This window comes from Phyllobates terribilis, unplaced genomic scaffold, assembly GCF_046119375.1.
Source record: "Phyllobates terribilis strain yellow unplaced genomic scaffold, ASM4611937v1 Scaffold_29__1_contigs__length_15306474, whole genome shotgun sequence".
Taxonomy (NCBI): Eukaryota; Metazoa; Chordata; class Amphibia; order Anura; family Dendrobatidae; genus Phyllobates; species Phyllobates terribilis.
Genome location: NW_027362789.1, coordinates 6,786,376 through 6,847,323, shown reverse-complemented (window position 1 = coordinate 6,847,323; position 60,948 = coordinate 6,786,376). Strand labels below are relative to the sequence as shown.

The window sequence follows — 60,948 nt, the reverse complement described above, 5'->3', positions numbered from 1 at the left end:
CCCTGGCCACAAGCACTTGTCCACGTGTCCGTTGTCAGGTGGACTCTCCCAGTAACTGCGTTGTTGAGGGCACGGCAGATGTTTTGGGACACGTGCTTGTGTAGTGTGGGGATGGCACACAGGGCCAAATAGTGTTGGCTGGGGACTGAGTACCGAGGGACGGCCACCGCCATAAGGTTGCGGAAGGATTCCATCTCCACCAGCCTAAAAGGCAGCATTTCCAACGCAAGCAGTCTTGAAATGAGTGAATTTAGGACTGTGGCCTGTGGGGCGTTGGCTGCGAATTTGCACTTTCGTTCAAAGGTCTGGGATATGGACAACTGAACGCTGAGGTGGGACGTGGACGTGGATGCTGTTTCTTGAGAAACTGCCATAACAAGTGAAGACTGAGAGGAGGGGGCATCTTTGCATGCAGTATGGACAGGGGATTGCCTTGCACGCACAACAGGGGGTTCTCTTACACGCACAACAGCGGAAGAAGCAGTGGTGACACCCGCTGACACTGGTCGTGGACCCTGGGGTTCGCCCCACAAAGTCGCGTGCTTTGCTGACATGTGCCTGATCATGCTGGTGGTGGTCAGGCTGGTAGTTTTGTCACCCCTGCTGATGCTGGCATGGCAGGTGGTACAAATGGCCTTTTTGGGGTTATCAGCAGAGTCTTTAAAAAAACTTCCAGACTCAGGAAGACCTACCGGTTGTACTGGCAACATCCCTCGTTTTGGTATTACGGGGAACGATTGCCCGCCTTCTGTCTGCAGCCACCACACTGCTTCTTCCCTCCTGTTAGGGTACTCTGCCTCCCTCCCCCTGTGTGCTGCTGGCCTCGCTCTGTGTGTCCTCCTGCCACGTTGGGTCAGTTACTAGATCATCCACCACCTCCTCCTATTCCGCACCACGATCCTCCTCTTCACTTTGTGGCAATTGTGTCTCGTCATCGTCCACCTCTTGTCACAAATTGCCAGCGTTGCCTTCCTGTGGCCGTGGCTGTTCAAATATTTGGGCATCGCTACATGGGATCTCCTCTTCCACCACTTCAAGCGGAGCAGGCGAGGGGCACAAATATGGAAATGGACCAGTGAACAGCTCTTCAGAGTATCCAACTGTGGGATCAGTTGCTGTCTGACGACACTCGGCATGGTGGGAGGAAGGAGCATCAGGGTGAGAAGGAGTATGCGGTCGAGACTCACGGCTACTAAAACTTGACCATGTGGAAGACAGACCGGAGGTGGTTCGCAATACTGGTGTCGTTGTGTGCTTCCCTAGTGTTGTGTGTTGTTGTGTGCTTCCCTAGTAATTTGGTCAAAAACTGGGAGCGAGAAGATGTGGCTGTTGGTTGTGGCACATTTTCACCTTGGCCACGGTCCCTTCCTCTGCACGCACCATTACCAGAACGTCCAGTTCCATGTCCCTTGCCACACGCCTTGCCTATTATAAATGAAGTAAAATAGCTTACACTTGCACTATCAATGGAAAAAGGGTAATAAAAAGGAGATTAGAACCATGGAAGAGGAAAACCACAGCTCTATTTCTCTGGCCTACACTAGAATCTTTTAAACAGATATATTTGTGTCTGAACAGTCAGCAAGACACCGTTTTTTTATGTAAAAAAGGCAAAAAGGTGGATAATACCCCTAGTAGAAGCATAGGCCTGAGGCAGAATGAACCTTTCAGCTCAGACAAAGGGCAGCCACACCCTTATATGCACTAAAGCACACTAAACTACAAAGAAAAAACCTGGGAGTCTGAACTGAAACGTAAATTGATGTGCATGCAAAATGTAAATGCATGTTCACATAAAGCCACTAGACAAAGAAAAACCAAAGACAAGCAAAATACCTACATAGCTGGAAGTAAATGGATAAATCTTCTGCAACGGTGTAGAGTTGTATTCGTCCAGTATATAGAATTGTTGGGATGGATTGGATGTAGTTGTAGCTGGAGATATTGTATTGGGTGAAAGGTTGTTGTGTGAATTATTCTAATAAATGATGTTGACCCTCTTAAATTTATTGATTTTTTTATGATTTCTTTGTCTTTCAATCTGCAGTTGTTTGACAGAGCTTTAATTTTTTAAATATGGTTGAAAGCTTTGAGTTGGTCAAACAGAGGAAAATGTTTAATAAAAATGAACCTAATTTAAAAAAAAAAGACCCCTAGGGATGCTACCTACCTGCTGGTATCTCTCCAATGATATCACCTCCTAGAGGTCCCTCATTTCAACCAGAAGTAATTTCTCCAGGAATTTGAGAAGATCGGCTCACCGAAGTGGACCTGAATTCAAAAAACATCACAGAAAAGAAACCAGCCTTACCAACACCAGGTTTGTGGTGTTTGATTTGAGAAGATCCCTGGCCATGTTAATTACACAAATAGATGAATTAGTCCAGTCTGGTTGTTTGAAAAATTGGTGGACAAAACTTATGTGATTATCCCTGTCTTACCAGAGATTGTTGGTGGCTTTAGGGGAGCTGCAGACAGTGTAACACACGCTAAAAGCCGAAATAATAAATGCAAATAAACACTGATGATCTTCCCGAAAATTGAAAGGTAATATCCGCTGGTAGAAAGCAAGCTGTGTGCGAATGCCTGCCAGAAATGAAACAGCTAATTGTATAAAGGAAAATTCAATATAACCAATTAGCCCTGGAGGTAGAGGGCACATAAGGGTTACAGAAAGCAGATGTGCGGTATATTTCTGTGCCGCTTTTTATCTTAGCTATCAGCATTTTTTATTTAAATGAACCAGCAGATATCACAAAGTGTGTTCCCATACACATTTATATTTGTCTGCATCAATCAGCTATCTGAATGTTTAGGTATCAGACGTACATGTCAGATGCGCTAATGACGCACCCCCTGGGCCATATTCTTTAGGGGGAATACCCGGAGCCGGATCAGATGGGAGTTGTAGTCTTCCGAGTGGCTGTGACCCGGTCCGTGCCCAGGGTGTCAAACTCAGTTGTATGTGGCAGTCCTACAGATGTTATTAAGTTCTTAATGTCGACTACGCCACCCGTTGTATTGCGGTCACTATGGCCGCCGCTGCAGCAGGGTCCGCTGAGGCTGATGGTGTTGGTGCAGCTTTTGATGGTATAACCCCCAACGGGTGGGGTATAGCCTCAGGGGGTCAGGTGCAGAGGATGGGGGTTGTGGTGGTGCAGCATAGATGGTAATGAAGACAGAGTCGGGTTGTGCAGTTTAGGGTATTTACTCACTGCTGATGTTCCGGTCACTCCAGCTTCAAGTGACCTCCCGAGCCGTGCTGCATCCACCAGGTCCTGGATCCAGCCAACCCCCAAGCGAGTCCGGAGCGTGACCCTGAGCTCTCCTTCTGTCCTTTCACTGGCCGTCCCCACTATTGATCCACCCAGGTCCAGCTCCCTCGGGCCTTCTGTTGGGAGACCCTTGGCCTTGGGTTCCCTGACCCTCCACGTGGTATGCCTTCGTGGTGGATGTGGTGGGTGGCCGTGGCAGACGCTGCCCACGGCCTCCGGTCTCTGGCTGGGGTGTGTTTTTGCCCCCACCAGCTTGGGTTCCGGTACCCTGATGCCGACTCTTCACCCGTGGATTGGATTTGGGGTCTCAGAGTCCTCTCTTCTGCTTCCCCCTCTGGGTCTCTCTTTCTTTCTCCTCTCTCTCTCTCTGGGGCTTCTCTGCTCCTCTTACTTCTCTCTGCAAAGACTCACAGCCTGACTGACTGTGGCTGACTGACCCTGTTCTTTGATGGTGCCCACCTTATATACACCCTCTATGTGTGAGCTCAGGTGACCAGCACCCAATGAGCTCCTATCTTTACCCAGGCTGCTCCCCCTATCTGCCCCTACACTACTTGGGATGTACCACCCCCCTCCCACTCCAGCCAGGAACAGACTCGGTCGTACCTGCACATTTCTAAGTGGGAGTACCGTCGGCCTGCTCCTCGGAAATGGGATGTATGTAGTGCATGCAGCCTACCGAGCTCAGTTCCACACTCCATCCTTACCCGGGAGTGGAATATCACACCTCTGGGTTGAGGTGCAATACCCCTGTAGCAGCCGAATCCTCAGGGTGCTACATTCCCCCCTGGTAAATCACAGCACGTCCTCGGGCTGTAAGACATAAACACCAAAAACATACAAATTTTTGCATAAACATATAAAACATATAAAACATTATATATATATAAAACTTTTCAGATAAAACATTCTCGTCGCCTCTGGCTCCTCCTCCGGTCACTGTGCAACGTGTGACCGGGTAAAGTGCGACAGTCTCTCTGGAAAACTGGTTTTCCTGTAAAACCGGTAGGGGGCGCTTTAGGACGCGCAACTATATACAGGGATATGGCCGCTCTCAGTCCTCGGCCAGGTATTGGGGAGGAATGACCGCTCTCAGTCCTCGGTCAGTGGGATTATGGGAAAAACGGGTAAACAGTTCACACATGCTGGTCCCAACGGGGACTATATTAGCAACAACAGTTTCAGTTTCAGTTTACTGTGCCCCGACGGGCAACTATATACAGCTTCTGCTTCGCTGTCCTTAGCGACGGCGTCCTCCTGCTCTTGCTTTTTGGTTACCTTTGGCTCTAGTTTCAGACCCGTCCGGGTCCTTTTGTTCTTCCTCCTCACACCGCAGCTCTTCCTCCGTCAGGCGATGCACATGGAGGGCGTAAGGACCTTTGGCACACTTGTGCCGGGTGAAGGTGACCTCGTCCCCGATGTAAAGGTCACGACCTCTGTGTCCCTCCGGTAGGTGGGACTCAACGTCTCTCCTGGTTACGAAGACGTCGCCTAGGGTGTGGTGGTCTCGGATGAAGCCCCACCCATGCTGCAGGTTAAACTTTATCACAGTCCCGGTGGTGCGGGGACTATGCGCTGCACGGGGGTCTCTCCTGGCCCGGCTCTTCTGCTCCGCGCTCTTTACTTGAGCTAGCTGTTCCCGGACCCGCCTCTCTCTCCGCTCCCTCTCGAAGTCCTCGAGCTGTTGGCGGCAGCACTCAGCACGCTCCGCTGCAGCTGCCCGAGTCTCTTGAGTGAATCCCATAAGATCTTCTCCGGTGGGGTCCCACTCAAACTGTGCTTCCGCTAGCGGGGGCGAGATCCTCTTTACGGGCTTTGGAGCCGGGATCAGAGGTTCATCCAGGGGTCTCTCTCTCCGGAGTCAGGGATGGTGGAACTCCGGTGGCCATATAAATGGCTGCCCATCCGGGCACGTATGCTGGGCGTACAGGTCCTCTCCCAGATGCGGCACTCTTGGTCTTATGGGCGCGGTGGTGGTGGCGCCCGGGTTGCCCGGGCCTTGTGGCCAGGCCTGGGGTATCTGGAAGGTGAAGGGCACCGTAAGGACGGCGGCGCCCTGGGCTACTTGGCCCTGCGACCAGGCCGGGGGCTCCGCGGAGGTAGGGGGCGCTGTTGGTATTGCGGCGCCCGGGGGTACTAGGCCTTGCGACCAGGCTGGTGGTACTTCCTGCTTGGTCACGCTCGGGGTCGAGGCGTGTGACGTCACAGGGGTCGCGGCTCCCGTTTGAGGCCTAGTCTGCGGCGGTGACGTTGCAGCGACGGGCACGGCAGGATAGACTTCGGGCTCTGCGACGGGGAGCTGGGGCAGGTACGCGGTTTCCCGGTGTGGGGTATAGACGTCCCCTTTACCTGCCTCCACTCGTTCGGCTCCCTTCTCGGCGCCGTCTCCGGCCTTCAATCCTCCCGCGCCATCCTCAGAGGCTGTCTGTCTCCTCGTCTCGGGTGGCGTGCTCCGCTGACAGGTCTCGGTCTGCTGGGCCATCTCACGGCTCCACTCCGCCAACGTCTCTCGCTGCACCCGGGCCATCCTCCTTGCGAGGCCCTCCAGAGCGGTCTGTGCACACTCCCGGTTTCGGGGGAGCTGTGCTAGGACCTCCACTAGTCCTAGTGGGGTCGTTGTTTCCAGCAGGCTCCTGACCAACGGGTCGGTGCTGCTCTGCTCTCCTACAGTCGTCTCCAGCAGGCTCCTGGCCAGCGGGCCGGTGCTGCTCTGCTCTCCCTCCTCTGTTTCTAGCAGGCTCCTGGCCAACGGGCCGGTGCTGCTCTGCTTTCTCGCCATCTCCGGGTAAGCTCCTCCGATACTCTTCTCCAGGCTTCTTGCCTCCGGGTGCGCTCGCTCTAGACTGCTCCAGGCGGCACCCATCTTTGTTCTCTCCTTTCGTCTCCTCCCCCCTCGAGGGCGGTCCCGGGGCCACTTGGTGACTGTCAGCTCCAGGGGCAGTTCTTTCACGCTGACAGACACCTCTAGCATCACAGTCTCTGTTGGTGGGGGCGGTTTCCACTTTTGGCGCCATTTTCGGTCCTGGCCCACGATGGGAGGTGGCCTCTTGCCACCCTCTGGCACGCCCATAATGGCGTCCGCTCTGACAAGGCAGGAAACCTTTGGAAATGGCGGGAACCGCTTCCCAGTGGCGGGAAACTCTGCAGATGGCGGGAAAACGCTGTTAATGGCGGACAACCGGCTGGAATCGACTGGTGATGGGGTCCGATGGCGGGGACCCTCCGGAACCGGCAGGAGACTTCTTTTTGAGGTAAACTTGTTCTTTTCTTCAGGCACGCACTACCCGGGTGTTGCGGGCACGTAATCCTGCCGACTACGCCAAAGTTGACGCACCCCCTGGGCCATATTCTTTAGGGGGAATACCCGGAGCCGGATCAGATGGGAGTTGTAGTCTTCCGAGTGGCTGTGACCCGGTCCGTGCCCAGGGTGTCAAACTCAGTTGTATGTGGCAGTCCTACAGATGTTATTAAGTTCTTAATGTCGACTACGCCACCCGTTGTATTGCGGTCACTATGGTCGCCGCTGCAGCAGGGTCCGCTGAGGCTGATGGTGTTGGTGCAGCTTTTGATGGTATAACCCCCAACGGGTGGGGTATAGCCTCAGGGGGTCAGGTGCAGAGGATGGGGGTTGTGGTGGTGCAGCATAGATGGTAATGAAGACAGAGTCGGGTTGTGCAGTTTAGGGTATTTACTCACTGCTGATGTTCCGGTCACTCCAGCTTCAAGTGACCTCCCGAGCCGTGCTGCATCCACCAGGTCCTGGATCCAGCCAACCCCCAAGCGAGTCCGGAGCATGACCCTGAGCTCTCCTTCTGTCCTTTCACTGGCCGTCCCCACTATTGATCCACCCAGGTCCAGCTCCCTCGGGCCTTCTGTTGGGAGACCCTTGGCCTTGGGTTCCCTGACCCTCCACGTGGTATGCCTTCGTGGTGGATGTGGTGGGTGGCCGTGGCAGACGCTGCCCACGGCCTCCGGTCTCTGGCTGGGGTGTGTTTTTGCCCCCACCAGCTTGGGTTCCGGTACCCTGATGCCGACTCTTCACCCGTGGATTGGATTTGGGGTCTCAGAGTCCTCTCTTCTGCTTCCCCCTCTGGGTCTCTCTTTCTTTCTCCTCTCTCTCTCTCTGGGGCTTCTCTGCTCCTCTTACTTCTCTCTGCAAAGACTCACAGCCTGACTGACTGTGGCTGACTGACCCTGTTCTTTGATGGTGCCCACCTTATATACACCCTCTATGTGTGAGCTCAGGTGACCAGCACCCAATGAGCTCCTATCTTTACCCAGGCTGCTCCCCCTATCTGCCCCTACACTACTTGGGATGTACCACCCCCCTCCCACTCCAGCCAGGAACAGACTCGGTCGTACCTGCACATTTCTAAGTGGGAGTACCGTCGGCCTGCTCCTCGGAAATGGGATGTATGTAGTGCATGCAGCCTACCGAGCTCAGTTCCACACTCCATCCTTACCCGGGAGTGGAATATCACACCTCTGGGTTGAGGTGCAATACCCCTGTAGCAGCCGAATCCTCAGGGTGCTACACTAAGAGGAGTTGAAGTTCCTTCACCCTCTTTCTGGCTTTCGTATGGTATAGATACAGCAATCACTCCAGTCAAAGTACCCCAAGAGTCAATGTCAGTATGCCCTGGTGCGGATTGTATCTGTCTGCACACACTGTCTGGCGTAATGCATAGGCTTTACACCCGTCAATGCGCTGAGAGGACTAGTAGTGGTTTCTTCTCCCTCTCCTTTGCTTGCATGTGCTGTAGGTTTGGCAGTAAAGCCTTCCTTAGTAAAGGTCTCAAATTTGCACCAACAGCTAAGTTTAATCGATTTCAAGCCTTTGTCGGCATCAAACAGGTCATGCACAAACTATCTATTAAAAAACACTTTGTGAAAAATCCAATAGCACAAAGCACAGTGAATCATTCAGAAAACATCTACATTTACACTAATCTAAAGAAGAAATCCAATTTTCATCCCCTACACGAGTACTCAGACTCCATGGAGAAATTTCATTAATGACATACGCCGCCTAAATAACAATAAATTTAACTCACATATGCGCTTCAACTTATCCTTAAAGGAAAGAAACGCTATAAAAAATCTACAAGACAATAATAACATAATTATCCGCCCAGCGTACAAAGGTGGAGGAATTGTTATTATGGACTATGAACAATATAATAATTAATCTAATACGCTACTTAATGATACAAAAACTTACAAACTGGTAGAAAAGGACCCTACTATAGCATTCAAAAAGGAACTTGGTGAATTGATAAAGAAGGGACTCAATAAAGAATTTCTAACAAAAAATGAGGCACAATACATAAACACACAGCACCCCCGCCTTGCAATGTTCTACCACATCCCAAAAATCCATAAATCTCTAGAAAATCCACCAGGATGACCCATAGTGTCTGGGATAGGCTGCTTAACTGCGAACTTGCGGACATATGTGGACCATCAGCTACAAACATGTGTTCCCTCTCTACCTGCGTACCTGAAGGTCACAAAACACATTTTACAAATACTACTAAATTTTCAATGGCAAGACCAATTTATAATGGGCACTCTGGATGTAACGTCTCTATACGAAAACATAGAACACAAAAAGGGATGTGAAGCCTCTAAATATTTTTTGAGTATTAACAACACATCCTATGGACCAAACTATTTAATAGGGGAGTGTATGGATTTAATTTTAACTCACAACTATATTAAACACCAGACAAACTACTAATGTCCAACACGATGTGGACCAGGTTCGCACCCAGTTATGCTAATCTATATGTTGTTGGGTGGAAAGATATAACTATATTCCCCAATGGCGTGTGTGACGATACAGCTTAAAATCTTAATAAGCCAGACGATTAGATAAGTTAAGCCAAGAGAAATACACTATTGTGTTCATGTTGACTTATAATTGTATGTGTATTTCTGTGTTTGGTCAATAAGAACAGACCAATATTTGTATAATCCTGTTTGTTGTCTCATCTTTGGAAACAATGATGTTTACAATGCTAATGACATATTGTACTAAAATTCAGCTAGATCTCTATTTACAAGAGCCCCCTGTGATACCAGCTATGTTAATTGATTAGCTCAAACAATGAGACATGAGGCTGCCTTTTCCCCCTTGACATGTGGATGTGTACTTACAAAGGAGATATGCTTCTGTAGGATAGAGACTTGTGACAGAGATCAAAGAGAAGCAAGAGGACACACAGACTCTGAGACCATCAGCTTGGAAGCATGGATTTTACCTAAAGATACACAGATTTGGATTCTACATGATTCCGGCCTAAGAGTATCGGCCTTGACTGGAAAGATTTGGATCTGCTCCATTAACCATCAGGGAGACCATGGATACATTTTGGGGAGAACAGATTGGGATGAAGAAGTCACCTGGCCCCATGGATATACTGTTTGGGGTTGCCAGGAGTGACCCACTGGCTGCCTGGAACCCATGGAGACATTCGGAGAAACCAGATTGCGACCCACCGGTCATCTGGCCGCATTGAAACTCTCGGAGGCCAGGGTGGGACCCTCGGGTCTCCTGGTCTTGTACCTCAATGGACCGTTAGCTTCCTAAGCTTGCCACTACCTTCTCTCTGTGGGGGCCCGCCATAAGCGGGGGACCACTGGTTGAGGTAGTCGGCCCTGGAAGTCTCCAAAGTCTCAGCTGTTCTATCCCAGGCGAGCAGAGAAGGAAGGGTGAGACTGTGCAATGTTGTACCATCTTGGGTATTTGCTAGGACTGTTCTATGTATTTTGTTGTCCGCTTTGTGGTTCAATAAAGTACTGCCACACTGTTTTACCCTCTCCCTATGTTGTCTGAGTAGTTACGCACACGGAAGACCCTGGGTCTTCACATTTTGGTGGCAACAGTGGGACACTATTCAGCCCAGCAGAGCTGGGGGAGCTGCAGGGGACTGGTGTTAGCACACACCGTTCAAAGGGCTCCACAATCAGGGAGGCATATAGACAGACCCAGCTGACCATAGGTGAGGCATACACAGCGGGTTTCAGATTATACCATGTCTAACCCCACCAGCCCAGCCATAGGAGGAGGAGCAGAGAGAATATACAGCAGCAACAAGAAACTGCAACTACAGTAGCTGAGCCAGCTTCAACGGATTGAATACCAGGCCACCGACACTCAACGGAGTTAATTCAGGAACCACAGGATGCAGAGGATGGCATGTTTGGACGCAATGGTTACCAGTCTGTTTTCTTCAATTACATGTGGAGTTTATTCGCAAGGAAGCCGTGGAATATGCTCTGAGGAAACTGGATAATGCAAAGTTTCGTTCTCATGAAGGTGAGAGCTCTTACATTCATGTCTGTGCTTAAAGACATGCTGATGTACTGTCTCCAATAAATGGAGAAGGATGATTAAGATTCTATCATATCTGGCTAATTAAGATTGGGGGAGCAATGTGATGATACAGCTTAAAATCTTAATAAGCCAGACGATTAGATTAGTTACGCCAAGAGAAATACACTATTGTGTTCATGTTGACTTATAATTGAATATGTATTTCTGTGCCTGGTCAATAAGAACATACCAATCTATAATATAACGGTAGATGCGTCTCTCTGTCCGAAGCCTCTGTAGACTGCACAAGCGCGACGCACCTGCGCAGTCTGGCTCCAGACAGAAGAACACATCCAGCCCTTACAGGTAAGAGAAGTATATGGCGCCTGAGATCGCGGTATGCGCAGACACTGAATGCATACCACGAGCTCCGGCGCCATAACTACATACCTTACGTAAATGAATGATGCCGCGGCATCTGTTTTGGCTGGATTCCAGAGGAGGAGTGCAGTGTTGGAATCAGCGCATGCGCATAGCGCACAACTCGGCGCCATTTTAGTGAAGACACATTGGCGCCGGACAGCGTGGTATGGGCACACACGTACTCCGGCGCCACTCCTCCCCCGGCGTCCGGATGGGGGCAGCACATAACAGGATGGGGCTGCACATGACAGGATGAGGGCAGCACATAACAGGATGGGGCCACAGGATGGGGGCTGCATATAGCAGGATGAGGGCTGCACATAACAGGATGGGGGCTGCACGTAACAGGATGGGGGATGCACATAACAGGATGGGGGCGGCACGTAACAGGATGGGGCTGCACATAGGTTGGGGGCTGCACGTAACAGGATAACAGGATGGGGGCTGCAATGTAACAAGATTGGGGCGGCACGTAACAGGATGGGGGAGCATATACCAATAAAAATGCTCACCACCCGGACATAGAACGGGTTCAATAGCTAGTATTTGTATAAGTCTATTTGTTGTCTCCTCTTTGGAAACAATGATGTTTACAATGCTAATGACATATTGTACTAAAAGTCAGCTAGATGTGTATTTACAAGTGTTCCTTGTGATACCAGCTATGTAAATTGATAAGCTCAAACATTTAGACATGAGGCTGCCTTTTCCCCCTTGACCTGTGGATGTGTACTTAAAAAGGAGATATGCTTCTGTAGGACAAAGACTTGGGACAGAGAATCAAGGATAAGCAAGAGAACACACAGACTCTGAGACCATCAGTTTGGAAGCATGGAATTTACCTAAAGATACACAGATTTGGATTTTACATGATTCCAGCCTAAGGGTATCGGCTTTGCCTGGAAAGATATGGATCTGCTCCATTAACCATCAGGGAGACCATGGATACATTTTGGGAAGACCAGGTTGGAATGAATAAGTCACCTGGCTCCATGGATATGTTGTTTGGGGTTGCCAGGAGGGACCCACCGGTTGCCTGGAACCCATGGAGACATTCGGAGAAGCCAGATTGGGACCCACCGGCCATCTGGCCCAATGGAAACTCTTGGAGAAGCCAGGGTGGCACTCTTGGGTCTCCTGGCCTTGTACCTCGATGGACTGTTAGCTTCCTAAGCTTGCCGCAGCCCTGGCTTCCTGTTGATGTTCAATACAGTGAAGAACAAAAGTATAACAATGTTTTGAACTTTTAGCTTTCATGCTCCATATCTCACCATCCACTACTGCTTCAAATGTGAGACTACCATAATTCTATAGATAATCATCTTGGCTAGATCATATATAAATTTTACTTTCAGCTATTAAACATATGATTAGTTATGCAGATTCTTGTCTTGTCTCTGCATTATTAATGGTTTGCTTCTAAAAATCTATATTTTAATTTTTATTAATTTGTTAGTATTTTGTAAATCCACCTTTGGTTTACAACAATGCCTGAATCCTTCTGGGCATGCTCTAAATCAGATTCAAACATGTCTCAACTGAAATCTAACACCAGGTCTCTTCTACACATTCTTAAAGTTGGCGCATATTGGTTGACTCACTTGGTATGTATACAGTTTTTTCTTCAACCCTACCCACAAGTGTTGGATTGGGTTGAGGTCTAGGGACTGTAGGGGCCAATCATTCACATCTACTTCATTGTGATTGAACAATTTCTTCGCCAATCTTGACTTATGCTTCAGGTCATTGTCCTTTTGGAACACGGTCTTCCTTTTTACACCCATAGTACTAGAGTGTACAAAGTAATTGGTCTTGTATGATACTCACATATAGCTCCAGCCTTGAGACCACCATCGATTCTGTTCAAGTATCCAATGCCTTTGGTTGTGAAAAAAACTCATATCATCAGGTATCTTCCACCAAACTTCACAGTTCCTTCAATTTCTTGCACCCATCAGAGTTTAGTCTACTGCCTTTTGTCTCATCGCTCCAAATGGCCCGTTTTCAATCTTCAATTGTACACTTTCAATGCTTTTTTGAAAACTCTAGCCGACGCTTCTTAATATTAATATTCAAATTGAGGCCTCTTCACCTTTTTTGAGCAACCATTCCAGACTTGTGTAATGTGCGTCGCATGGTGCTTGCATGGATGTCTGTGATCTCAGTATTACGAAGCATACAAACTACCTCCACTGCCGTATTTGTCGCGCGAAAACTGATAGACTTTGTCACGAGCCGACTGGTTGATTCCGATATTTTGCCTGGACGTTCACGTCTTGGCTTTTGAATGGATTGACGAACTTCATTTTGTATTCTTCCAACTGTCATGGCACTCACACGATGCAGTGTTGTAATTTTCTTGACCGAGAGACTGCTATCGAGCTGGATGATGCGGTTTCTCTTTTCTTGGGCAATCTTCTTCATGGCTGATTTGAACCAGTGACCTCTCGTTTCGGAATCAACCTAATAACACACAGAGTTATTAGGGAATGTGAAAATTTACACCACCAGCAGCAAAACAGTAACAATGCAGTGACCTGACAAGAATCTGAATAACTAATCATATGCTAAATAGTTGCAAGTCAAACTTATGTATGAGATCACCAAGAGGATTGTCTATAAAATGAAGCAATTTTCATTTAAAATGTTTCCAACATTCTGAGCATGAAGAAGGCTTCTCCCCAGTGTGACATCTTGGATGTTTATTAAGAGTTGATTTGTGAGTAAAACGTTTACCCCATTAATTACATGAAAAAAGGCTTCTCCCCGTGTGACTGCTCTGGTGACTAAGAAAAGATGATTTCTTCACAAAACATTTTCCACATTCTGAACAGGAAAAAGGCTTCTCCCCTGTGTGAATTCTCTGGTGCTTAACACAATCTGAGATATTGTTAAAACATTTCCCACATTCTGAACAGGAAAAAGGCTTCTCCCCTGTGTGGGTTCTCAGGTGGATATCAAGACACGCTTTCCAGTAAAAACATTTCCCGCATTCTGAACAGGAAAAAGGCTTCTCCCCTGTGTGAATTCTCTGGTGCTTAACACAATCTGAGTTATTGTTAAAACATTTCCCACATTCTGAACATGAAAAAGGCTTCTCCCCTGTGTGTGTTCTCTGGTGGATATCAAAACACGCTTTCCGGAGAAAACATTTCCCACATTCTGAACAGGAAAAAGGCTTCTCCCCTGTGTGAATTCTCTGATGTTTAACCAAATCTGATTTCTGGTTAAAACATTTCCCACATTCTGAACATGAAAAAGGCTTCTCCCCTGTATGAGTTCTTTGGTGACTAACAAGATTTGATTTCCCTGTAAAACATTTCGCACATTCTGAACATGAAAAAGGCTTTTTCCCTGTGTGAGTTCTCTGATGTTTGGTAAGACTTGATTTCTTTGTAAAAAATTTCCCACATTCTGAACATGAAAATGGCTTCTCCCCGGTGTGAATTCTCTGGTGACTAACAAGATTTGATTTCCCTGTAAAACATTTCCCACATTCTGAACATGAAAAAGGCTTTTTCCCTGTGTGAGTTCTCTGGTGCTTAGTCAAACCTGATTTCCGGTTGAAACATTTCCCACATTCTGAACATGAAAAAGGCTTCTCCCCTGTGTGAATTTTCTGGTGCTTAATCAAATCTGATTTCTGGATAAAACATTTCCCACACTCTGAACATGAAAAAGGCTTCTCTCCTGTGTGGATTCTCTGGTGGATATCAAGATGCGCTTTTTGGATAAAACATTTCCCACATTCTGAACATGAAAAAGGCTTCTCTCCTGTGTGGGTTTTCTGGTGGATATTAAGATACGCTTTCCGGTGAAAACATTTCCCACATTCTAAACAGAAAAAAGGCTTCTCTCCTGTGTGAGTTCTCTGGTGCTTATACAAATATGATTTCTGGTTAAAACATTTCCCACATTCTGAACATGAAAAAGGTTTCTCCCCTGTGTGAATTCTCTGGTGACTAACGAGATTACATTTCTGGTTGAAATATTTCCCACACTTGGAACAAGAAAATCTATTCTCTGTTGTGTGAGTTTTTTGATGTTTAAGAAAAGGCTTTTCGAAGGGAAAACTATTGCTATATTCTGAATGTGAAAATGGCTTCTTTGCTTTAGGAGCAGTTTGTTCTTTAATGCTTATTTTGTGACTTTGATTTTCCTTAGTGGTCGGTAATGAATCAGAAGACAGGACCCATTTCAAAGGATCAGATGACAGATCTTTGCTGTGAAGGGAAGATGGTATATCTGGAGTAATGGCATTCACTTCAATTGTATCTTGGTGGATCTCACAATCATCTGATTTAAAAATTGAAGATGTCAGCTGTCCCTCTGATCTCCTGGTACAGTCACCTGCCAAGAATAAAACAAATTATTATTTTTGAATAATATATCCTTGAATTTTATATTTTTTAACATTTCTACTTAAACGCTCAGTAAAAATATAGAATTATTCACAAAGACAATGACAGTTCACAGTGTAATAGAAAACCTCATAGGATAAACCAGTAGAGCGTGGTGTCCAACTGTTTCTTCATTCTGCCTCCCAAATATCGAATAAAAAGCCAACAAACAATGTCATGTAGGCGAAAATTATACCAATAAAAACTTCTACAAATAACAAGCCCCCACTCAGGTCCATCATCTGTTAGTGGAATGGTTTCCATAAATCAATCCAGCAATATCCGCTCTCCCAAAGTCAAATCTCCCCCTCGCTTCTGAGCATTGCAGTGTGTCCAAACCACATTTATCATCCATGGATCTGTCATTACTATAGTGAGAAGAACCCACTTTATTTATAATCTGTGTGTTTTGCAATTTTCACTCTCCAACACCCACTGCGTCCTAATTTCCGCAAAGTGCCTGTGGAGTCAAAATAGTCACTACTCCTATAGATTAATTAATTGAGTTATAATTTCCAAAATGGAGTCACTTTATGGGGATTTCTACTGCTCTGGTTTTCTGCCTTTTTGTCATATTAAGGCTTCTGCAAATGGTGTGCCCCATCTCCTCTAGGATCTTCTCCTGTGAAGGCTGCTTCTGTCACCAGTAGAGACATTTTCACCGCACAATCAAGAGGTTCAATTGCAAATATTTTAAATGTATTGCTCTAAACAAGTGCAAGTGGCGCACAAGTTAGATATATGTGATACGCGACTTTTAAAGTTTCGACCTGCTCCCGGGCCTTGTTCACATAGTCGCTTTGTATATACATTACAGACCAAAAGTTTGGACACACCTTCTCATTCAAAGATTTTTCTGTATTTTCATCACTATGAAAATTGTACATTCACACTGAAGGCATCAAAACTATGAATTAACACATGTGGAATTATATACTTAACAAAAAAAGTGTGAAACAACTGAAAATATGTCTTATATTCTAGGTTCTTCAAAGTAGCCACCTTTTGCTTTGATTAATGCTTTGCACACTCTTGGCATTCTCTTGATGAGCTTCAAGAGGTAGTCACCAGAAATGGTTTTCACTTCACAGGTGAACCTGTCAGGTTTAATAAGTGGGATTTCTTGCCTTATAAATGGGGTTGGGACCATCAGTTGTGTTGTGCAGCAGTCTGATAGTCCTACTGAATAGACTGTTAGAATTTGTATTATGGCAAGAAAAAAGCAGCTAAGTAAAGACAAAAGAGTGGCCATCATTACTTTAAGAAATGAAGGTCAGTCAGTCCGGAAAATTGGAAAAACTCTGAAAGTGTCCCCAAGTGCAGTTGCAAAAACCATCAAGCGCTACAAAGAAACTGGTTCACATGAGGACCGCCCCAGGAAAGGAAGACCAAGAGTCACCTCTGCTTCTGAGGATAAGTTTATCCGAGTCACCAGCCTCAGAAATCGCAGGTTAACAACAGCTCAGATTAGAGACCAGGTCAATTCCACACAGAGTTCTAGCAGCAGACACATCTCTACAACAACTGTTAAGAGGAGACTTTGTGCAGCAGGCCTTTATGGTAAAATAGCTGCTAGGAAACCACTGCTAAGGACAGGCAACAAGCAGAAGAGACTTGTTTGGGCTAAAGAACACAAGGAATGAACACTAGACCAGTGGAAATATGTGCTTTGGTCTGATGAGTCCAAATTTGAGATCTTTGGTTCCAGCCACCGTGTCTTTGTGCGACGCAGAAAAGGTGAACGGATGGACTCTACGTGCCTGGTTCCCACCGTGAAGCATGGAGGAGGAGGTGTGATGTTGTGGGGGTGCTTTGCTGGTGACACTGTTGGGGATTTATTCAAAATTGAAGGCACACTGAACCAGCATGGCTACCACAGCATCTTGCAGCGGCATGCTATTCCATCCGGTTTGCGTTTAGTTGGACCATCATTTATTTTTCAACAGGACAATGACCCCAAACACACCTCCAGGCTGTGTAAGGGCTATTTGACCAAGGAGAGTGATGGGGTGCTACGCCAGATGACCTGGCTTCCACAGTCACCAGACCTGAACCCAATCGAGATGGTTTGGGGTGAGCTGGACCACAGAGTGAAGGCAAAAGGGCCAACAAGTGCTAAGCATCTCTGGGAACTCCTTCAAGATTGTTGGAAGACCATTTCCGGTGACTACCTCTTGAAGCTCATCAAGAGAATGCCAAGAGTGTGCAAAGCAGTCATCAAAGCAAAAGGTGGCTACTTTGAAGAACCTAGAATATAAGACATATTTTCAGTTGTTTCACACTTTTTTGTTAAGTATATAATTCCACATGTGTTAATTCATAGTTTTGATGCCTTCAGTGTGAATTTACAATTTTCATAGTGATGAAAATACAGAAAAAAATCTTTAAATGAGAAGGTGTGTCCAAACTTTTGGTCTGTACTGTATATATGAATGGTAAGACCAAATGACAAGTGGAGTACCCGACAGGGATAAGTATACGGCAGATTCCTGTGTGCCAATAGGAAGTCCAATCTGTATATGTAGAGATATACCAGAATTGGAGTATGGTAGATTCCTTGGAAAGGGAGATTTTCAGTGCGCACCTGCGCCTCTAGTGTGCATGTCTCCTGAAAATTTCTCTACATATGAACCAGAAGTTTTCCTTTCCCTTCCGCCTGCACCTTGACTATTAGCTGTGTGCACGCCATTTCCTCTCCTGCTTCTGTCATCAGGCACGGCCTTATTCATTCTGCAGGCGGTGCTGGTGATGGAGGAGACGTCAGAACCAGAAGTTCTGGGCGGGGCAGGCTCTGTCCAGCCATTAAGATTAGGGTTCTTGGGACTAATAGTACCATCCTGTCTGGCAGTATGGGTGTGTGTGCTGTCCAGCTGAAGTAATCATCTCTCTACTTCAGCCAATTGGAAAGCACCACACCCTACTAAAGTTCGGAGCATATTGCGGGAAGCTGCCAGATACAGCCTTGTCCTCCTCTGGTTCAGTCCTCTGTGCTCAGCTCCCGGCTTGTGTATTTGTGACCCCGGCGCGTTTACTGACTACTCTTGTGTCTCCTTATTTTGAATTTTCTCTACTCTCCTGGTTCTGATCCGGCTACCTATTTTTCTTGCCTTGGCACACCACAGAAGAGCAGGTAACACGGTGGGCCAAGCCTAGGGGTCTCTGTGTAAATCCAGATCCATATAGATAAGTTAAAGAGTGATGAGCAAGACAATCCCTGGGATCTAGAAAACTGGGTAGATTGCGCCAAGCCTGTTTGTGGTAGCCATCTTTTGAGCTGCCAGATGACTATGAACAGTGCCCTCATTACATTATGCCTGCAAACTATTCCAGCGAGATCTGCATTCAAATAGATAAATGGCGCTCCTTCCCTTCTTAACCTGCCATGTGCCCAGACAGTAGTGTACAACCGTATACAGGGTATTGTCAAATTCAAGAGAAGTTGGAAAATAATTTGTAAGGTCCATTTGTTTCTTATTATCCTTTGTGAAGAATTCTAAAGTTATCACCACATAAAGTGACACACGTCAGATTTGAAAAATGGGCCCAGATAGGAACACAAAACTGGCTGCAGGAAGGGGTTAAATCAGAGTATTTTGGTCGCTGTGACTATAGACAACAACACATCTACTGAAATTATCAAATTCAACAGTCTTCATTAGTAAAAAAAAAAAAAAAGTAACTAGTGGTGAAACCTCTCTGGGGTAATTGGAGTATGGGGCTCGGTGGCTCTTGGCAATCTAAACTATCGTAAGGGACATATTTTCTATCAGAAGAGTTTCAAGAAGAAATACTAGACATTTAAAGAGAACTTTTTTATAATACAGAATAGCTGAGATGTCTTAAATTTAGACCTTGGGCATTTCGAAGAGGCAATAGAAACCTTTCTTTTAAAGCTTACCAGGCAGTTATAGACTCATAAGTGAGGCAGGCTGATCCCACCACAATCAAACTATTTTACAGTATGAACTTGTAAAAAAATACATAGAAGAAAAAAAAATTTTTACATCCCCAACAACAACGTATGTATGAGAGCAGAGCTACAACACTAAACCGGAGTTGCACTCATTTATGGTGGACCATTGGAGCTACTATGAGTCCTGACCAGAAGTGTAGTGAACATATTAGTGCCCCCATTTCAGGAGAGATTATGTAGTTATCCAAATTCTTTAGGATTGAAAATATAATTGAATTTATGACGTTGAGTGAATCCATGAAACCAGGGCTTGAGCCAACACATCTCCTGCAGGCGGGAATAAATGTATATTACAGCCATCAGCCACGCACAGCTTAGAGAAATATCATGGCACAGGTGTAATGTTTTTATATAGTTTATCGCAATCCTGTTTGTAGTTAGTTGTTTTTTAAAAGATATTGTAAAGTCAGGATAAAGGGAAACTTTGCTGTTATTGTACAGAAATTCACACTTGGCCCTCACTGCACATTTAATGTTGTCGATCATAAATGTGAAGTTTGGCCAGAAAGACTGGACCTGGTCTTGTATGGACCATATGAGCACATTCAGCAGCACAGAAGGGAGAGAAGGTAGATTCATCCAATAAGATATCAGGGTTCTAGGAAGCCAACACCATCATTACCCTCCGCTTTCTCTTACAGGCCCATCATAATATTTTTCTTCAAGTGATTTTCTAACTTGTCAGCACATTCTACGTACGCTGTCATCTGGTTTTGTAGTTTACAGATCTGGGCAGATAAGGGTCAGCGTCTTCTAATCCCAGGGGGTAGGTAGATCCTCCAGGTTGTAAGTTCTATAGAAAAGGAGTTTCACAATTTCCCAAAGTAATTTGAACAGTTTTGGGTGGAGGACAATGTTGTGGTCTAGAAGTAAAATGGTGATCACACGATTGTGATACGGCCGGACTACACCACCGATAAAGCAGCCACAGCCGGTGACTGAGAAGAATCTGTGACTTCTCTGCATTTAGTGGTTACTACTCACCTGGGTAGTCATATGTAGGAATCTCCACTTTACACCGCTCATCGCCCCTCACATATGTCTCTGTAGTATTAATATGGGGCTGATCTTCACCCTGAAACAAATATTGTACAAGTCACACACAGATGAGAAGTCCCATCTATGATCAACTCTAATCCTGCCATCTCCACCGTTCTCATTACACAAGTATAAAACATATAATACTGGGGGATAAAACAAGACTGAGCACAAGACCATCACAGCCGTCTACACATCATAGGGGAGATCTCATGACACCTTCTCTCCATCTACCTGATGATCCTGAGGAACACTGGGATCTTCTTGTTTACAGTCCTGTGGAAGAAGAGGACGGGGACATCTTTCTGGTGTTGTCCTCTTACTGGATAGATCTGGAGGAAACACATACAGGGACTGAATTCATTCTTTACATACAGATAATTATAGGCCGTGTGTATTTAATCCTGTCTATTACCTGGTGATGTGAGGGGCTGGGGAACCTCCATCATGACGTCCTTGTACAGATCTTTGCGTCCTTCTAAATACTCCCACTCCTCCATGGAGAAATAGACGGCGACATCCTGACACCTTATAGGAACCTGACACATACAATGATACAGTCATCCCCCCGATCCGTTCATAGCTTTACTGTATAATGTCCCAGCATTCCCAGCAGTGTCACCTCTCCAGTCAGCAGCTCAATCATCTTGTAGGTAAGTTCTAGGATCTTCTTGTCATTGATGTCCTCATGTATCAGGGGGTTAGGTGGAGGCTCCGTGATTGGGTTTAGGGGTCTTCCCCATCCCTCAGACACAGGGTCCTGACAGCGCTCACTAGAGGTCTTCTTCACTACTGTGTAATCCTGGTTTTGGAGAAACACATTCATAAATTTCACTACAGACACTTCCTCACCCCCTAATTCTGTCCAACTGTTATTCACACAGATAAGAATGTAATGTGACATCATCAGAATCTCTCACCTCTCCAGTAAGCCGGAAGAGGATCTCTAGTGTGAGATGTAATATTTTCTTTGCCATTTTGTCTCTGTCCATATCCATCCTTGATGGGTCCATAAGGAAAATTCTCTTATATAGAAGATCTTCACTGAGAGGATCCGATATTGTAGAGATCTGAATGGGAAGAAGATGAGCCGATGTAACATCATAAAAATCCTGTGTAATAATACAATTACTGGAGATAATAAGGGGAAACAAATGAGGAGATATATTATTTTACAGTATGTAGTTTTCTTCTTTACATCTAGTAATAAAACCTATATATTTTATGCCACAGATAACAAGCAGTTTCTTCCTTGGAGTCTGCAGTTGAATACCTTTCTCATAGACTCATCTTCCATAAAGCTAATTCTCGTCTCATTTACAGATACTGGAATCGGCATTAGTAATACTGCAGGAGATATTCATTACACGTAACATGAGAAATAACTACTTCATGATGAGGACGACATCTTCATCTTCTACTACGGCTCCAGAAACATATTTGGCCACAGTGCTTCACTGACTACATCTCCACTGGCCGTCTATATGAATGTTTCCCGTCTTCCCCGGACTGTAATCTTCCATCACATTAGATCTCATGTCTGATTCACACACAGAAGTTTGAGGCTTTTATAAAAGCTTTTTTGTTTGCACAAACACCGAGGGCAGAAATGATTTGATACCAAAGTCTCCATGTACAGGGTTTTATGAGGTTTATTTCTGCCCCTTAGGCTTTCCTATATTAGAAGAAAAACTCCCAAAAAATCAGATATTAAAATGTTTCAAAAGAAAATTGGCACCAACAATTCTTGTAAATAGAAAAAAATGCTAACAGAAGAAGACACATTTTGCTATTTTTTAACAAGTTAAATATTTATTTTTTTAAAAAAACTCTTTTGGGCATCAGAACATAGATGTACACCACATGGATGGCATAGATGCAGCTCCAACATAAACCCTGGCAGTTTAACCACTTGCTGCTGTCAAAAGCAAACATGGCATCTAAGAAGGTTTGAGTTCAGCTGAATTCCCCTCCTCCCCTAAGTACTTGATAGTATGGGGCTGCCTAGTTACTAAGATACTTAAATGCCTAATAATGCCCCTCCTCCCCCAAGTACTCAATAGTATGGGGCTGCCTAGTTACTATGATACTTAAATGTCTAATAATGGTGTCTGGGCCTGCAATGCATAAAAGTCTATTAGGCCGGGCCAGAGGCAGTGTTACCTTTTAATGCCCAATACACATTAGACTAAAGTTGCATGAAAGCACTGATTTCAGGGGGTTTGGTCAACTATATAATATATTTGGGGGCCTCTCGACAGATGATGTCAGGGCAGAGAAAGATCTGGCATCTTGAATTTCAGATGTTAATCTGTTTGTTCTTTCTGTAGATAATCCTCTGTTAGAGCTTGAATATTTGTGTGATTGGGGGAGTCTGGAGAGATAGCCGTCTGCCAAATGACTGTTCAGCCAAACTTATCTCATGTGTATGGAGCCGTTCGTATTACACTGTGTGACAAAGTCACTGGCAAAGTACTGGAGGGGAGATGTGTAGCACTGAGATTAATAGCTGCAGTAATTATACATAGGAAAAAGGTTCCAGCACACAAGTGGGTTAATCAGCCATCTTGGTGCTAGGCTGATTAAAACACCTGTAGAAAGGGAGGAACTCAGGATAAAATCACAGCTTTTCAGAGCATTTGGTGTGAGGAAGGCCTGGAGGTGGAAGCTCTGGAGCTGTGGTGTTCATGTTAAGGAAAGCTAAACCTTGGGTTGTTTTGTTCCTGAAGCGGGTGGTTACACGTAGCAACAAGGACTGTGCGATACGTTATGTTTTTTTTTTTCTGTTAGACCAGGAAGCACGTGTTTTGTTTTTTGCTAACATTGCTGTAGTTTATGCAGCGCTCTTAATAAACTCAGGAGAAGTTTTAAAGAGACAGTGTTCCTGTGTACCTCTATGTGCAACCAAGTGAGTCGATCTATCACAACTGACAGGCTGGGATAATACATGGCACTACAGTAGTACAGTGCATCATCTGAGCAATCAGTGGCTTGTATGTTGTATGATTGCACTAATCAGAGTTGTTAGAAAAAGTTTTAAAAAAAAGGTTTAAAGTGAAAAAAAAATCATAGTTTTAGCAACAAGAAATATCCTTCACTATAGGTGTCAGGGATTCACAGGATCCTGATTACTCACAAAGACCACCCATTGTGATCTCTTGAGCAAACAGCTCTCTGCTGCCCCCTATTGGCCAGACAATTGCACGATTGTCGGACAATCAATATAGGAGGCTGCAGGCTGTTCTCACTAAGTAGCTATCGGCAAGCTAGCAGTGAGCGTACGGCATACACACAACTTCCAACACATGGAATATATGTATATGCCCTCGTACTATCACTGATAGCCTCACAATAATCCAATTAATATTATTCACTGCCACCACCGACCAGATTTGTAATATAATACAGGCCTGATCAGACGTCTACTTTCTGGTAGCGTATGGCTTCGGGGGAGGGAACAATTACAGAGCTAAAGAATCTGAACTATTACATTTATATTTAATCCAAAAGGAAGGCAGTGTTTATGAAAAATATACAAAAGGTTTTACAAAGAGAGACATTACAATACATATGCAATTACATGAAAATAAATGGGGTTAAAGAACTTACTCGAAAGATCGCAGAGGCGATTCAGTCTAGCTGTAGGGAAGCGCTCCTATGCCCCTTCAGCTAACGTGACCCCTGCTTACACATAAATATGTAACTTCCAACATGAGTATGGACCCATCTTCACCTGGGTAATTTATGCCGAAGGGGGGGACCTGCCCACACACCCCATGTGATGACATCACATGGGCGGGGCCCCACCCTTCATGCTTTTATTAAAATATCTAACTTCTGCGATAACTCCTCGCAGGTTGATCGCAGAAGCTCGCGAGTGATACCATATTTTCCATTACGAATTTACCTTTCTTTAGAAACCACACATGGCATAGCTGCAGTCTGTTATTTTGTACTTTTGTATTACAGCTCACTGGAAGGGCGTACTGATTCGGAAAATTATGCATATTGTTCCTTAGCTGACCCTGCCACTAAAAATATGTGTCCCATTACTATCGGAAGTATAGAACTTCCGATATTCCATATTTTGTGTCGGTGTTGGAGAGACTGTAAATTTCTGTCAAGCATATGGGGATGCCCTGGGGGTGGGAGAGAATCTTTTTGAAGCTGGGAACTGCATTCTTCTCACCTAGGTGTATATTTATCACAGGCCTCTGCTACTAGAAGCTTCTTTCATATGGTAATGAATTTGCCACCTCTGGCCTGGACTGCTATTTGCATAGAAGCAACTGGCCAAAGTGTCAGCATTTCTACTCTGACAAATGGCAGATAGGGGAGGAGGGAAGAGTGGTTTGGAGGAAAAGAGAGAGGGAGAGATCACAGGGAGAGAGATTTTCAATATTTCTATGACAATAGGGAAAACAGACTCACTGCACAATGTTAGTTAAGTCAACTCCATAGCAACTTTATTATACTCTATTATCCTATACACAGTGGCATAGATAGAAATCACAGGTCCCACAGCATTAGCTGATATTGGGCCCCCCAACATGAAAAGGAAAGAAAAAAAAAAAATAATAATAATATATATATATATATATATATATATATATATATATATATATACATACATATGACGGAGTCATATCTCCTGACTTTGGCAGACTGCATACTGCCATTGTACTTGTCAGAAACAGACCGAATGGTATGGAGATAAATGAGGGAGACCAAAGTCAGAAAATAAACTTTACTTAACAAGAACTTGACGATAAGTACATATACCAGATAGCAGGCACAACACTTTACGAATGCTTCTTCTGTATTATGCAAAGTCAGGAACTTTTAGGTTACATGTGTTGGCGCATAACTTTTGTTACCAACTACAACAGTCCAGCCCATCATTATGAGAAGGCCAAACATCTCCTGTGGGGACCATATGGGTTGAGATGTGTCGCTACAGCCCCTCAGAGCTACTCTCAGCTCCCAGTTGATTTCTGAGGACCTCACTGGCTGAGGTGCATCGGTATGACTCCTCACTAGTACTCTCAAAGTCCATTTGATGAGGGCCACAAACTCCTCGCTGTAGCACTGCACCTTCAGCTTTCTGTAGGAGTTTGGCGACACTTTAATTAGACCTCCTTGCCTTCTGCTCCCCCTAGGCAAAGTTCCATTTCGTTTAAGTAGGCCTCCTGGCCTGAGCTAAGGACCTTGTCCTGCTCTCTATCTCTGCTATGTTCCCTGCCTGGAATCCGGATTCCCACTGCCATTATATATTTGCTTTCCTTTAGAACATACTATCTGATGTCCCTCTTCTGGCACACAACATCATATCAATTCAAGTCTGCAATCAAATAGACTAAAGGTCTGTATTTCTCACTTACTTATCCCTATCTGACTCATCTCCAGGAAATTTTTCTACTCTGTGCCCATGTAGCACAGACTGAGTGCTTCCACACAGTATGATGGCCCACACAGACCCCACACAGTATGATAGCCCCCACAGCTCCTCACACAATATTATGGCCACCACAGCCTGCTACACAAAATGAGGATCCCCACTCAGTATAATGACTCCCACCAGTCGCCCACTCAGTATGAGAGCCTCCACAGCACTTCACTTATTATGATGCACCCACAATTCCTAATATTTAAAAAAAACAAAAAAAACAACCCCTTTCCTGAGATGCGCTGCTCCGGTCTGTGCAGTGTGAGTACTGAGGCTCCGTACTACAGGTGTGATGTAGTGACGCCATTGTGCCTGCAGTGCACAGAGACTCAGATTCACAGGTGAAGGCTGAATGGTGGATCAGGGATCTTTTGACTGCCTGATTCACTATTCTAATCAATGGTATCACCGTCATGGGAATGTAGATATTACTGAAATTGTGATGGTGGGGAAGGAGAGGGCTGCCAGGTGCTGAGCCGCAGGAAGCGAGCCTCCTCGTTTCACGAGCATCATAGTGGCCGCATGGGCTTCTGCTATAGATGATACTCCCCTGCCTATCCTGCTATCGTGTGGTAAATATCTCATGGGTCCGGGGTTCATTATTATCTGCACCAAGAATGGGGTTAAGTGAGTATTTATTAACTAGCAGTGGGTTAGTCGGTGGGGTGGATGGTACCATGTTGTGTGTGTAGGGGGCAATACTGTGGGAACATTAGAAAGTGGGGAAATAGCAGTACTGTGGGAACATTATACTGTGTTAGTGGGAAGTCAGTCCTGTGGGAATATGATCATGTGCGTGGGGAAAGCCAGTTCTGTGGGAATATTATACTGTGTGTGGGGGGGATGGTGGTACTGTGGGAACATTATACTGTGTGTGGGGGGACAGCAGTACTGTGAGGACATGATACTGTGTGTGGGGGGATGGCAGTACTGTAGGAACATTATTCTGTGTGGGGGGGATGCCAATCCTGTGGAAACATTATGCTGTGCGTGGGAGGATGGAGGTACTGTGGGAATATTATATTGTGTGTGGGGAATGGCAATCCTGTGGAAACATTATGATGTGCGTGGGGAGATGGAGGTACTGTGGGAATATTATTCTGTGTATGGGGGAATGGCAATACTGTGGGATTATAATGTGTATGGGTGCGTGACAAGTCCTCTGAACTCTCCAACTACAGGTAGCTCTCATTCAAGCCTAGACCTTCCTTACACACCCGTTTAAAGGCCACAATGCCTTCCACTTCCAGATCCTCCACCGTATGAAGGTCTTATGTTACCCTAAACTTTTCCTATTTGAAGGGACAGGTTTCTGCCCTTTCCATACTCATTCATTATACACTGGCTTTTCACAATCAGGTTAAGACCTTCCTTCAGGAGGTGGCTCATTGCACCCTCCTTACATTTAACCAGTGGAACCTTGAGGCCATTTTTTGTCTGCTTTCCAAGAGTCTTCCTAAGAGCTTCTTAGGCAGCTTCTCCTCAAAGTTCCTTCTATAGGTGCTGTTGAGAGGCAAAATAATGAGAGAAAACAATGTGTCAGGCGCTGTCACAACGACAACAAAGATGAGAAGGTGAGAACAATGAACATTTATTTATCACATGATGGCATGAGGAAGAAATCAAATCAATGTTGAAATGCATTGCTGTCTTTAAATAAATGTTTGTTATTTTGATACACCATCTCATCCTTTTCTACATTGTGACAGTGCCCTCTACTTTGTAATTCTTTTAATGAGCCGTTCTGTCTGTTTTAACGGGTGGAGCAGCAGTCTATATGAGTAATACCGCTTCACTACTACTCTCATCAAAGTTGACCTGCACAACTCCACAGGTGACCAGATTCCATCTACTCTTCCTTGTTTCTTATCACCAGGACTTCACTGTGGAGCGCTCTTATTTTATCTGCTAGTTTTATAGAAGCTGGCATTTCTGCTGCTCAAAACCTCCATTCATAGGGTGTCTGAGATTGCTGCCCTTTCCTGTAGGGTTCTCTTCTTCATACTCCATCAAGACAAGGTGTTCTTACCACTCATGTCATAATTTCTTCAAAAAGTTGTCTTGACTTTCTACATCAAAAAGGACATTGTCCTCCCCTCATCGTGACCATCTACAGTTCATCCGTAGGAGCATACTCTCCACCGGTCTTGATTTGACCAGGGCCTCTAGGCCTATCTTTTGTTAACGGAAGCCTTCCAGGATTCCGATTTTCTTCTCTTGATACTTGATGGACTACACAAGGGCCTGTCAGCCTCCAAAACAACCATTACCAAATGGATTTTAAGTTGGCTATTGTGCAAGCCAAAAAAGCCAAGGACAAATCTCCAACCATTTTGGAAATTGCTTATTCCACAAGGGCAGTCAGATATTTCATCTCTGCTGCTCAGGTCTCTAAGGCTGCCATCTGGGCCTCTATTCATGCATTTGTTATAGTCCATAAAATCCACTCTATGGCTTCTACTAATGCCATCTTATGATGCAAGGTATTGCAGGCTGCTGTCAGTTTGGCAATGTGCATAGTTGGCTGTTTTTTCTACTCATTGGGACTGCTCTGGAACGTCCCACGGTCCTGGGTCCCCTATTGCGTTCACACATTGTGATCTGTTGGGGAAACAATCTGCAGCAAAGTCCTCACCAATAGACCTACACTAAATCGTTCAGATCTCCGCTGGCAATATTTCTGTCTTCAGCAGCATCTTTTAAAAGCAACAACAAAAAAATGATATTCGCTTATGCTGCCAAGGTGTTAGATTCCAGCAGTGTTTCTCGGTGTATTTCAGCCTTCTTTGGCGACTTCGCTTCCATGTGGCCCATTCAGCCTGAACAGTTGTAGAGATCACATAAGACAACACATTTTTTACAGTTTTTTTGTAAAGTGACACAAGTTGCTTATCGCTGAGGGTATAACTGATGATGCCCCCACTGTTCCATAGGACAGGCTCTGACAGAGGTCACGCTACATTTTTTACAGAGGAGTAACAATACTCCTCTAAGCAATTTTGAGGAGTATTTTAGGAAGAGTACATAATTTGAAGTAATTCAAATCTGTAGAACATGGATGTATACATAATACTAAGATATCACTATTAATGAAGGGAAACTGTATCTTATAAAGAAAGCTTAAAAATGGTCCTCATCAAATATTTCAAGCTGCAACCCATCCTTTTCACGTGTCAGGATGGGTTGCAGACTTAAGAAACAGCTCAAGAAATGCAACAATTGTCAGAGGAGCAGCGCGGGGTAATTGTTGAACAACCATACGTCACTCAGCCACTGGGCAGGGCTGTGACATGAGAAAAAAAATGAATCTTCCTGCTGTCTGAGCACAACAGGGATTTTTTTCTCTCTAGCCTCTGTCCTGCTTTCTCAGTCTGCTGCCATTCCCTGTTGAAATACCGTCAATTGGCTGAGCAGAATGGGTGTACAATTAAGCACAGAGGAAGAGGAAGCAGGAGAAAAAAACCCTGTTGTGTTCAATCAGCGGGGGGATTTATTTTTTCTCATGTCACAGCCCTGCTCTGCTGCTGAATGAGGGATGTTTGTTCATGACACTGCTTCTCCCACAGTTGAGACATTTCTCAAGCTGTGTTTCTTCAGTCTGCAACCCATCCTGACACATGGCTAGGAGAATTTTTATCACATTGCTGGAGATAATATAAAATAGTCAGTTTTATTGTTTTGGCATATTTGAATGCTGTATCACCTCATGCAAAAAAGGAGAACAAAGAACTAGTCTGAAAGCTGCTATTAGTTATCACCTGATCATTAACCCCGTCACGACATTTGACGTACCTATATGTCGTGGTCAGATGGGGTTCTCGACTGATGATGTATAGGTATGTCATTGCTATTGTCTTTATGTAAAACAAAAATATACAAAAAAAAGAACACATATTTGGTATCATTGCATCCGGAAAGATCTGATCTATAAAACTGTTACACTAGTTAACCACTTCAGTGAATATCGCAAAAAATAGAAAAAAGTGGCAAAAAGCTGTGGTTTTCATTATACCGTCAAAAAAATGGAACAAAATCCTTCTGTGTCTGAACCAGTACCTAACTCCAACTCGTTGTCTCTGTACTTCTGTTTGTGAGTTCTGTGTCTACTTGCTACTTCATAGCAAGTACCTTGTGTGTATCTGGCTCTACTGGTCCTGTTCTCCCGACCCTGTCTGTTTCATGTGAATAGAGCCCTGTCCTGTCTGGCCGCGCTCTGCTCCGCTTCCCGTCCGCACCTGCGGCTCTGCTCCGCTTCCCGTCCGCACCTGCGGCTCTGCTCCGCTTCCCGTCCGCACCTGCGGCTCTGCTCCGCTTCCCGTCCGCACTCGTCCCTATCCAGCCTGTTTACGTACCCGCCTGTCTGTATACCAGCCGTGCCTGCCTGTTCCTGCATACCCCGGTGTGGGTCAACAGCTGTGTGACCAGGGTCTGACCTTGAGTGGCACCTGGGTCACCTCCCTTGTCCCTCCTGGGATCACGGAGTCGACTGAGCTGCTGTGTATCTGGGGTTGGATTGGGCGAGGCCCTTAGTTATGCCCCTCTTGGTCCGTGGCCCAGTGGGACCACTAACCACACTCAGGCCAAACAGTCTGGGCATGAGTGTAACATTATGTAAATGTTTCCAATAAAAAAGTTTTAACTTCACAGACAAAAAAAGCAAGTTCCCTCTGGGGTTTGTCATCTGTCAATGGAAATATAAGGGGCTTCCACATTATTAGTAGTACAAAAGGGTCTGGAAAAGCGCTATGGCTCCTCATCCCCCAAAAGAAATCTGCACTTCCAAATCTAAAATTCTCCCCTCTCTTCTGAGCCCCAGTGTTCTGAAACCACATCTAGCATCCACATGTTTGGCATTTCTGTAGCGATGAGAGCCCGCTTAATTTATGGGTGCATGTCTCCAGAAGCACGCACTGGGCATAATGTGCAGGCACTGCAATGTATGGGCACTACAATGGCAGATTTACAATGTTCACTAAGTAACATCCATTATTGCTTGTTTCTGAAAAACACACATGAAGTCAAAATCGTCACTACACCTGTAGATGAATTCCCATAGGGGTGCAATTTCCAAAATGGGGTCACTTAAGGAGGGATTCTGCTCTTTTGGCACATAGGGGCTCTTTATATGGAGTCCACAAACTATTTGATGAAAATTTGTTCTCCAAGAGTTAAGTAGCGCACCGTCCCTCCCGAGTCTCGCCGTGTATGCAGTACTGTACAGCCACTTATGGGGTATTGCCTCGTTCAGCTGAAATTGTGTGAGAAATGTTGGTGCCACTTATACTCATTTCCCCATGTAAAAATGTAAAATTGGGGCCAAAACTATTTTTTGTGATAAAAACGTAATTATTTTTCTTTCACCGCCCAATGGTATAAAATTCTGTGACACTCCTAGATGAACTAATTGAGGTGTTGTTTGTAAAATGGGGTCACTTATGGGGGTTCTGCTGTTCTGGGACCTCAGGGTCTCTGCCAATGTGACTTGGCACCTGCAAAATATAACAGCAAAATCTGCACTGTAACATGGCGCTCCTTCCCTTCTGAGCCTTGTACTGAGCCTCAAAAGTAGTTTTCCACCACTTACGGGGTATCGGCGTATTCAGGAGAAATTGTACAACAAATTATAATGTTCGTTTTCTCCTGTTATCCCTTTTGAAAATTACAAACTTGGGGTCAAAGCAATGTTTTAGTGGAAAAAATGGTAATATTTAATTTACTCAGCTCAATGTTATACAATTCTGTGAATCGCCTGAGGGTTAAAAATGCTCACTACTTCCCTAGAGGTGTATGGAGCGGAGCCGTGTGTGTACGAGGTGTAAGGAGCGGAGCCGCGTGTGTACGAGGTGTACGGAGCGGAGCCATGTGTGTACGAGGTGTACGGAGCAGAGCTGTGTGTGTACGAGGTGTACGGAGCAGAGCCGTGTGTGTACGAGGTGTACGAAGCGGAGCAGTGTGTACGAGGTGTATGGAGCATAGCCGTGTGTGTACGAGGTGTACGGAGCAGAGCCGTGTGTGTACGAGGTGTACGGAGCAGAGCCGTGTGTGTACGAGGTGTACGAAGCGGAGCAGTGTGTACGAGGTGTATGGAGCGGAGCCGTGTGTGTACGAGGTGTACGGAGCAGAGCCGTGTGTGTACGAGGTGTACGGAGCAGAGCCGTGTGTGTACGAGGTGTACGAAGCGGAGCAGTGTGTACGAGGTGTAAGGAACGGAGCCGCGTGTGTACAAGGTGTACGGAGCCGCATGTGTACGAGGCGTATGGAGAGGAGCCGCGTGTGTGCGAGGTGTACAGAGCGGAGCAATGTGTACGAGGCGTACGGAGTGGAGCCGCGTGTACGAGGTGTACGAAGCGGAGCAGTGTGTACGAGGTGTAAGGAGCGGAGCCGCGTGTGTACAAGGTGTACGGAGCCGCATGTGTACGAGGCGTACAGAGCGGAGCAGTGTGTACGAGGCGTACGGAGTGGAGCCGCGTGTGTACGAGGCGTACGGAGCGGAGCAGTGTGTACGAGGTGTACGGAGCGGAGCAGTGTGTGTACGAGGTGTACGGAGCGGAGCCATGTGTGTACGAGGTGTACGGAGCAGAGCTGTGTGTGTACGAGGTGTACGGAGCAGAGCCGTGTGTGTACGAGGTGTACGAGGTGTACGAAGCGGAGCAGTGTGTACGAGGTGTATGGAGCATAGCCGTGTGTGTACGAGGTGTACGGAGCAGAGCCGTGTGTGTACGAGGTGTACGAAGCGGAGCAGTGTGTACGAGGTGTATGGAGCGGAGCCGTGTGTGTACGAGGTGTACGGAGCAGAGCCGTGTGTGTACGAGGTGTACGGAGCAGAGCCGTGTGTGTACGAGGTGTACGGAGCAGAGCCGTGTGTGTACGAGGTGTACGAAGCGGAGCAGTGTGTACGAGGTGTAAGGAACGGAGCCGCGTGTGTACAAGGTGTACGGAGCCGCATGTGTACGAGGCGTATGGAGAGGAGCAGTGTGTACGAGGCGTACGGAGTGGAGCCGCGTGTACGAGGTGTAAGGAGCGGAGCCGCGTGTGTACAAGGTGTACGGAGCCGCATGTGTACGAGGCGTACAGAGCGGAGCAGTGTGTACGAGGCGTACGGAGTGGAGCCGCGTGTACGAGGTGTAAGGAGCGGAGCCGCGTGTGTACAAGGTGTACGGAGCCGCATGTGTACGAGGCGTACAGAGCGGAGCAGTGTGTACGAGGCGTACGGAGTGGAGCCGCGTGTGTACGAGGCGTACGGAGCGGAGCAGTGTGTACGAGGTGTACGGAGCAGAGCAGTGTGTACGAGGTGTACGGAGCGGAGCAGTGTGTGTACGAGGTGTACGGAGCCGCATGTGTACGAGGCGTATGGAGCGGAGCCGCATGTGTTCGAGGCGTACGGAGCAGAGCAGTGTGTACGAGGTGTACGGAGTGGAGCCGCATGTGTACAAGGTGTACGGAGTGGAGCCGTGCGTGTACGAGGCGTGCGGAGCGGAGCATGCGCGTGTCCGAGGCGTGCGGAGTGGAGCCGCGCGTGTACGAGGCGTGCGGAGTGGAGCCGCGCGTGTACGAGGCATACGGAGCGGAGCCGCGCGTGTACGAGGCGTACGGAGCAGAGCCGTGTGTGTACGAGGCGTACGGAGCGGAGCCGGGTGTGTACAGAGCCGCGTGTGTACGGAGCCGTGTGTGTACAGAGCCATGTGTGTACGCTGTATACAGCTGTATACTCCCAGGTTCGGTGGGAGACACGGCGGCTCTTTATCAGACTGTAGAAGAACTGACACTGGACACTCGGTAAAACTGCGCTCGGACGTCTCCTGTTTCTCGCACAGATATTGATAACATAAGATGGAGTCAGACGAACCCTCCTACAAAACCTGATAACAAAGTCATTACTACAGGACTGGATGAGAAAGGGATTTATTCTACAAGAAATGCTGGGGCCACAAATGAGAGAATCCGGGCCCCGTGGCTGGATACTCCGGGCCCCCCGCCGTGTTAGGACCAGATGGGGTCTTTGTCCCTGGAGCTTCTCTGCTCGGTATAATGAGACTCTGATCTTGTTCTTATAAAGAGGGTTGGAGTAAAATAGAAGCTGCCTGAATATGAGGACCTTGTCTGATCTCTATGTCCTTGTGTACAGAGCTATGGAGATAGCGCTATTCTCTGTATAATAGATGTGATGTCGCTGGAGCCCTAATATTCCTGTACAGGGGTCTCTGTAGAGATAATCTTACCCCAGAATTATGGATTGGGGGAAACGGGATTGGGGACATTTTACTGTAATTTCATTTTAAATAAAACTGTAATAAAAAATAACTGATTATAGAAAGTGTTTCATTTTCCCACCATGATGTCTGTAGGAGGTAATGAGCCGAGGATGAAGATGCTTTATCTCCAGAAGTCTACAGAAGGTCACGGCCCCACTATCAGTATTCGGTCAGTATTTTTTCTCAGGAGTGGGTGATAAATGCAGAATTGGTGACTTGTTTCTATTAGACCGTTTCTCTGATTGTTCCTCACCTGGTTTTGGCTCCCACTCCTGAGAAAAAATACTGACCGAATACTGACCAAATACTGATAGCTGGGAAGTGGCCAAAGAGGGAGGATTGGAAACTCCGAATGTCCTTGTCTGTTTTAGGATTGGGAGTTAGGAAAAGGGGCAGGATGACATTTTGGGTTTTGTTTTGTGGGGTAAGAGATGTAATATTTCTCCATATAGTGTAAATATATGAATACAGTTCGGTCCAGAAATATTTGGACAGTGAATCTTTGTGATTTCAGCTCTGCAGGCCGCTAATCTGGATTTAAAATGAAACAACTGAGATGTAATTGAAGTGGAGACTTTCAGGTTTAATTAAAAAGGTTCAACAAAAATATCCTGTGAAACGTTTAGGCTATGTGCCCACGATGCAGAAATGCTCCGGATTTTTCCTGAGCGTTTCTGCATCTCCCTGGCAGAAAAAACGTATGCGGATTGTACATGTGGATTGTACATGTGGATTGTACATGCGGATTTTACATGCGGATTGTACATGCGGATTTTACATGCGGATTGTACATGTGGATTGTACATGCGGATTGTACATGCGGATTGTACATGCGGATTGTACATGCGGATTTTACATGCGGATTTTACATGCGGATTTTACATGTGGATTGTACATGCGGATTTTACATGTGGATTTTACATGTGGATTGTACATGCGGATTTTACATGCGTTTTTCCTGCCAGGGACAAGCGGATGTGAAGCTTTCTTCACATGCATTTCCGCATGCGCGTTGAAAAGCGCTTTCCAATCGATTTTAACATCACTTGGAAAGTGCTTGACAACTTGGTCACACTATATAAATCCATGCAAACAGCATGGATTTATATAGTGTGACCGTAAAGAATGGTAAAAAATAAAAAAATAAAAATATACTTACCTTCTGATGGCCCCCGTTGTCTTTATCCAATGCGTCTCAGCCTGCTGGCAGCTCGCGGTAGATTTAAGAACCTGCCGACGTCAGCGGTTGCGTGACCCGTCACATGACTAAATGACGTCAATGCAGGTCCTTAGTCTACCGCGATCTGCCAGCAAGCAGAGACAAGGATACCGGGGGCCATCAGAAGGTAAGTATATTTATTTTTTATTTTATTCTTTTTTTACAGGTACTATGGTACCTGGGTCCGGAGGAGAGTCTCCTCTTCTCCAGACCCGGGTACCATCCGCACATTGAAACGCATGGAATGCGCATGTACAGATCCAGTGATGCGGATTCCATGCGTTCTAATGCAACTCAATGGCGGCAAAAACGCAGCGTTTACGCAAAATTAATGGTAGTGCTGCGGATTTTTCTGCAATGATAATCTGCAGCGGAAATTTCTGCAGCATGTGCACAGCACATGCGGATTATCATTGGGAAACATGGCAGATATTCTACCAAGCATTTTTTAAGTGTTTCTGCAGTGGAATTGCCGCTGCAGAAACTCTTAAAAAACACGTAGTGGGCACACAGCCTTAGAAATTACAACCACTTTTCTACGAAGCCTCCTCATTCCAGGGTCTCAAAAGTAATTGGACAAATTAACTTTACCATAAATAAAATGCTCATTAATACTTTGTAGAGAATCCTTTGCAGCAATGACGGCCTGAAGTCTGGAAGCCATGGACGTCACCAAACGCTGGGTTTCCTCCTTTGTGAGGCTTTGCCGCCTTTACTGCAGTGACTTCAGTTGTTGGTTGTTTGTGGGTCTTTCTCCCTTATGTTTTGTCTTCAGCCTGTGAAATGCAGCTCGGTGGGGTTGAGATCTGGTGACTGACGCGGCCATTGAAGAATATTTCACTTCTTTACAGTAAAAAACTCCAGGGTTGCTTTCGCACTATGTTTTGGGTCATTGTCCATCTGTATTGTGAAGAACTGATCATGTGACTGCTGTCCATGTGGTCTTCTCTGCCCAGCCACATGACCGTGACTATAATGATGTGATCGTACATCACTTCCCATTCTGCCACCACATTATTCATTATCATGTGATTTTTTTATGTGCCGATTACGCCAGCATTTTCGTTATTGGCGCGTCACCGGTGAGATGACTGCTTCCTCTCACGTGTTGGTCGCATCACATGAAAACACCACCATCAATCATGCACATTGGCACCTTGTTTCAGTGGGTGGGCCATCTGAGGATAGCGTCTGAAGTCACTACCGCTTCTTGGATGATGTTCCATTCATTTTGTATGTGCAGGAATCCACATGCGTTACAACTGTTTTGATTGGGTCCTACATGTAAATAGCTTGGTTGTTCAGTCCACCATCTCCCCATGATGAAGCCTGGTGCAAAACGTGTGTCGGTGCGTTTTTCCCTTTTGACTGGTGAGGTTACTTTATGCCACTGTGCATTTCTTACACTTTAATATTAATATAATATAATGATGGTCTGCTTCACCTCCATTGAGAGCTCTTTTCCATGTTATGGGTTCACAGCAACAGTTTCCAAATACAAATGCCACACCTGGAATCAGCTCCAGACCTTTGACCTGCTTAATTGATGATGGATTAATGAGGGAAGAGCCCATGCAGCCAATGAAAGAGCTTTTGAGATAATTGTTCAATTACTTTTGGTCCCTTGAAAAAGATACTGCTCCATATTAAAGAGATGTAATTCCTAAACTATTACTCCAATTAGGATGCGAATACCCTCAAATTAAGGCTACGGCTCCACTATCAGTTTTTGGTCAGTATTCGGTCAGTACTTTTTCTCAGGAGTGGGAGCCAAAGCCAGGTGAGGAACAATCAGAGAAAAGGTATCATAGAAACAAGTCACCAATTCTGCATTTATCACCCACTCCTGGCTTTGGCTCCCACTCCTGAGAAAAAATACTGACCGAATACTAATAGGGGGGCTGTGGTCTAAAGTGGAGAATCAGCACTTTAACCCCTTCACGACATGTGCTGTACATGTACGACACATGGTGTCTCTCTCTCTCATCGTTGTGCCCCTAACAGCTGCGGGTGGAATCACGATCCACCCGCGGCTGTTAACATGTTAAATGCCGCTGTCAGTCTCTGACAGCGGCATTTAACATGGCTGCGACGGAAGGACGTCATAAGTCTTGCCCATCGGAGCCCGTGTTGCATGACCGCGGATCACCGATGGGTTGGCATGACAACCCAGGGTCTGCAGGATATCCCAGCGGTTGTCATTGCCAGGATGCTATGAATGCCGCCCAGCGGTCAGCGCTCATAGCCCGTGAGCATTTCTGCTACACACAGGTGATCTGATAATCGCAGCTTCTAGTCTCCCATAGAGACAATTGAAGCAAGTGAAAAGTTAAAAAAAAAGTTTTTAAAAATATTTAAAAAATATAAAAGTTTAAATCACCTCCCTTTCACCTCATTCAAAATAAAACAATAACAAAAAAATATACACATATTTGGTATTGCCGTGTTCAGAATTACCCGATCTATCAATATGTAAAAAGAATTAATCGGATCGGTAAACGGCGTAATGAGAAAAAAAAATCAAAACGCCAGAATTAATTTTATTTAGTCGCCACAACATTGTAATAAAATGCAATTACGGGCGATCAAAACATCGGATCTACCCCAAAAATGGTATCAATAAAAATGTCAGCTCAGCGCACAAACAATAAGCCCTCACCCGGCCCCAGATCCCGAAAAACGGAGACGCTACGGGTCTCGGAAAATGGTGACTTTTTTTTAACAATCTTTGGATTTTTTTTTCACCACTTAAATAAAAAAGAACCTACACATGTTTGGTATCTACGAACTCGTAATGACTGGGAGAACCATAACAGAAGATCAATTTTAGCATTTAGTGAACATGGTAAGAAAAAAAAAAAACAATAGTGAAATTGCACTTTTTTTTGCACTTTCACCGCACTTTGAATTTTTTTCCCGTTTTTCAGTGCAAGATATCATAAAACCATTGGTGTCATTCAAAAGTACAACTCGTCCAGCAAAAAACAAGCCCTCACATGGCCATATTGACTAAAAAATAATAAAGTTATGGCTCTGGAAAAAAGGGAAGCGAGAAATGAAAACGCAAGAATGGAGAAACCCAAGGTGGTAAAGGGGTTAATATCAAATAGTTAGAAAAAAAAAAAAAAAAATGTTAGAAAATATTTGTTTTTATTTCTTTCATATAATCATCGAAGAAAACCAGTGTATGGATCTTTTCCAGCCTGGGTGCCGGGTTATCTGGACTTATTCCATCCGGTGTTGTTCATATGGTGCGAAATCCCTTCCCAGATCCCCTGAATTCCTACCTGGGATGTAAATTCCCTCAGGACCGACCCGCTGAATTCACGGCTTATCAATCAACATTTACATTTTGTTCATATTTATCCGGAACTTTGGTTTTACTATGTCGGAAAACCGTTTAAATGGTTAACATTTCAGATGAATGGTATCATTTATTTCAGTTAAATGTACAATATAGATTTTTGGCAATGTTCACACTCTGCATCTGAGGCTGAATGGTCCACAATGTACAGTATATAATCATTGTCTTATAGCATTTTATAGAGAAATTCATAAACATTTAGAAATATACAGTATATATACAAATAAGATAGATAGATAGATAGATAGATAGTGTGGAGACACGAGGGTCAGTGGGTGGTCTCATCTTTAGAAAACCATATGGACCAGGGCTCACCCCACTGAACGCCCGCTCTCCTTTCCCGTGGGCCGGACACTACTCAGACCAGACAGGGTGAGGGTAACACAGTGCGGCAATAATTTATTGCACCAACACCAGCCGGTCACATACAGTACAGCCCCAGCAAGTACATGAGATGGTGCACATGACATAGTCTCACCTTTCCACTGGCTCTGAGCAGCTGTGACTTGGGGCATCCAGGAGCGACTACCCCAACTTTTGGCCGGCAACCACACAGAGGAGGTAGCGGCAAGTTTAGGAAGCTGAGCGAGTGCAGTGAGCTATGTGGCCAGGTGACCTGATTGTCCCAACCTGGATTCTCCAGCGTCTTTGAGGGGTCAATGATGGTCAGTAGAGCAGATCTGTGTCCTCCAGCTGATCGGTAGCTTGCTGTAGAGTGTGTGAAAAAAGAGGCAGATCCTACTTTTCTAGGTCACAGCTCGTATTCAGGTATTTTCCCACAGGATTGTGAGAAAGTCGTCTCTCATTGTCCAAGTGTTCATAGTTTGTCCTTCAATATTTGCAGAACAACAACCTTGAATGCACTAATACAATAGGTAGACAGCAAAACTAACAATGATCAATGGGTCAGTTAGCCGGTGCCTTTGTTCCATGAGGACAGCAGGACAATAAGCTGTAGGGGGCGCTATAATCTGTACACAGCAGCCATTCAAGATTCCAACAATTCATTACATCTACAACTAGAGTCACCGACAATAGCTCCTGTCCCTGTGCCCACTGACTAACAATGCGTCTGGCAGAATTAAGAAGAAATGCTGTGTCCTCACATAGATAGATATATATATATATAGATGTAGACTTAAAGTTCAAATGAAAACACAGTTCGATGTATAAATTTCCGCAATGAAACAAGTGTTGTGGGTATAAAGTCAGATGCTTATTGTGAAGGATGTGTTCTTGTTAACCTCTGAGACTATAGGAGCAGAACAGAAGCTTTAGGACGGATTCACACTACACGGAGACAAAATTGTTCCGATTCTCACTGATGAGAGGCTTACGAGTTCTCCGTATGGTAATCCATGTGTAATGCGATGATGCGATATTGTCTCGCCCATGTATTCGTATGACATCCTAAACAACTTTTTGACACGTTTCATTCTCTCCTCAATCAACCAACACAGGCGCCGACCACCGACCTCAGCGCTGATGATCTGGCCAATTATTTCAAAGAAAAAATTGACCATATACGACAGGAAATTTTCTCCCAATCCCCAAATGTTATGCATGCTCTCCCCCGCCACATTGTATCCTGCTCACTTTCTGACTTCGAACCAGTCACGGAAGATGAAGTGATCAGGCTCCTTGCATCTTCTCGCCCTACCACCTGCACCAGTGACCCTATTCCCTCGCATCTCCTTCAGTCCCTTGCTCCAGCTGACACCACTCACCTAACAAAAATTTTCAACCTTTCCCTCTCATCTTGTCTCTTTCCCTCTTCTTTTAAACACGCCAGCATACATCCATTACTTAAAAAAACATCCCTTGACCAGAACTGCACGGCCAACTACAGACCTGTTTCCAATCTTCCCTTTTTCTCTAAACTCCTGGAACGCCTGGTCCACTCCCGTCTCATCCGCTATCTCTCAGACAACTCTCTTCTTGACCCTTTACAATCTGGTTTCCGCTCTTTACATTCTACTGAAACTGCCCTCACTAAGGTCTCTAATGATTTACTAACAGCTAAATCTAATGGTCACTGCTCCCTGATGATTCTCCTGAATCTCTCTGCCGCATTCGACACTGTGGATCACCAGCTCCTCCTCACTATGCTCCGCACTATTGGCCTCAAGGACACTGTTCTCTCCTGGTTCTCCTCCTATCTCTCTGACCACTCCTTCTCTGTGTCTTTCGCCGGCTCCTCCTCCTCCCTACTTCCCCTTACTGTCGGGGTTCCTCAAGGATCAGTCCTAGGCCCCCTTCTTTTCTCCTTATACACCACTCCTATTGGACAAACAATCAGCAGATTCGGTTTTCAGTACCATCTCTATGCTGATGACACCCAATTATACACCTCTGCTCCGGACATCATCCCTGCATTACTACAAAATACCAGTGATTGTCTTTCTGCTGTGTCTAACATTATGTCCTCCCTCTACCTAAAACTGAATCTGTCAAAAACTGAACTACTCGTCTTTCCTCCCTCCACTAACCTACCTGTGCCCGATATTGCCATTTCTGTTTGTGGCTCAACCATTACTTCCCAGCAACAAGCCCGCTGTCTTGGGGTCATTTTTGATTCAGATCTTTCTTTCACTCCTCACATCAAATCACTCGCTCGTTCATGTCATCTACACCTCAAAAACATCTCAAGAATCAGGACTTTTCTCACCTTTGACTCGGCAAAAACTCTTACTGTAGCTCTTATTCATTCTCGTCTTGACTATTGCAACTCTCTACTTATCGGTCTCCCTCTTACTAAACTCTCCCCTCTCCAATCCGTCCTTAACGCAGCAGCCAGGATCATATTCCTCGCCAACCGCTACACCGATGCCTCTTCCCTGTGCCAGTCATTGCATTGGTTGCCCATCCAATATAGAGTTCAATTTAAACTTATCACGCTTACCCACAAAGCGCTCCATGCTTCAGTACCCTCCTACATCTCCTCCCTCATCTCAGTCTACCCCCCTACCCGTGCCCTCCGTTCTGCAAATGACTTAAAACTAAAATCCTCCATAATCCGAACTTACCACTCCCGTCTCCAAGATTTCTCGCGTGCTGCGCCAATTCTTTGGAATGCACTACCCAGGACAGTTCGATTAATTCCCAATACCCACAGTTTCAAGCGAACCCTAAAAACACATTTCTTTAGACTGGCGTATCGCCAAAACACACTCTGTCCGTCCCAGTTTTCCCCCATATTAAAATCTTCTTCAACTTCAGGTTCATACCAACCATGCACTTAATAGCCTCTGTCAGGACGGTACACATACTGGCTGGCGACCAGTCCATGTATTATTATTTATCCTATTCAGTATATCAAGGCTGCATTTTACAATATATGTACTTTTTACCTTTTGTGTCTCCCCCACTTCCTCATAGACTGTAAGCTCGCGAGCAGGGCCCTCACTCCTTTCGATATGAGATATGCTTATTCTGTATTGTCTGTATATGTCCCCCCTAAAATTTGTAAAGTGCTGCGGAATATGTTGGCGCTATAAAAATAAAAACTATTATTATTATTATTATAAAAATAAAAACTATTATTATTAGTAGCAGTATGGAACGCGATTTTTTCTCTGCAACTATTCTTCTCCAATCATTTACAGGACCATTTACAGTGTTCTATGCTACAGAATGGTAATGTATCCGTAATAGTGTTGAGCGAGTATGTTCTATTAACCCTTTCGCCGAGTATGCTCAGCCGAGCACCGAGTATTTACAGCTGCTCGGTGATGTGTTTGAATCGCTCCCGTGTGCATGATTTGCAACTGTTTGACAGTTTTAATACATGTGAGGAATGTGTAAGAAATAGAGTATGCACTCGGCCGAGCATACTCGGTGAAAGGGTTAACAAAACATACTCACTCATCACTAATCCGTAAATATCGGATGCCATATGGATGGTCCGTGTGGCGTCCTATTTTTTCTCACACCCATAGGCTTGCATTGGCGAGTCTCGCACGATATATGCGTACAATCACAACATGCTGCGATTTTGCTCGCACGCCGAGAACAAAAAATGGTGATGTGAACTGCCCTATAGAATAACACTGGGCCAAGTGCTGTGCGATGTTTTATGTGTTATACGGTAGTGTGACTCCGGCTTTACCTGACTTATCTGCTTCTAGAAGGATGTGACATGGAAGGAGGAAGAGCAGCACAATCCTGTAGTTCTGGATGAAGGACTTGTACAGGCAACCAGCTAAACACTGATAAAGAGAACAAGTAATGGGAGCATCTCTCCAGGGAAAGTACTGACAATGTCTGACTGTATTCACACAGATACAGAGGACTGTATTCACACAGATACAGTAGACTTTATTCACACAGATACGGAGGACTTTATTCACACAGATACGGAGGACTTTATTCACTCAGATACAGAAGACTTTATTCACACAGATACGGAGGACTTTATTCACACAGATACGGAGGACTTTATTCACACAGATACAGAGGACTTTATTCACACAGATACGGAGGACTTTATTCACACAGATACGGAGGACTTTATTCACACAGATACGGAGGACTTTATTCACACAGATACAGAGGACTTTATTCACACAGATACAGTAGACTTTATTCACACAGATACGGAGGACTTTATTCACACAGATACGGAGGACTTTATTCACACAGATACGGAGGACTTTATTCACACAGATACAGAGGACTTTATTCACACAGATACAGAGGACTTTATTCACACAGATACAGAGGACCTTATTCACACAGATACAGAGGACTTTATTCACTCAGATACAGAGGACTTTATTCACACAGATACAGAGGACTTTATTCACACAGATACAGAGGACTTTATTCACACAGATACAGAGGACTTTATTCACTCAGATACAGAGGAATTTATTCACACAGATACATAGGACTTTATTCACACAGACACATAGGACTTTATTCACTCAGATACAGAGGACTTTATTCACTCAGATACAGAGGACTTTATTCACACAGATACAGAGGACTTTATTCACACGGATACAGAGGACTTTATTCACACGGATACAGAGGATTTTATTCACACGGATACAGAGGACTTTATTCACACAGACACAGAGGACTTTATTCACACAGATACAGAGTACTTTATTCACACGGATACAGAGGACTTTATTCACACGGATACAGAGGATTTTATTCACACGGATACAGAGGACAATATTCACACGGATACAGAGGACTTTATTCACACGGATACAGAAGACTTTATTCACACAGATACAGAGGACTTTATTCACACAGATATAGAGGACTTTATTCACGCAGATACAGAGGACTTTATTCACGTAGATACAGATGACTTTATTCTTACAGATACAGAGGACTTTATTCAGACAGATACAGAGGACTTTATTCACGCAGATACAGAGGACTTTATTCACGCAGATACAGAGGACTTTATTCACGCAGATACAGAGGACTTTATTCTTCAGATACAGAGGACTTTATTCACGCGGATACAGAGGACTTTATTCACGCGGATACAGAGGACTTTATTCACGCAGATACAGAGGACTTTATTCACGCAGATACAGAGGACTTTATTCACGCAGATACAGAGGACTTTATTCTTGAGATACAGAGGACTTTATTCTTGAGATACAGAGGACTTTATTCTTCAGATACAGAGGACTTTATTCACTCAGATACAGAGGACTTTATTCACACAGATACAGAGGACTTTATTCACACAGATACAGAGGACTTTATTCACGCAGATACAGAGGACTTTATTCACGCAGATACAGAGGACTTTATTCACGCAGATACAGATGACTTTATTCACGCAGATACAGAGGACTTTATTCTTCAGATACAGAGGACTTTATTCACGCAGATACAGAGGACTTTATTCTTCAGATACAGAGGACTTTATTCTTCAGATACAGAGGACTTTATTCACTCAGATACAGAGGACTTTATTCACACACATACAGAGGACTTTCACAGATACAGAGGACTTTATTCACACAGATACAGAGGACTTTATTCACACAGATACAAAGGACTTTATTCACGCAGATACAGAGGACTTTATTCACTCAGATACAGAGGACTTTATTCACTCAGATACAGAGGACTTTATTCACACACATACAGAGGACTTTCACAGATACAGAGGACTTTATTCACACAGATACAGAGGACTTTATTCACACAGATACAGAGGACTTTATTCACACAGATACAGAGGACTTTATTCACACAGATACAGAGGACTTTATTCACGCAGATACAAAGGACTTTATTCACGCAGATACAGAGGACTTTATTCACTCAGATACAGAGGACTTTATTCACACAGATACAGAGGACTTTATTCACACACATACAGAGGACTTTATTCCCGCAGATACAGAGGACTTTATTCACGCAGATACAGAGGACTTTATTCTCGCAGATACAGAGGACTTTATTCACGCAGATACAGAGGACTTTATTCACGCAGATACAGAGGACGTTATTCACGCAGATACAGATGACTTTATTCACGCAGATACAGAGGACTTTATTCACTCGGATACAGAGGACTTTATTCACTCGGATACAGAGGACTTTATTCACTCGGATACAGAGGACTTTATTCACTCGGATACAGAGGACTTTATTCACTCGGATACAGAGGACTTTATTCACACAGATACAGAGGGCTGTATTCACACGGATACAGAGGACTGTATTCACACGGATACAGAGGATTTTATTCACACGGATACAGAGGATTTTATTCACACGGATACAGAGGATTTTATTCACACGGATACAGAGGATTTTATTCACACGGATACAGAGGACTTTATTCACACGGATACAGAGGACTTTATTCACGCGGATACAGAGGACTTTATTCACGCAGGTACAGAGGACTTTATTCACGCAGGTACAGAGGACATTATTCACGCAGATACAGAGGACTTTATTCACACAGATACAGAGGACTTTATTCACAGATGCAGGTACAGTACATCTCACTAAATTAGAATATCATCAAAAAGTTAATTTATTTCAGTTCTTCAATACAAAAAGTGAAACTCCTATATTATATAGAGTCATTACACACAGAGGGATCTATTATATAGAGTCATTACACAGAGGGATCTATTATATAGAGTCATTACAAACAGAGTGATCTATTTCAAGTGTTTATTTCTGTTAATGTTGACGATTATGGCTTACAGCCAAAGAAAACACAAAAGTCATTATCTCAGAAAATTAAAATAATTAACAAAAAACACCTGCAAAGGTTCCTAAACATTTAAAAAGGTCCATTAGTCTGTTTCAGGAGGCTCCACAATCGGGGAAGCCTGCTGCCTTCACACATGTCCAGAAGGCAGTCATTGACATCATCCACAAGGTCCCAGAGTTCCAATTTTCCTTTGGAAATCAAGGTCCCAGAGTCTGGAGGAAGAGTGAAGAGGCCACAATCCAAGCTGCTGGAGGTCTAGTGTGAAGTCTCCACAATCAGTGATGGTTTGGGCAGCAATGTCATCTGCTGGTGTAGGACCACTGTGTTTTATCGAGACCAAAGTCAGCGCAGCCGTCTACCAGGAAATTGTAGAGCACTTTATGCTTCCCTCTGCCAACAAGCTTTTTGGAGATGGAAATTTCATTCTCCAGCAGGTCTTGGCCCCTGTCCACACTGCCAGAAGTACCAATACCTGGTTTACACACAACAGTATCACTGTGCTTGATTGGCCAGAAAACTCGTCTGACCTTAACCCCATAGAGAATCTATTATAGAGAATCTATGGGGTATTGTCAAGAGGAAGATAAGAGACACCAAACCCAACAAAGCAGACGAGCTGAAGGCTGCTATCAAAGCAACCTGGGCTTCCATAACACCTCAGCAGTGCCACAGGCTGATCGCCTCCATGCCACGCCGCATTGATGCAGTAATTGATGCAAAAGGAGCCCTGACCAAGTATTGAGGGCATTTACTGACCATACATTTCAGTAGGACATTTCAAATTTTACACTGTGTTCCAAATTATTATGCAAATAATATTTTCTCAGATTTTCCCAAATTACCTATATGAATTGCAGTCATTGTAATTTTCCAGTCAAATAACTATTAGAGTACCATTGAAAGGTTTTTGTACAAACTGCCTATGATAACAGTATATTTTAAAAAAAATAAAAAACTCAAACTGCACTCAAAATGCATGTTCCAAATTATTATGCACAGCAGAGTTTTCAACCTTTTCATTTTAATAAAGAACAAAAAAAATGGTCATTTTTGAAATTATAAGCATTAGCAGGTTATTACAAACTGAAATCTAACAGTTTTCAACTCAAAACTTTATTCTAGGTGATGTTACATTTGCACATAGGACCCCTTGTTCGAAAGGAGCTTCTGAACTCTCTCGTCCATTGAATTTGTCAGGTTTTGGATGGTTTCTGCTTTAATTGTTTTGCATGAGGACAGAATACCCTCCCAGAGCTGTTGCTTAGATGTGAACTGCCTCCCGCCATCATAGACACTCCTTTTGATGATGCTCCAGAGGTTCTCAATGGGGGTTGAGGTCAGGGGAGCACGCGGGCCACACCATAAGTTTGTCCCCTTTTATGCCCATAGCAGCCAGAGATGCAGATGTGTTATGTGCAGCATGAGACGGTGCATTATCATGCATGAAAATGATCTTGCTGCGGAATGCACGGTTCTTCTTCTTGAACCATGGAAGGAAGTGCTGTTTGAGAAACTCAACATACATTATGGAGTTCATCTTTACCCCTTCAGGGATCCTAAAAGGGCCGACAATCTCTCTCCCCATGATTCCAGCCCAAAACATTACTCTACCTCCTCCTTGTTAGCGCCGTAGCCGTGTTTGCATGGGGTGTCCATCAACCAGCCATCCTCCACTCCATCCATCTGGACCATCGAGATCTTTTCATGGGATTGTAGCTTGAAGAGGACAATTTGCATATTCCAGGTGCCTTCTGGGAAAAGCGAAGAGTCTCCCTCAGCTAGAAGATCGTTGGGTACAGCCGGGACCAGCTGCTTGGAAAGCATCGCCAAATCAGGGATTAAAGCTTGAAGAAGACAATTTGCATATTCCAGGTGCCTTCTGGGAAAAGCGAAGAGTCTTCCTCCGCTAGAAGATCATTGGGTACAGCCGGGACCAGCTGCTTGGAAAGCATCGCCAAACCAGGGATTGAAGCTTGAAGAGGACAATTTGCATATTCCAGGTGCTGTAACATACCTGGCGGCGTCCTTGCATAGTGGTCCATCTCCCACTGTGCAAGAGCGCGCACTTGATCTCCAGTCCAGAATGTCTCTCTGGCTTCCCTCCATGCTGTCTGTTTGTGTCTGTTTCTGCTGCTTAAGGGCGGCGCCCGATCACTTCCTGCTTTTTGTACCTGCTGTGGGTCACACCCCTTGTGCGTCCTCAGCCTATTGCTGTCTGTCACCTGGTATATAGCCCAGCTGCGGCAATCAATCCCTGCCTGAGCATAGTGTTTCATTCAGTGTGTGCTTGCACTCTGAAGGTGCCAGGTCCCGTTCTATGTCTCTTGCCTTGCGGTATCAGTTCCCGCGTCTGAACTGAGTCCTGTCTATGTCTCCTGCCTTGCGGTATCAGTTCCCGTGTCTGAACTGAGTCCTGTCTTTGTCTCCTGCCTTGCGGTATCAGTTCCCGTGTCTGAACTGAGTCCTGTCTATGTCTCCTGCCTTGCGGTATCAGTTCCCGTGTCTGAACTGAGTCCTGTCTATATCTCCTGCCTTACGGTATCAGTTCCCGTGTCTGAACTGAGTCCTGTCTGTGTTCTCTTGTCTGCCTATCCTGGAGGCTGTATTTCCAGGCCTGTCTGAACACGCTCCTAGCCTGTTCCTCCCGCCTTCTAGGGGCCGATTACCTAGACCCGTTCCTGTATCTTGTCTGTCCTGTCTGAACACGCTCCTTGCCTGTTTGTCCCGCCTCTCTGGGGGCCGTATTCCCAGACCCGCTCCTGTCTCCTGCTGCAGTGTCGGTCTCCTCCGTACACTCAGTTCCAGTCTGAACTCTTTCCTATCCTTTACCTGTTTTGCCTCTATGTCCGTTCCCTTCCCTTTTCTGCAGAGTCTGAACTCGTACCTAACTCCTGCTTGTTGTCTCTGTACTCCCGTTTGTGAGTTTGTGGTCCACTCGCTACTTCACTGCAAGTATCCTGTGGGTATCTGGCTCTGCCTTTCTCTTCCTGTCTGTTCCGTGTGAACAGAGCCCTGTCCCCCCTGCTCTGACTCCTTTGCTCACCGCTCCGGCGGTTCTAGCCTGCTCCTTCTCCTTTGCTCACCGCTCCGGCGGTTCTAGCCTGCTCCTTCTCCTTTGTTCACCGCTCCGGCGGTTCTAGCCTGCTCTGACTCCTTTGCTCACCGCTCCGGCGGTTCTAGCCTGCTCTGACTCCTTTGCTCGCTGCTCCGGCAGCCTTGCTCCGCTCGGACCCTTTTGCTCGCTGCTCCGGCAGTCTCGCTCCGCTCTTATCCTTTTGCTCACTGCTCCGGCAGTCTTGCTCCACTCTTGCTCACCGCTCCAGGCGGCCTCGTCCTGCTTTACTCTTGCTCACTGCTCCGGCAGTCTCGCTCAGCTCTGACCCTTTGTTCACCACTCCTGGCGGCCTTGTCCTGCTCTACTCTTGCTCACCGCTCCAGGCGGCCTTGTCCTGCCCTGTTCTCGCTCACCTCTCTGGGCGGCCTCACTCTGCTGTGTTTGTCCGCCACATCTGTGGTTCTGTTCCTGAGTCCCAGTGTGTACTGGGTCCTATCCCGCCAGTGTTCCTACCTGCTAGTGCTTCCCTGTCTGCACTCTAGCTGTGCTTGCCTGTACCCCCCTGCCTGCTTACCCGCCTGCCTGCATACCAGTTGTGCCTGCCTATACCCACCAGTATGTGTGCCAGCCTACCAGTCTGTTCCTGTATTCCCCTGTGTGGGTCAACAGCCGTGTCCGGGGTCTGTCCTGGAGTAGCACCTGGTCCCTCTGCTCGGTTCCTCCTTGGTGCACTGGCGTCGTATGCCGTCGTGCGACCCTGGTCGGATCGGGTGAATACCTAGTTACGCCCCTCCAGGCATTCACTCTCCGGCACGGTCCAGTGGAATCACTACAATCACACGCACACGCCGCTCAGCCCGGGCGTGTGCATTACAGCATGCTCAGGCCATGGTTCCCATTGAGCCCCACGGCCTTCGCTCTCTGAGAAGTTTTCCAGCGAATACATGCATTAAAATAAATAAATAATTTTTTTTTCCCTTTAGCTGAGTTCCAGGCGAATTACGCACCCGTCCAGATGGATCTATCAGCTCTCGTTCCTGCGGATCCGCCACGTTACTATGGGGATCCAAGACAGTGTCGTGCATTTGTGGAGCAATGCATGCTACACTTTAAGGCCTACCCTCTCTATTTTCCTTCCGATTGGGCTAAAGTGGCCTTTATGATTGACTACCTAGCGGGTGATGCCTTGAAATGGGTCACCCCCCTATGGGAAGCATGGGATCCTGTCGTCCTTGACCTGCAGGCCTTCCTGGTGGCCTTTCGTATGGTCTTCGAGGACCCTAACCCTGAACCCCCTGCTGAAGCTTCACTTCCCAATATCCCGGAGCAGCCCCGACTGGTAATGTGTGTGGGTAGCGCAATAGTCCTCCAGCCCAATGAGACTACTGCCCACCCAGAATCCTCACAGGGTGACTACGCTTTCCAGAATACTTCTCCCAACCTCAAGAGGCAGTCCAGACGTGCTAGACGTAGAGGCAAGCCGTCACGCCAGGGTCTGTCCTCCCTGAGACCTCCTGACCCCAACCTTGAAGTCCCTACTGAAGCTTCATCTCCCTGTATCCCGGAGAAGCCCCAACGGGTAATGTGCGTGGGTAGTGCACCAGTTCTCCTGCCCGAAGAGACTTCTGCCCATCCAGACTCCACACAGGAGAACTTCCTGCACCCGGCATCAGATGCTTCACCCACTTTAACCGGTGTGCATGTCCAAGGATGCTCCAAAGCTGTGGTTATCTCAGAGTCTGTGCACCTCTACTACCTGGTGGAGGACCCCCTGTTGCCTCCTGAATCCTCCGGGATACCACTCGATGACAAATGGAGAGAGACTTCTCTACACCCGGTACTCGATACTTTGTCCGCTTCGTCCTGTGAGCCTGACAATGGGTACCCCAAAGTGGTAGTTACCCCCGAGTCTCTACACCCCTCCGACCAGGCGGAGGACCTCCAGTTGTCTCCTGAACCCTTTGGGGTGCTACCTGGTAGTGAAAGGACAGAGACTCTCCTATACTCTGTACCTGATACCTCGCTCGCTTCGTCCAGTGAGTCCAACCTAGTGTACTCCGAAGCAGAGGTTACTCCCGAGTCTCTACACCCCTCCGACCAGGCGGAGGACCTCCAGTTGTCTCCAGAACCCTTCGGGGTGCTACCTGGTAGCGAAAGGACAGAGACTCTCCTATACTCTGTACCTGATACCTCGCTCGCTTCGTCCACTGAGTCCAACCTAGTGTACTCTGAAGCAGAGGTTACCCATGAGTCTCTACACCCCTCTGACCAGGCGGAGGACCTCCAGTTGTCTCCAGAACCCTTCGGGGTGCCACCTGGTGGTGAATGGACAGAGACTTTCCTATATCCTGGATCTGATACCTCGCTTGCTTCGTCCAGTGAGTCCGACCTAGTGTACTCTGAAGCAGAGGTTACCCGTGAGTCTCTACACCCCTCTGACCAGGCGGAGGACCGCCAGTTGTCTCCAGAACCCTTCGGGGTGCCACCTGGTGGTGAATGGACAGAGACTTTCCTATACTCGGTACCCGATACCTCGCCTGCTTCGTCCAGTGAGTCCGACCTAGTGTACTCTGAAGCAGATGTTTTCTCCGAGCCTCTGCACTCTTCTGACCCGGCGGAGGACCTCCAGTTGTTTCCTGAATCCTCCGGGGTACCACCTGATAACAAAGAGACAGTGACTTTTCCTCATCCTGTACCTGATAACCCGTCTATTTCTTCCTGTGAGTTTGACAAGATGTACCTCGAAGCAGAGATTACCCCCAAGTCTCTGCTCCCCTCCAACCCGGTGGAGGACTTCCAGTTGTCTCCTGTACCCTCTGGGGTGCCACCTGAAAATATGTGGAGAGAGACTTCCTTGTGTGCTGTTCCTGGTACTCCACCCGTTTCGTCTGTTGCTGAGGATGGCTGGATAGGAGGTAGCATCCTAGCTAACCAGATGAGATCAGTTTTTCCTGTGGACAGTGGAAGTGATCTATTCGAAGTGAAGAATTGGCCCTCGAATTCCCTGCGGAAAATTCTGGCAGGCCTGAAGAAGAGGGGGCGTAAGGGGGGGGGGGTACTGTAACATACCTGGCGGCGTCCTTGCATAGTGGTCCATCTCCCACTGTGCAAGAGCGCGCACTTGATCTCCTGTCCAGAATGTCTCTCTGGCTTCCCTCCATGCTGTCTGTTTGTGTCTGTTTCTGCTGCTTAAGGGCAGCGCCCGATCACTTCCTGCTTTTTGTACCTGCTGTGGGTCACACCCCTTGTGCGTCCTCAGCCTATTGCTGTCTGTCACCTGGTATATAGCCCAGCTGCGGCAATCAATCCCTGCCTGAGCATAGTGTTTCATTCAGTGTGTGCTTGCACTCTGAAGGTGCCAGGTCCCGTTCTATGTCTCCTGCCTTGCGGTATCAGTTCCCGCGTCTAAACTGAGTCCTGTCTATGTCTCCTGCCTTGCGGTATCAGTTCCCGTGTCTGAACTGAGTCCTGTCTTTGTCTCCTGCCTTGCGGTATCAGTTCCCGTGTCTGAACTGAGTCCTGTCTATGTCTCCTGCCTTGCGGTATCAGTTCCCGTGTCTGAACTGAGTCCTGTCTATATCTCCTGCCTTATGGTATCAGTTCCCGTGTCTGAACTGAGTCCTGTCTGTGTTCTCTTGTCTGCCTATCCTGGAGGCTGTATTTCCAGGCCTGTCTGAACACGCTCCTAGCCTGTTCCTCCCGCCTTCTAGGGGACGATTACCTATGACCCGTTCCTGTATCTTGTCTGTCCTGTCTGAACACGCTCCTTGCCTGTTTGTCCCGCCTCTCTGGGGGCCGTATTCCCAGACCCGCTCCTGTCTCCTGCTGCAGTGTCGGTCTCCTCCGTACACTCAGTTCCAGTCTGAACTCTTTCCTATCCTTTACCTGTTTTGCCTCTATGTCCGTTCCCTTCCTTTTCCTGCAGAGTCTGAACTCGTACCTAACTCATGCTTGTTGTCTCTGTACTCCCGTTTGTGAGTTTGTGGTCCACTCGCTACTTCACTGCAAGTATCCTGTGGGTATCTGGCTCTGCCTTTCTCTTCCTGTCTGTTCCGTGTGAACAGAGCCCTGTCCCCCCTGCTCTGACTCCTTTGCTCACCGCTCTGGCGGTTCTAGCCTGCTCCTTCTCCTTTGCTCACCGCTCCGGCGGTTCTAGCCTGCTCCTTCTCCTTTGTTCACCGCTCCGGCGGTTCTAGCCTGCTCTGACTCCTTTGCTCACCGCTCCGGCGGTTCTAGCCTGCTCTGACTCCTTTGCTCGCTGCTCCGGCAGCCTTGCTCCGCTCGGACCCTTTTGCTCGCTGCTCCGGCAGTCTCGCTCCGCTCTTATTCTTTTGCTCACTGCTCCGGCAGTCTTGCTCCACTCTTGCTCACCGCTCCAGGCGGCCTCGTCCTGCTTTACTCTTGCTCACTGCTCCAGCAGTCTCGCTCAGCTCTGACCCTTTGTTCACCGCTCCTGGCGGCCTTGTCCTGCTCTACTCTTGCTCACCGCTCCAGGCGGCCTTGTCCTGCCCTGTTCTCGCTCACCTCTCTGGGCGGCCTCACTCTGCTGTGTTTGTCCGCCACATCTGTGGTTCTGTTCCTGAGTCCCAGTGTGTACTGGGTCCTATCCCGCCAGTGTTCCTACCTGCTAGTGCTTCCCTGTCTGCACTCTAGCTGTGCTTGCCTGTACCCCCCTGCCTGCTTACCCGCCTGCCTGCATACCAGTCGTGCCTGCCTATACCCACCAGTCTGTGTGCCAGCCTACCAGTCTGTTCCTGTATTCCCCTGTGTGGGTCAACAGCCGTGTCCGGGGTCTGTCCTGGAGTAGCACCTGGTCCCTCTGCTCGGTTCCTCCTTGGTGCACTGGCGTCGTATGCCGTCGTGCGACCCTGGTCGGATCGGGTGAATACCTAGTTACGCCCCTCCAGGCATTCACTCTCCGGCACGGTCCAGTGGAATCACTACAATCACACGCACACGCCGCTCAGCCCGGGCGTGTGCATTACAGGTGCCTTCTGGGAAAAGCGAAGAGTCTCCCTCCGCTAGAAGATCGTTGGGTACAGCCGGGACCAGCTGCTTGGAAAGCATCACCGGGTATCACAAGAAAGAATACAGACATCAAGTCAGCAGGGACAAGGAGCAGCATGGCAGATGTGACAACCTACATGGTGAGTTGCAACATGTGCTACATGTTCACAGATCGACCAGAAGATGAAACCAACTTCACCTGCCAGAAGTGTAGACTACTGGCTCTTTTAGAAGAAAAGGTGCGGGGACTGGAAGAAAGAATTGCGACATTAAATCTCATCAAGGAAAATGAAGACTTCCTGGACAGAACAGAAGCATCACTACTGGTCACGGAAAGTGAAGGAAGCTTCCAAGAACCTCCAGAGGCAGACAAGTGGAGGCAAGTGACCAAAAGAAGCAAGAAGATCATGGAGACACCACCGACCACACAACTGAGAAACAGATTCCAAGGATTTGTGGAGGACGAAGATGGCACACCTAAGGATGAGGCACTACCAGCAAGCAAAGAAGAAAAGAGCACCCAGAAACACCCAGAAGCGACAAGAAAAAGGACAGCTTGGTGGGAGACTCACTACTGAGAGGAACAGAAGCAGCTATCTGCAGACCGGACATAACCGCAAGAGAAGTATGCTGCCTCCCAGGTGCGAAGATCAAGGATGTTACCGATAGGATACCAAAGCTCATCAGTTCCAAGGATGTCCACCCATTTCTTCTGATACATGTTGGCACCAATGACACGGCAAGGAAGGACCTACCAACAATCTGCAAGGACTTTGAAGCATTGGGGAAGAAAGTAAAAGAACTGGATGCGCAGGTAGTTTTTTCTTCTATCCTTCCAGTAGACGGGCATGGCGTCAGGAGATGGAACAGGATCCTTGATGTGAACAACTGGCTGAGACGATGGTGCAGACAACAAGGATTTGGATTCCTGGACCACGGTGTGAATTACCTCTATAACGGACTCCTTGCCAGAGACGGACTACACCTCAACAAACCCGGGAAACACACATTCGCTAGGAGACTCGCAACACTCATCAGGAGGGCGTTAAACTAGAAGAAGATGGGATGGGAAGAAAAACGCCGGACACGAACATGAAACCAGAGAACATACTAATGAAAGATATGAAGTGCGACAAAGAAGGTCCAAGACAAGATACTTGGAAGGGAGGTAAGAAAATTTCTAATACAATCCACAGGGAGAAGATTGGAACAAAACAAAATCGTGTAAACTGCGTGCTAGCAAATGCCAGGAGCCTGACAAACAAGATGGATGAACTGGAAGCAGAAATATCTACAGGTAACTATGACATAGTGGGAATAACCCAGACATGGTTAGATGAAAGCTATGACTGGGCAGTTAACTTACAGGGTTACAGTCTGTTTAGAAGGGATCGAAGAAATCGGAAAGGGGGTGGAGTCTGTCTATATGTAAAGACGTGTCTAAAGCCTACTATACGGGAGGATGTATGGGAGGGAAATGAGGAGGTCGAGTCCTTATGGGTGGAGATACATGGGGCAAAAAACAATAATAAAATTATCATAGGAGTCTGTTATAAACCACCAAATATAGCAGAAGCCACGGAAAGTCTATTAATGAGACAAATAGACGAAGTAGCAAAAAATAATGAGGTGATTATTATGGGGGACTTCAACTACCCCGATATAGACTGGGAAACCGAAAGCTGTAGATCTCAGAAAGGAAACAGGTTTCTGTCAATTATCAAAGACAATTATTTGTCACAACTTGTGCAGGAACCAACTAGAGGGACGGCCCTTTTAGACTTAATATTAACTAACAGGCCAGACAGAATAACTGAGGTGCAGGTCGGGGGGCACCTGGGAAATAGTGACCACAACATTATACAATTCCACATGTGCTTCAGTAGGGTACCCAGCAAGGGAGTCACAAAAACACTGAACTTCAGGAGGGCAAAGTTTGATCAGCTAAGAGTTGCCCTTCACCTTATAGACTGGGATAGTATCTTCAGTAATAGGAGCACGGATAGAAAATGGGAAATTTTCAAAACAGTCCTACATAGTCACTGTAGAAGGTACATACCTTATGGGAATAAAAGGGCTAGGAATAAGAGGAAGCCCATGTGGCTAAATAAGGAAGTCAAGAGGGCAATGAAAAACAAAAAAAGGGCTTTCGGTAAACTTAAGCAAGAAGGCAGCGAGGAAGCGCTAATATCTTATAGGGAAAAAAACTAAATCTGTAAAAAACAAATAAGAATAGCAAAAGAGGAGACAGAGAGACTAATTGCCAAGGAAAGTAAAACGAATCCCAAACTGTTCTTTAACTATATAAACAGTAAAAGGATTAAAACTGATGGAGTTGGCCCATTGAAAAATAACCTGGGTAAAATCATAGAGGGCGATGAGGGTAAATCAAACCTACTCAATAGCTTCTTCTCCACTGTTTTCACAAAAGAAAACAATTTATCGGAGGAAATGCAGAGTGATAAAGTAAACCCTCCGCTAAATATCACCCACCTAACCCAGGAGGAAGTTCAGAAACGACTAAATAATATCAAAATAGACAAGTCACCAGGCCCAGATGACATACACCCCCGGGTACTAAAAGAATTAAGTAATGTGATAGACAGACCGCTGTATCTTATATTCAAGCACTCTTTATGGACAGGGACTGTCCCACTAGAGTGGCGCCAAGCAAATGTGGTACCAATATTCAAAAAGGGGTCTAAAAGTGACCCTGGGAACTATAGACCAGTAAGCTTAACGTCTGTTGTGGGTAAATTGTTTGAAGGATTTCTTAGAGATGCTATTGTAGAATATCTTAATGATAATAACTGTCTAACTCCATATCAACATGGATTCATGAGGGATCGCTCCTGCCAAACAAACCTGATGGCCTTCTACGAGGAGGTGAGCTCACAGCTGGACCGGGGAGAGTCAGTGGATGTTGTATACCTTGACTTCTCCAAAGCGTTTGATACCGTGCCACACAAAAGGTTGGTATATAAAATGAGAATGCTTGGTCTGGGGGATAATGTGTGCAAGTGGGTAAATAGCTGGCTGAGTGATAGAAAGCAGAGGGTGGTTATCAATGGAGTAAGCTCAGGGCGTGTCAGGGTTACTAGCATCAACTGCCTCAAGGGTCTGTCTTGGGCCCTATATTATTTAATATATTTATTAATGATCTAGTGGAAGGGTTGCATAGTAAAATAGCAATATTTGCAGATGATACTAAACTTTGTAAAGTAGTTAATACAGATGAGGATAGGGCACAGCTACAGGAGGATTTTGATAAATTGGGGAGTTGGGCCAAAAAATGGCAAATGGGGTTCAATGCCGATAAATGTAAGGTCATGCACATGGGAAAGAAAAACAGCAGTCACCCATACATATTAAATGGGAAACCGTTGGGGAAATCTGACATGGAGAAGGACCTGGGCATCTTGGTTAACAGCAAATTAAATTGGAGTGCCCAGTGTCAGGCAGCAGCTGCGAAGGCAAATAGAGTCATGGCATGCATCAGAAGAGGAATAGGGGCATATGATGAGAACATTGTTCTTCCTCTGTATAAAGCGCTGGTAAGGCCGCACTTAGAATATTGTGCACAGTTCTGGGCTCCGGTGCTCAGGAAAGACATATTGGAGCTAGAGAGGGTGCAAAGGAGGGCGACTAAGGTAATAAAGGGAATGGAGGGACTAGAATACCCAGAGAGGTTGTCAAAATTAGGCCTATTTACGTTGGAAAAGAGAAGGCTTAGGGGAGACCTCATAAACATGTATAAATACATCAGGGGGCAGTACAGAGATCTCTCCCATGACCTGTTTATACCAAGGATGGTGAGAAAGACGAGGGGGCACACTATGCCTCTGGAGGAAAGGAGGTTCCTGCACCAGCATAGAAGGGGATTCTTTACGGTCAGAGCCGTGAGACTCTGGAACTCTCTGGGAGAGGAAGTGGTGATGTCCAACTCACTTAATGAGTTCAAGAGAGGCCTGGACGCCTTTCTTGAGAACAATAAAATTACATCTTATGCTTAGTGATAGTTAATTAATCCAGGGATTTAATCTGACTGCCAGATTGGAGTCGGGAAGTGAATTTTTCCTCAATGATGTAAATTGGCCTATACCGCATGTTTTTTTTTTGCCTTCCCCTGGATCAACGCTGCGGAATAGCTGCAGTGCACAAGAAATAGGCTGAACTGGATGGACGCTTGTCTTTTTTCGCCCTTATAAACTATGTAACTATATGTAACCCCCCAATCCTGGTATGCATGGTCCCCTCACCCCCCAATCCTGGCATGTGTGGTACCCCTCACCCCCCAATCCTGTTATGTGTGGTACCCCTCACCCCCCAATCCTGGTATGCATGGTCCCCTCACCCCCCAATCCTGGTATGTGTGGTACCCCTCATCCTGGTATGCTTGATCCCCTCACCCCACAATCCTGGTATGCATGGTCCCCTCACCCCACAATTCCGGTATGTGTGGCCCCCTCATCCCTTTCACACTGTACACACATACAAAAAAATAAACAGTTATACTCACCTTTCTTCTCTGTGCTCCAGCGCTGCTGCGTCCTGTTCTGCCGGAGGCTGGGGGAGGAGTGTGGCGACGGAGCACCGCGCTGTCCGGCGCCATTTTGCTGATGACACACTGCAAATGTGTCTTCAGTAAAATGGCGCAAGATAGCGCTATGTGCATGCGCCGATCCGGCGCCCCACTCTTGCCACGGTCCCCGGTGAAGAGAGGCGCTGCGGCAACGCACCTCCCTGTCAGGTAAGTATGTAAGTATGGCGTCAGAGATCGCGGTATGCGTTCAGTGCCTACGCATACCGCGATCTCCGGCGCCATACACTCCTCTTACCTGTAATGGCTGCATGGGTGATTCTGTCTGGAGCCAGACTGCGCGTCGCGCATGCACAGTCTATCGAGGCTTCAGACAGAGACACGTTTGCAGTGTTATATTATAGATGGTGTTTTTCCGGTAACGGTTTTATATGAATTTATGAAGGTGCCTAAGGCTTTTAATTAATGCTGGATCCTACCTGCCCTTTACATTTTTACGCTTATAGCCCGGGAGAGGCATGACTGAGAAATATTAGGATTAGGATCCCATCAAAGAAAGGTCACCTTGTCACGGCTAGTGGGCTCTCCTGAATTTGCCAATTTATGTGCTAAATACTGTAATTTTTATAAGTAAATTCTATATAGCAGTAATGCGGTTCAAATGTCATATATTCAATGTTTGCAGCACTTACAGGGGCGGCTGTATTCTCCTGTATCTATCTATACTGAGGAGAGGGTAGACATGCCTTGGTGTTTGGGACCTGATCTTTTAAGACCCTAACAACGCCCCCGCTGCTATCCGTCCTTGGTGACACTGTTTACCTCTTGGTATCACTTTGCAGCAGCCAACAGAATGTCTCCGCACTGTGACCCTAAACTACATTCTCACTTATCTTTTTGCAAAGGACCAGAAAAAGAGGGGAGGAGACATCACACCATGTGAGCACATCCCGCCCACTTTTACTGCAGTCTTAATGCAATCTAACACTACAGGAGATTCATGGGAAATGTCTGCAGCTGCTCCCCCTAGTGTTTAAGAGTTGAAAATATCAAAACTTTTACAATTTTTATATTTTTTTACCATTAAAAGATTTTTTTTTCTAAATTAAAACTTTAGTGCTTTACATTTTTTCAATTGTTGCTGCGAGACCTCTGAAGATGATGAGTATTATACTATCCATTTTTGAGCTTTACGTTGCTTTACTCCCTACTTCACAGTACACTGACGTTGAGTATGGTCTCATCCATATGGGGTCACAAAGGTTCAGCTAATGTTATCGCCTTTTGCAGGGCTTTTCATACTGGATACATCACCGTCCATCATATGAAAGTCCAACCATAAACAATATTCCATGGACCCTCAAGGTAAATCCCAAACTTCTCCCTGATCTTCTCTATGTGATATCAATGACTGTATAATAACAAGGGCTCTCTGGTTGATTAGATTATGTATAAGAGAATTTCTAAATGTTTTTTTTTTTATTACAGGATGACCCACTACTAGTGTTGAGCATTCCGATACTGAAATATCGGGTATCGGCCGATATTCGCGGTATCGGAATTCCGATACTTAATTCCGATACTATTGCAATATCGTATACCGGAATCGGAAGTTCCCATAATGCAATGAGACATTTTCATTTTATTCAGCCAATGAGGATCCTAAGAAGTGTGGGCACATCCTGTTAGGCATGTAGGCATCTTAACTAATGGCATGGCTGTGATTGGCTGCTGAAATGATGTCATGATGCACTATAAAAGCCACCGCCGCCATTTTGAGCTCACTCTGCTGTGAATTCAGTTAGGGATAGGACGCTGTTGTTCTGAGGGACAGTTTTAGCTACCTATTTGCTCTATACTGCTTTACCCAAGCTACTTTCTAAATCACTGTGCCTTGCAGTGCTAGTGCACAGTTCCCTGTGCTGTTCACCGCTATCTGCAAGGTCTGTGTGTGTGAGTGCAGCTCACCCTGTAGTGTGTGCTTCAGCCAAGTCTGGTTGTAGTGCACTCAGTGTGTGTCACTGCCTCATACATTGTCCTTTATTGCCAATTCATAATTTTTCCTGATATCTCCTATTAGTGTGGTGGTTCCATCTGTATTCAGCTAAATTGGTTCCAAACACACTATATAGGAGTAGATAGAGAAATTTTTTTCCGTCTTGCAGCGCTAGTGCACAGTGCTCTGCATCTGTACTGTTCACCGCTGTCTGCAAGGTCTGGTGTGTGAGTGCAGCTCACCCTGTAGTGTGTGCTTCAACCCCGTCTGGTTGTAGTGCACTCAGTGTGTGTCACTGCCTCATACATTGTCCTTTATTGCCAATTCATAATTTTTCCTGATATCTCCTATTAGTGTGGTGGTTCCATCTGTATTCAGCTAAATTGGTTCCAAACACACTATATAGGAGTAGATAGAGAAATTTTTTTCCGT

General features: G+C 46.0%; 1 protein-coding gene across 1 annotated transcript; it reads right to left on the bottom strand.

Annotated features, from left to right (window-relative positions):
• Nucleotides 1-13,651: 13,651 nt before the first annotated feature.
• On the bottom strand, nucleotides 13,652-18,145 carry LOC141178689 (uncharacterized). Its single transcript, XM_073660575.1, has 3 exons — nucleotides 18,079-18,145; nucleotides 13,838-14,874; nucleotides 13,652-13,753 (listed from the first exon to the last, which is right to left on the bottom strand). The coding sequence occupies exons 1-3, from the start codon at nucleotides 18,143-18,145 to the stop codon at nucleotides 13,652-13,654; spliced, it is 1,206 nt and encodes a 401-aa protein (XP_073516676.1).
• Between the last annotated feature and the right edge of the window lie 42,803 nt (nucleotides 18,146-60,948).

Coding starts and splice junctions, on each gene's coding strand:
- LOC141178689 (XM_073660575.1), bottom strand. CDS start 18,145: ATGAATAAGGCCGTGCCTGATGACAGAAGCAGGAGAGGAAATGGCGTG. Junction 14,875..18,078: donor GCACACAGCTAATAGTCAAG/GTGCAGGCGGAA, acceptor GAACTCACACAG/GAGAGAAGCCTTTTTTCTGT. Junction 13,754..13,837: donor CTTTTTCCTGTTCAGAATGT/GGAAAATGTTTT, acceptor TGTAATTAATGG/GGTAAACGTTTTACTCACAA.